This window comes from Chrysemys picta, chromosome 12 (genome assembly GCF_011386835.1).
Source record: "Chrysemys picta bellii isolate R12L10 chromosome 12, ASM1138683v2, whole genome shotgun sequence".
Classification (NCBI taxonomy): Eukaryota; Metazoa; Chordata; order Testudines; family Emydidae; genus Chrysemys; species Chrysemys picta.
The window spans coordinates 4000781-4071941 of record NC_088802.1 but is presented as its reverse complement, the minus strand read 5'-3'; the positions used below and the strand labels follow the sequence as shown (position 1 = coordinate 4071941).

Below are 71161 nucleotides of genomic sequence, written 5' to 3'. Positions count from 1 at the left end.
ATGCTGACCACAGCGCTGTGTCAAGGACTGCTCATAGAAATGTGTTTGCTGTGATGGCTGCTTCCTTTTAGGATTTGGGACCCAGGGCCCCAAGGAGGCCTGGAGCATGGCATCAGTCCCACGGCTGAAGAGGGCGTTGCCCTCAAACAGGAGGCCCTCGGTTGTCACCTGGACCTCCTTAGGGTAGCTGGATGGCGGGAGCCATGACAGTCTCCTCCTAGCTATTTCAGTGGCTATTATGTCAGACCCATCCAGTGCAGCCCGTAGTGCTCTCTGAGCTCTCAGTTGGCCGTAAGGGATTTAAGCTCTTCTTGATGTTCTCTGGACAACCTGCCAACACAATTAGTGTTCTTTCAAGAGCAGTGCTTGGTAATTTGCCACCCTTGTCTGCAGGCATGAGGGTAAACAGGGCTTCCGGCTGCACAGCTCCAATTTGGGATCCTTTTCTTTGGAGGGAGGGAGTTCGGAGGACCTTGCTGCTTTGTCCTCTCCTGTCCAGCTTGCACAACCAAAGAGCAAGGTGCAGGATACGAGTGAAAATATTTAAATCTCTTTGCAGGGACGTGATTTCTGCCATCTTGGAGGTGACCGAGAAAGAGGCAAGTGTGTGCCAGGTGGACATGGCAAGTGGCAGCAGACCGTTGTTTACTAGCATGGCTAATCCCCGGGGTGTTGCAGAGTGGATTATGTCCAAGAGCTTGTGTTGTTTCTCTTACACAATCTCCAGGGCAATAGATAAGATTTTGTTATTTTGTAGATAAGAGTTAGCTATCTTAATAGCTTATAGTCAAGATTTGGGAAACACTGGATTCCTCTGAAGAAGCCAACAGTTCATTGCCTATAGCATCTGGAACTCGATGCTTTTCTTATGGAGAACAATGTTCTGTTCCGTTGCGAATAATAATCATCCCTAGCTCTTACACATCCGAGCTCTTCCTCTTTTGCTCTCAAAGCACAGGAGATCAGTAGCATTATCCCCATTTCACAGATGGGGAAAGTGAGTCACAGAGAGGGAAGTGGTTTGCCTAAAGTGACTGAGCGAGGCATTGAACCCAGATCTCCTAAGTCCCATTCAGCGACTGAGCCGCTGGGTAATACCACCATCTGCCTCCCTGATAGCTGGGGTTGGAGCGGTAGAGTTGGCTGAGGAGGGTGAAGCTGCCTCAGAGGTGAGGAAGGCCTAGCCGTGGACACACTGGATGAGGCTGGCATCCTGCCATGGAGTTGTGATGAAGTGGGAATGTTCTTAATGTTTTCTCTAAATACTGTGTATGTGCCTCAGTTTCCCCTATGCATTTCTTAAGCATCTAGGTGGTAGGATAAGGGTGTGCAATTGTTGCAGAGCCCTAGAGGGCAGGGGTGTGCAAGGGTCTGCACAGAGAATGGCCAACACCCTGTCTCCTGGCAACTGATAACCTGGGCCCCTCTCCTGCAAAGGTGCCAACTGAAGATGTTGGAGAACAAAGAGATGAGGTGACCTCCTGGCCCAGGAAAAAGACAAAGGGAGAGGAGGGACTGAAGAGTTTCAGTTTGGAGCTGGCTGGGAAAATGGAGGGGAGGCCAGACAGACCTCCTGGCTTCCCCTGACCCCCCAAGATGGACCTGACTGAGGGGGTCCTGTTGTCTGTACCTGCAAGACCTATCTTGGACTGTGTTCCTGTTGTCTAAATAAACCTTCTGTTTTACTGGCTGGCTGAGAGTCATGGTAAATCAGGGTGCAGGGCCTTGTCTCCCCCAACTCCATGACAAGGGTGAACACCCCACAGTGAGGCCAGGAATACCATGGCAGGGGGCACATGAGGGAATACTGAGTGGGCAGATCCCTAAGAAAGCCTGAACTCTTCCTATCTCCCCTCACAGATTGACCCTGGAATCTGTCCTCGAGTTCCACTGAGCTACCCCAGGCAGAGATGGAGGATAAGCAGAGGATGACTGTGTTGTGCTCAGCAGACAAGGAGGAAAAAGAGAAGCCTTCTCTAGGGGATGGGCAATTCTGTCAGATATACTGTCTGTGTGCAGGAGGCACCATGGTGGCTCTGCAACTGCGGGCTTTGATGACTTCCCAAGCCTCTCCAGCAGAGGTGATGCGGGTAACGAGTCCACTAAGAGGTCGCTCAGTACCATGTATTGCCGGGATGGATGACTGGCCACATCCAGCCTGCCAGATCATTTTCTTTGGCCCATGAACAGGGGAGAGGGAGAGACCCAGCCAGTCTTTCCAGTTGGAGGGAAGGGCAGGAGGGAGGGCTCCTGATAGGTCCTGGTCTTTCCAGTGGGAGAGGTCCCGACTGGTCCTGATCTCTCTGGTGGGATGGGAGGGTGAAGGAGAGGACTTGGCTGGTCCCAATCTCTCTGGTGGGAGGGGAGGGAGATGGGGAGGTCTCAGACTCAACTATCCTCTTCCCAGACCCCAGACAGCCATCTCCTCCACCTTTTCTGTTTCCTCTCCAGAAGGAGAGATGGTGGCCCAGTGAAGACATACACGGCAACACAAAGGGAGGACCTGCACACACACACCAGGCACCTCACAGAATGCAACACCCACTTTGAACAGGACCTTGCTGATGAGGAAATTGGGAATGTAGCGCATGCTGTGACCTCTGCTACTTGACAGGCAACCTGGGCCTCACCTTAGGAAAATTCTGGGTGCACCCCTTTGTTCACAGGTGATGTATTTGACCTGGACTTTTTTTCCTGTAAAATGGATACTGTGATTATAAAGTGCTTGTGTCAGTGTGGAAAACCAATTGGGGCGAGAGTAGTTGTGAGCTTCTCTGGGTTGCATCTATGCTGAAAACAAGGATATTCAATACCCCAGAAGGTCAGGTCTGTATCTGCTGTGCCGCGAGTGAGGCAGGAAATGGTGCATTGACAAACCAGTGGCTGATTCTTCTGCCTTTACGGTTTTTTCAAGAGTAAAAGAAAGATGGAGAAAACTGAGTCTTCCATGCACTGGGGGAGTGGGAATATCTTTGTACTGAAAATGCGGGTAAGCCCCAATTCCTCTTCGTTTGCAAGTCAAGGCAGTGACAAAGGAATATAACTTGAACCATCACTAAAATACCAATCACAAGCAAAGTATGACAAATATACTGGAGGCAGGGGTACCATTGTTACTGATGTGACGGGCAATGTTTTAATGCAACAGAATTGTTTTGCCAGAGCTACCACAGTACAAACTTCAAGCCTTACTGAATCATACATTGTTTCTCTCAAGTTTGCAGGGGCCAAAAAGCCACCGAGTGATGGCAACACAGTGAAACAACGTGCAGTGCGAATGGCAAAGGCATTTGGTGATGACAAAATGGCAAAAAAAATAATAATTTTGAAATAGTAACTCTTTCCCAAAGTACAGCTTCACGAAGAGTTTCAGATCTGCACGAACAAGTGGAAGTGAAGGAAATTATTCATGATTGTTCTTATTTTTCTTTGGCACTAGGCAAGAGCACAAATGTGTCGGGATGTACATCAGCTATTCATAGATGTACGGAGAGATGACCAGAGTTTTAACATGCAAGAAGAACTTATATAGTTAGCCTCATTACATGAAACAATAGAGGATCAAGATGTTTTGATGCTAGATGTGGGAGATATTGAAAAGTTGTTGGTTGTTGTTTCAGATGGAGCACCTGCTGCGTGTGGGTCAAAGGTCAGGTTTGCAGGTTTATTGAAGCACATTGCATTTGAATTTCACCCGCTTTACGACACATGTTACACTTGCACTGGGACTGCAAGAGTGGGAGTCAGAGTTTAGCAGATATTCTACTGATATTGAAATGCTGCCTTTAATTTCAACAAATGTTTAAGGATTATGGAAGTTTTCTACCTCACCCGATCCTTTGAATGACCCACTTGCAGCTGTTGTCAATGGTTGGCCTTCTGAGCTGCAACTAGAACTGTGCGGACTGCAGGCTGATACTGTCTGTGCTGCAAAGAAGAATGAAAAGGGACAGTCAGTTTTGGAAACTGCTCCCTGAGTCCAGTTTCCCAAATCGCTGGCATTGTGCTCTATGTTTGCGAGCACTTACACTTGTGAAAGTAACTTCTCTACACCCAATCATTTGAGGTCACCAGAGAAGAACGGAGTGATGCATGAAACACGCTTTCATCTGATGCAGGCTGGATGCCCTAATATTAATACAGGTGTCCTCTTCTTAGTGCGAACGCTTCAGTTTTACACTGACTGCAAGGTACTGTAATGATAAGCAGCAGAGAAAAAACATTACCAAAGATAATTTGTTATTTTAATGTATAACCCCCTTGCTTTTCTGTACAGTGTAAACGAGACTAGTAAAGATTTATGTTAAGAACATAAGAACCACCACATTGGATCCAACAATGGTCCACCTATCTCCATATCCTGTTTCTGACAGTGACCAATACCAGAGCTTCAGGGGACTCATACATAACAGGGCTATGATGGAGTGATCCACCCCTGTCTTCCACTCCCAGCAACTGGTAGTCAGAGGTTTAGGATCATCCCTAACATGGGGTTGCGGTGACTGTCTTGGCTAATCGCTATTGATGGCCTTATCCTCCAGGAACTTATCCCATTCTTTTTTCAACTCAGGTGTACTTAAAAAAAACACATGTAAACTTTTTTATTTATTTATTTTATGTAAAGGTCGTGCTATAAGGGGCTTTTATCTTTAAGAACGTTTTGGTTTCACATTGTCAGTACACGGTTATTTGTATGTTAACATGCTGTATTATAGCAAACATTTCTGAGCCATGCAATCCATAGCCTATAAAAAAATGTACGGCCCACCAAAGGGTTTTACAAACTAATGAACTGGTGCCTAGCACATCCTGACTGGAGGACGCTCCTAAAGACTTTTGGAGCCTCCTCCACAAGCCAGGAGGGTTCATGAACTTTTCAGACTGCAGACGGTGACCTTAGTTTAGTAGCATTAGGTGCCTGGGTGGTCAAAGAGAAAACATTTTGCCTGCAGCTCGCACATCTCTCAGTTTGAATTTTTATGTGAATTGGGAAATGGATGGTGAAAATTTCTAAGTCCCAGTGCCCAGCCCAGAACTCCCAACAGGACGGAAAGTTGGAATATCAGCTTGGAGAAAACTAAGAAAGGGAAAAGGTTGGTTTGAACATAAGAATGTAAGAATGGCCATACTGGGTCAAACCAAAGGTCCATCTAGCCCAGTATCCTGTCTACCGACAGTGGCCAGTGCCAGGTGCCCCAGAGGGAATGAACAGAATAGGTGATCATCAAGTGATCCATCCACTGTCGCCCATTCCCAGCTTCTGGCAAACAGAGGCTAGGGATACCATTCCTGCCCATCCTGGCTAATAGCCATTGATGGACCTATCCTCCATGAATTTATCTAGCTCCCTTTTGAACCCCGTTATAGTATTGGCCTTCACAACACCCTCTGGCAAGGAGTTCCAGAGGTTGACAGTGCATTGCGTGAAAAAATACTTTTTTGTGTTTGTTTTAAACCTACTACCTATTAATTTCATTTGGCGGTCCCTTGTTCTTGTATTATGAGAAGGAGTAAATAACATTTACTTATTTACTTTCTCTCTACCACTCATGATTTTATAGACCTCTATCGTATTCCCCCTTAGTCGCCTCTTTTCCAAGCTGAAAAGTCCCAGTCTTATTAATCTCTGCTCATAACGAATCTGTTCTATACCCCTAATCATTTTTGTTGCCCTTTTCTGAACCTTTTCCAATTCCAATATATCTTTTTTGAGATGGGGCAACCACATCTGCACGCAGTATTCAAGGTGTGGGCGTCCCATGGATTTATATAGAGGCAACATGATATTTTCTGTCTTATATCCCTTTCTTAATGATTCCCAACATTCTGTTCGCTTTTTTGACTGCTGCTGCACATTGAGTGGATATTTTCAGAGAACTATCCACAATGACTCCAAGATCTCTTTCTTGAGTGGTAACAGCTAATTTAGACCCCATCATTGTATAGGTATAGTTGGGATTATGTTTTCCAATGTGCATTACTTTGCATTTATCAATACTAAATTTCATCTGCCATTTTGTTGCCCCGTCACCCAGTTTTGTGAGATCCTTTTGTAGCTCTTCAGAGTCTGCCTGGGACTTAACTATCTTGAGTAGTTTTGTATCATCTGCAAATTTTGTCACTTCACTGTTTATCCCTTTTTCCAGATCGTTTATGAATATGTTGAATAGGACTGGGCCCAGTACAGACCCCTGGGGGACACCACTATTTACCTCTTTCCATTCTGAAAACTGACCATTTATTCCTACCCTTTGTTTCCTATCTTTTAACCAGTTACCGATCCATGAGAGAACCTTCCCTCTTATCCCATGACTGCTTACTTTGCTTAAGAGCCTTTGGTGAGGGACCTTCTCAAAGACTTTCTGAAAATATAAGTACACTATATCCACTGGATCTCCTTTGTCTGCATGCTTGTTGACCCCCTCAAAGAATTCTAGTAGATTGGTGAGGCGTGATTTCCCTTTACAAAAACAATGTTGACTATTTCCCAACAAATTATGTTCATCTATGTGTCTGACAATTTTGTTCTTTCCGATAGAACAATTTTGTTCTTTACAGCATCCAGCAATCCTCCCTCCATAATGCCAACTAAAATAAACTTCAGAGCTAAGGGTGAACCATTCAAGAAATATGTTTGCTGATGATGTTTTAAAGAAAGTCACACCAGTGAACTAGTGGAAGTCACTTAAGCACTTGGATTCAGAGACTGTTGAAGTAATAATCTCACTTTTAACAGCAATAGCTTCTTCTGCCAATGTAGAAAGAATATTTTCTTCCTTTGGATTAATTCATTACAAACTGAGAAATCGTTTGGGACCTGAAAAAGCAGGAAAGCTTGTTTTTCTTTTCCAGATTATGAACAAACAGGAAAATGAAGGTGAAGATGACTGAGTTAGCTGCAGAAGCCAATATTTTAAATTTCTCATGTTGACCTGACTGACATGGTCGATTTAATTTTTGTTTTTTAAATATTTCATTTCACTATTTTAGTTAAAAACAATTTCAACAAAAACAAACCTGATTTTAAAAAACTTGAATGTTTAACTAAATTCAAAAATTCATATGCTTGTTTTGTTAAAATATTATACGTTTGCTGTTGAAGAAAAAAAATCCAGAATACATAACGTCGTTTTTGTTAAATAAAACAATTTAAATGTCTGTCTGGCGGGGGGAGGGGACTGGGAATCAGGAATTCTGGATTTTCTTCCTGGTTCTAGAAGGGGAGTAGGATCTAGTGGATTAGAGCCAGGGGGTGGGATGCTGGGAATCAGGACTCCTGGGTTCTATCCCCTCCTGTGGGAGAAGAGGGGGGTCTAGTGGGCTAGAGTGGGGGTCAGGGTGTGGAAGCCAGGAAGCCCGAGTTCTATTGCCAGCTCTGAGAGGAGAGCATGAAGAAGGGGGGGCTGAATACTGGTTTCTGGGGCACCAGGTCACTTACCCAGCAGTGGTGCGGAAGGAAATAGCAGTTTGCAATATGGGGCAATGCTGGGTCAGTGTCACTGGCCTGACGCCATGGCCAGTTTCACTAGCTCAGCGGCTGCCTCAGGAAAGGGGTGCAAAGGGTTACAGACCCAGAGCAGGACCAGTGGTGTTTGCCAAGCTGACTAGGAGAGGCCCGGCGAAGAGGGACATATGGCCAGCCTGGGGAAATATGGAGTCACGCCCAGGATGTAACTCCAATTGCTGGGGATAGGAGCAGCAGCTGTTACTCCCTGGAACCATATGGAAGGGGAAGGATTGTCAGTGGTGGGGGTGGGGGTGGGGGGTGGAAAACTAGAAATGGGGAAGTCTCGTCTAGAGATCAGTGCAGGCAGCACAATAGAAGGATTTAGGGCTCAGGACTCCTGGGTTCTGTGAAGGAGAAGCCTGTGCCCTGTTGGAACTGCATTTTAGGGTGGCAGGAAGGAACCACCCCAGCGGGAATTCACCCAGGGACGTGGAGGGTGCACACCCAGGCACTGGACAGGCGATCAAAGGTATTTCCCTACCCGTAAGCTCATTGGACACTGGGATTTCATGCAGAGATGCTAACACACCACCAGGCAGTGCCCTTCCTCAACAGAGCCTGTATAAATACCCCACAATGTGGCACCGGGTTCAGTTACCGAAGGGACGAGGTTCGACGAGAACAGAAAGGTAAGAGGGGGGAAGTTATCTGAAGGTCTTTAGGGTGGGGACTTGCCTTTTTGTTCTGTGTTTGTACCGTGCCTTCCACAAGGGGTCCTGGTCTGTAACTGGGCACCATGTAATGCCAATGAATAAATAACAATATTTCAATGCACTTTTGTGGTGGGGACATGGAGAGCTCAGGGAAGAGCTCCACTAATGCATGGAGGCACTGTGCAGAGCGGGCTGGGGACAGAAAGGGACCAGAACCTATGGACCATGGGTCCAATCCGGGATATCAGAGATGGGGGCAGACACCAGGCTAGCGGGGCCCACTGCTCTGATCGGCAGCAGCAGGGGTTGGAGGATCCAGGACTGGTGGGTTCACAGCAGGCTATAGGTGGTCTGATCTGGGGCAGGAATGCAGCAAGAACAGCTGGCTAGACAGAACAAGCCTGATTCAGAATGATGAATTCAATTGTCAGATTCTCATCTCAGTTAGAATATTGTAAACCCAGAGCAGATCCACTGAAGTCACAGGGGTGACTCTGGATTTATACCGGCAGCGCTAAGATCTGAATCTGGCCCTGACTTCATTGGTGTCAGTGGGGTCACTCCAGATTTAGACCAGAGCACTGAGATCAGAATCCCACCCTGACCCCTCTGGAGTTACATCAGGGTCACTGAGACCCCAGTGACTTTGGTGGAGCTCCATGGATTCACACTAGTGGAAGAGCTAGTTTTCAGAAGTGCTGGACACCCACAGCGGCTCTGCACTTCCTGGTTTTCCAGCACTTGATTTGTGGCATTGAAACACCCAGGTGCAGGAAGGGCACAACAAAGATAAGGAACTAATTTCCTTCACAATACTTTTCTGTGGAGAGGCGGTCATTGGTGCATGACGCATGGGTCTGGTGGTCTGCGAACCAAGGGGGAGAAAATAAGTTCTCTGTCTCTTGTCTGTGGTACTGAAAGTTCTCTCTTTCATGCAGATCATATGTCCCTGTCTCCGGCTCGCTCAACATGGCTCTTTTGACCCGTGGCCAACAAAGTATGATTGCCAGGGGGATGAAGTATCTGGTGTCTCTGGCCAACAATCTGAGCGTTTCCAATAAAACCCCAGATGTTCACAAGGAGATACGGGAAGATGCCCACCGCGCTTGTGAGGAAATGACAGAGGTGGTGGAGCAGCTGGAAAAACAGCTGCTTGCCGTCGATGACCAGACCGTGGACCTGATTGACAAAAAGTCACAGCTGAACAATGAAATGAATGAAAGAAAGTTAAGCCAGGATCTGTTACAAATCCAGCTGAAATACAGTGAGAAAACCAATGTCTGTGCCCAAGAAATGCAGTGGACAGCAGAGAAGCACCTGGGGGAGCTTAAGGAGATGCAGAAGAAGGTGAGACAAGAGGAGAAGTGGCATAAAATTGCAAGAAATATCGCCCTGTTGTTCATGCCTCTTTCCACTCTCATGGGTAGGTATGGTCCAAGACCGCTTCGTCACACAGGGTGCAGCAGGTCATCGGTGCTTTCTCATGTGCCTGCTAGAAAGCCAGTTCAGAGGCAACTGTAGCCCACTGGTAAGAGGGAACTGGCTGGCCCAGGGGGCAGGGAATAGGACATGGGGACTTTTAGCTGTTTTGGGTGCAACTCTGCAGTTGTCACTCCCCCTCTTCATTCATAGAGCCTGAGCTCTTCTCAGTCTCCTCCAGGCCCATAGGAAGGCAAGTTGATGGAGGGGTTGTGTGTGGGGGGCTGGCCCTGCTTTGATGTGTGCGTGGGAGACACACAGAGGGCATCAACTTTCACTGTGGAGTTTGAAGTGGACCGAACACCATGAGCTGTCTGAGCTAAGAGACACAGCTCCGTCAGTCACAACTAGAGCAGGTTGGAATTTGTTTTTCCTTGTGAAAATGTGGAACTAAATAGCAAAACAGTTGTTTTTGCCCAAATTTTCCAGAGAAATTTTTGATTTTTCAGCCAAAAAATCAAACACTGATAACTGAAGTAATTCAATTGTGAAATAGCACAGCAGTGCTTCATGGGAGTTGTTGTTCAGGTGCCTTATGCTCTCATTCACCTCTATAGACTGTGCTCACTAGTCAGACCACATTTCCCATGATGCACCACCAAGTGTGGCCCATAGAAATGAATGGAAACACAAGGAGCAAACTACAACTCCCATGAGGCAACTCAACTTCCATTTTCAGTCAAAATATTTCAGGTTTTGGCTGAAATATTTTGATAAGAGGATGAGATTTTCTGTGGAAAGCAGAGCCTTTAAGAAAAAATATTTTTTGACCAGCCTTATATGTGACCTATAAGAATGGCCCTTTTGTTTCAGCTGGGATTGTGGTTGCCATTTTCCAGACCTCTCTATACATGGCTCAGAGAGCGGCCCAGGAGCTACAAGGAGCCATCGGCCTCTATGAAACCAAAGTCTCGGAATACAAACAAAATACCTGCAAATGCAACATTGAGAAAGAAGAAATTGAGGTGAAGATTGAAGCCAATAAGAAGAGAATTGACGAGATCAATCTGGAACGTTCAGCATCATCAAGGAAGGAAGATCAGAAGCGGGTGAGGAAACATGTCAACTTCCTGGGTCGGCTGGCCGAGGAGGTCAAGATAGTCAAGTCAAAGGTACAGCATGACTCTGACTATGAAATTGCCTGGGAACCTTTGGAAACGATTGCAGAGATGTGGCGGGACAAAGATGATGAAGAGGTGTTGAACTTCCTGGATCAAGAGGAAATAAGTGCCCTTATCTGTAACCTAAAGGAAGTCATTGAGTCAAGGGCTGACAATGAGGCCTAGACGAAGGATTTTTAGAACTGAGCTGGGCCCAGTGCAGAGGAGAATGTGATGTGTTAGTGGGTCTGATTCTGATCCCACTTACACCGGGTTTACAATGAGGCCGCAGAGATCAGAATCCAGCCCTGACGCCATTAACTTCAGTGGGGTCACTCTGGATTTACACTGGGGTACCAGATCAGAATTAAGTTCCAACCTCAGTGACTCCAGATTTATACTAGGGCAAACTGGAAAACAGATATGTAGTGGAAGGGTGTCTCATCTGGTCAGAGTGTGGCCCAGTAAAACCACATAATATGTCACAACCTTTGCATCTGGCTCAGGAAATGCTAAACATACTTACAAAATATTGGGTGAATCTGGGCTCCAGGGAAGTCAATGAGTTTTTCCCATTGTTTGCAGTGGGGGAAAGATTTCATACATCATGCACACTATGTCTTTGCCCTATTTTTTTGCTGGAGATTTGGTTAAGGTCAACAGAACTGCAGTTGAAGCTCTCTCAGCTTTTATTGTGGGGCAGGGGCATATGAATCTTTAACTAAGAAAGCTTTTCTCTGAGGTGTTAGTAGGCATTTGAGTTAAATATAAGGGCTGTCATAATAAAGGGTTTTGAATAAAAATTCCTTTATATCCCTATGAGCTGGGTTTCACTTGCATGGCTATCTGTGATGATACAATGCTGCCATTTCTCCATTCAGCCATAGTCTCCCAGGGAAAACAGGATAGTTAATAACTGGAAGGATATATAAAATAATAACTTGTTAAGTTTGCAGTTAACACACAACTTGGGGGAGTGGTTATTAATGATGAGGGCAGGGCAGTTCTTCAGACGGGTCTGGATCACATGGTAAGCTTGGTTCACTTTTTAACACAGTGTGTAATTAGACTGTGGAACTCATCGCCACAGGAAATCACTGAGGCCAAAAACGTAGCAAGATTCAAAGCGGGTTAGGAAGTTTATATGGAGAACAAGAACATCTCGGGTTATCATAATGATGATAATACAATTTTGTGGCAGGGATATTAGACCCCAGGCTTCTGGGTTTAAACCACTCTCTAACTAGCCGAGTTCAGGATGAGATCTAATGTAGCAGGTGGGAGTCTGGATTGCAGCTCTATTCCCAGCTGTGAGTGTGAGTCAGGACTCCTGGGTTCTGGTCCCCACTGTGGGAGAGAAGTGGGGTCCAGTCGTTAGAGTAGCGGAGGGCACTAGTTATCAGTTCTCCTAGATTCTATTTCCACCTGTGCCTTTGGATGGTTTTCTGACTTAAGAGAATCGTTGGAAGGGAATTTTCAGCAGGGATGCGATGGGTGATCTGTGCCAGAACAGAGCCCCCTCTTTATCCTTTGTGGGTTCGAGATCAGGTTTCTTTATCACCACCCAAGGCCTGGGAGGGGAGTCAGACACACACACCCCCAGCAGCGCCCACTGCAGCACGTCTATCTTTCTCTGCCTGGATAGGCACGCTGGCTTCAGTACATTCAGTAAGAGGAAGTCTGGAGAGAAAGTGGCATCCACACACCTGGATGGGTACAGCTCCCTTTTTGGGCCATTCATCCTCTGCGGGGCATGGCCAAGGACTTTATACCACCGGGTTGTAAAATTAATCAGGAGATTTATAGCTTCTTCCTTGGAGCGGTGCAGGATTTGACGTTCCCTGGGAGCTCACCATGAGATGTGTCCCCAAAAGGCAAAGAGCAAAAAGAAAATGGGTAAACCAGATAGATATGCAGCCTGGGTCCCCAAGTTGACGCTGGAATTGACAGGAAACCCCACCTCCATGGCTCTGAGAAGTCTTTGTTCCCTTGCAAACCTGTGTGCCAAAACAAAACACTATATTTATCTCAAACTCTCATTTATGAGCCTTGCTGATTGGCCAAAGTGCACTGCAAAACACAGATGTTTGCAGTAGTTGGTGTGAAGCCAGCTGAGTGAAAAGGGGTTAGCAGTGCTGTGATGTAGCTACGGATGTCTTGTAAAATCCATGCATCCTGAAATGTCTCTATAACCTCGTTTGGCCAATTCATCTCATGTGCCGGTGCAAATCTGAAAATGTAAAAGTCGCTGAAGGCTCAGGAATGTGTTCCAAAGCACAGTGTTTAAGGCTGTTTCTCTTTCTGAATCTGCCGCTCCAGTAAAAACGCCGGCCATGCAATGTGTTTGCTTTGTTAACCCCCGTGGGGCTGACATCTTGAGCAGGGGGTGCACTGCAGTTGACCAGGAGAAGGAGCATGGAATGACGAGTGGGGGCGGTGGCACGCTTTGTCCATGGTCCTGGGATTTGATACTTCCAGGAAATAAACCTTTTTGAGATTAAAGTTTCCGACGTGGACACGAGGAGGAAGAAGGAATTAAAGCCAAGCAACTGGTTGCCTTAGGGCGCTGCAGAAAGACAGACATGTTCAGCCTTTCACATAGCAACATACACCAAATATGGCAGCTCCCTGCCGGTACCTGGAGTTGTTTAAATTCCCCTACACGGAGAGGACCCTGAGATTTTTATGTAATACCACAAATATGACTTGGTGGTTGAGGTCCCCTCTGCAGAACCATCAGGCTAGCTCTCCACCTACGTATTGTGGTCATCTTTGGTGTTTCGCTGGCTCATTGTTGGGTATGCCAAAGATATTTTGGCTGTCTGGGGTCCTGAGTGGACTAGGTGCTTTCCAAACTGTATATAACATAGTGGGCTTCTACAGTGGCTTCCCTGGCAAAAATCTGGTTCAGCTCCTTATAGTAAGCACAAGCACAGGGAGTATTATCTGAGATCTTGTTTTTGTCCATTCTGGTTTTTTGCCTCATAAACAAATCACTGCTCTGGCGATACCCCAGGGCCAAATACAGAGGTAATACAACCTCCCTTCTGTTACTCGAGATTCCCCTGGTAGTATATCCCTGGATCACATTAGCACTTTTGGCCAGAGCGTTGCACTAACAGCTCATGTTCAGCTGATTATCCATCACAATGACCCTCAAGTATTTTTCAGTCACTGCTTCCCAGGATAGAGTCCCCTATCCTGTAGGTGTGGCCTGCATCTTTTATTCCTAGACGCATGACCTTGCATTTGGCTGTATAAAAATGTATATTGTTTGCTTGTGTCCAGCTTACCAAGCAATCGAGATCACTCTGTATCAATGATCTGCCCTCTTTATTATTTACCACCAGGGCTAGCCGTAGGGGTGGGCCACCTGGGCCACTGCTGGTGGTCAAGGGGGTGCTGTGTGGCAGCGCAGAGGTGCATGCTGCTGCTGTAGAATCAGAAACGGCTCCCGGCTGGTAGGGGAGCGCTGCATGAGGGGGCACCTAGATTTCTCCCGGCGGAGGAACCTGGGGGAGGGGGCAACTGGTGACTCACAGATACTGCTCACTTCGCCCCCGCCATATTCCTCTGCGCCCCCTAGGGGGCTGTGAGAGGTGCAGCAAGGAGCAACAGCAAGTGCTCCGTGCATCCAGGTCACTTTCTGCACCTTGGCTGGGCTGTGAGGTGAGAATCAGGAACTGCTGCTCTCCTGCCCTCCCCTTATGCAGCGCAGGTGAGGAAAGTGACCTGGATGAAGGGAGCCCTGACATCACTCCTTGCTACCCCCTCACAGCCCCCTAGGGGTGCGCGGAGGAGCAGCGTTTGAGGGGGGGGGAGCGAGCAGCAGTGCCAGACGCTCAGTGCATCCAGGTCAGTTTCCCCACATGGGCGCAGGAGTGGGGGTGCAGGGGTTGGGGCAAATGGGGCACAGTGCAGGAATGAGGGGTACAGAAGGGAGGTGCAGGGTTGGGGTGAAGGGGGGAGTGCAGGAGTTAGGGGAGCGGAGGGGCAGGGGTTGAGGTGCAGTGTGTGTGTGCAGGGGTTAGAGATAGAGGAGTGGGCAAGGGTTGGTGTGAAGGGGGCACAGTGCAAGGGTTAGAGGTAAAGAGGGGTCTGGGGAGCCTGGAGAGCTCATAGAGGCCAGGCGTTGGAGTGCTGGGGTTGGGGCGAAGGGGGCACAGTGCAGGGGTTAGGGGCAAAGGGGGAGTGGGGAGTCTGGGGAGCTCATGGGGGCCAGGGCAATGGAGGAGGGGGGCACCGCACCCCCCCAGGGGCCAGAGCACCAAAATACAAGTTCTCCCAGAGCGTCATTTTCCCTACGGCTGGCCTGGTTTACCACTCCCCCAATCTTTGGGTCATCTGCAGACTTTATCAAAAATTATTTTATGTTTTCTTCCATAAAAATATTGAATAGTGTAGGGCCAAGAACTATTCCCTGTGGACCCTCACTAGAAACACACCTGCTCGGTGATGATTCCGTTTACAGCTACAGTTTGAGACCTATCAGTTAGCCAGTTTGTAATCCAATGAATGTGTGTCTTGCTGATTTTGTATCATTCTAGTTTCTTAAGAAAACGTCTTGCGGTACAAAGTCTTAAAGAAGTCTAAGTCTATTACATCAGCACTATTACATTTATCACCTGTAACCTTGTTGTAATCTCTCTATCACTTTACGAGCGCCCATATTCAGTCATAATACTCTGAGATTCCCACGAGGTCATTTGCATGCACACCATTATACACGGAGGGTCTCACTCACCAGAATCTGGACACCAGGTCTGACTCCAAGAGGCATCGCAAGAGAGGAAAAGCCAGGCAACTTCCACTCCATAGAAGGGTGAGTCACTCCTGCTGGTGGATGTTGGTAAGACAGAAGAGGGGCAAAAAAACTTTGAGTTATACTTATTATGAATTATGTTTACTACAGTAGTACCTAAGGACCAACCAAGAATGTGGCCCCATTGTGTTAGGTGCTGCACACTCACACACACACACACACTGTAGCAGACAGTCCCTGCCCTGAAGAGCTGACAGTCTCAATAGATCAGACAAACTCATGGTGTAGGAAGGTGTAGAACACATAGGCAGAGTGATCGGTGTAATAGCAGCCATGTTAATGCCACGATTTTTAGGGATTAGGTTTTGTTAGCAAGGGATCCAATAAAGGTGAAGGGAGAGGGGACATGGGTCAGTCCTGGGTCTGGTACTATTCACTATTTTCATGAATGACTTGGATAATGGATTGGAGAGCATGCTTATCAAATTTGTGGATGACACCACAGTGGGATGGGTTGCAAGCACTTTGGAGGACAGGATTAGAATTCAAAATGACCCGGACAAATTGGAGAATTGGTCTGAAATCAACAAGATGAAAGTGAGTAAAGACAAGTGCAAAGTACTTCACTTAGGAAGGGAAAAAACCAAATACGCAACTACAAAATGGGGAATAACTGACTAGGTGGTTGTGCTGCTGAAGAGGATCTGGGGGGTTATAGTGGATCACAAATTGAATATGAGTCGAGAATGTGATGCGGTTGCAAAAAAGGCTGATATCATTCTGGGGTGTATTAACAGGAGTGTCGTATTTAAGGCACGGGAGGTCATTGTCCTGCTCGTCTCAGCACTGGTGAGGTCTCAGCTGGAGTGCTGTGTCCAGTTCTGGGTGCCACAGTTTCAGAAAGATGTGGACAATTTGGAGCGAGTCAAGAGGGGAGCAACAAAAATGATCAGAAAGTTAGAAAACCTGACCTGTGAGGATAGGTTAAAAAAACTGGCCCTGTGTAGTCTTGAGAGAGACCAAGGAAGGACCTGATGATAACAGCAGGGATTTGTCTAAGTTAGCCAATGGGAGGCACTGACCAGAGAGGTGTGTCCTAAACCTCGCCTCAATTCACCCTCTCCCGACCTTCTCCCTACCCAATGAGGAAAAGGGATTTCCCACCTCCCAGGTGACTGCTCTAGGCACCGAATTACAGTCATTCTCAATCTCTCTGGTCCAATTAATATTAATTAAAGTGGAATGGCTTCCGCAAGTGAGACCCTCAACAGAATATCCCATAGCCTGTGCTTTGGATGTGAAAGACCTTTTGTGGAAGGCTGGCCCTAAGTGGTTTGCCCAGGGTCAGCCAGGATATTTGTAGCAAAGCAAGGAATTTCGCCCAGGTTTCAAACAGCCCTGGCAATGGCCCCCATCGCTGGACCACCCATGTGAGCACTAAGCAGCGTTGCCCCCTTTTGACCCAGGTGGCTAGTCAAAGTTCAGGGCACTGGGGTTGTTCAAGTTGAGCATAGACAACGATGGAGTCTGGTGTTTTCTTTGATGCCGCATTGTTTATTTACATGGAATGTACAAGATCCTGCTTCTCCAGAAGTAGGAGAAACTCCAAACAAATGAATAGTCCCTTAGCTTACCGCCCTAAGCCTCTTTGGCCAACGCCAGACCCAAAAGCTCTTTCTCCAGCTTTTTTCCTAGGGTCATACACTGTGTCCACAGGCTGCTGTTTGGCCGTCTTGCTTTTGCCTGTTTGTCTCAGTCTGTCTCCCGTGTTCTGCCTTCCCTCACAAAACAATACTCAGCAAAACCCCCTCCACCTACTCAATCCAAAACGAGGCAGGTTCACGTCACCTTTTTTTGGAGGACGGGGGAACGAGTTTGTGATTAACTTCTCCTTTTCTGGCGGGAGGGGCGGGGATTGTGATTAACTTCTCCTTACAGTTATGTGAATTGAAAGGTCTGTGCACACCCCATCAATCTCACTAGGGTTTTGTTCAACCCACAAAAAGATTACACCCAGCACATAACTGTGTTATTGCAGGTATTAGTGGAGCTCTGCAGCTAACATCTGATTGTTGTCTCAGGTTACACTGCCCAGTTGCCCCCAATTAACAGTTCTCACAGCGCAGGTTAGGTGTCTTAAATAGAAGCCGATTTTATTAGCAAATTACAGAAAGAGGAAAAAATCCCCAAATCATTTGAGAGGTACAAAACAAATTTAGCCTGGTCACATGGAATATGGAAAGCTCTGCTGGGTAGCATAAGTTGCTACTAAGCAGAGGTGAAAGTAAGCCGGTACGCCCCGGTACGGTGTACCGGCAAGACCTGGTATGCTGTACCGGCAAGACCTGGTATGCTGTACCGGCAAGACCTGGTACGCCGTACTGGACCGGCTTCCACAGGCGGCAACTTAAAGGGCCTGGGGCTCCCAGCAGCAGCTGGAGCCCTGGGACGTTTAAATTTCCGCCAGAGCCCCGCTGCCGGAGCCGGCGGAGATTTAAAGGGCCCAGGGCAGTAGCAGCAGCTGGAGCCCCGGGCCCTTTAAATCGCTGCCCAAGCCCTGCTGCTGGAGCCCCGGGGCAGTGGACCAGCCTCACCAGGGGAGACCAAGCAAGCCCCTCAGCAGAACATCCCATAGCCCCGTGGTTAAGCAGGAAACCCCTTTTCCACTCCCTGCTCCTCATCAGGCAGAGGGGGGAATTGACCTGGGGTCTCCCACATCCTGGGGAAGTGCTCTAACCACTGGGTAAAGGCTATACAGGAGGCCGCCTCTCCACCAGTATAGAGTTAGGCATGTGCCACTGATGTTCCTGTGAGAGCTGGCTTAGCTGCCTGACTGCAGAATAGGGGTTCCCTGCAGGGGTGGCAGAACAGGGGGGGATCAAGGGGCCATGGCCCCATCACTTTTTACCTGCCCTAAGGGTGAGCAACAGGGGGAGGGGTGGAGAGAAGTGAGCGGAGGGGGAGGGGCACAGCGGGGCCACCGTTCAGGTCTCGGTGGCCCCCACTTCTGGGGAACTTCCGGCACTCCTGGTTCCCAGTTGTGGCTCCTAAGCTGAGATAAGATGTCTCATTCCAGCGCACATTTAGGCAGTGTTTCCCCAGGAACTGAAATGAGAGGGGGTGGTTGAATTTACGGGGGAGGTGAGGGCCATGGGGCGAGACCGTGAGGGTGAAGGTGGGCTGTATGTTTTCGTCAGAAAGGCAATTCAGCCTCACGTTTTAAACATCATAAAGCACCAATAAACATCAGCATTCAAATTTACGCTGATTTATTGTTGTTTATAAACCATCATTTGAAATCATTAGGTCGGCCAACATGGCCGAAACGATTGCACCGACACCGTCATAACAAACACAGCTGTGTGAGGAAGCTAGTCTTTGTTCGTAATTTTCAAACCGATGACGCTTTTTCAGATACAAGGATTTGATCATATATTTGCTTTTAAAGTATGTTTTAAGGTTTCAATTTCCATTCAAATTTCCAACCAGCAACTACATGGAATTTCTTCCCACTACAAATGTTTTAAAACAAGATCTAGTTGGAAAATGACTATATTGGCAACACTACGCTATGACTAGTTGACCACTGGGGCTGGGGGAGTGGGTAGGGGGGAATCAGAGTGGTGTAGAGAAATCCCTGGACTTAGGCACCTCAGCATCTGCTCTTGGCTAGCGCAGGTGGCTCCCTGCCTAGCATGTTGGCTTGTGTGGCTCCTGTTCTCAGGCACCGATCTCTCCCCAGACATTGTATAGGGAGTTTAGGGGCCTAAGCCAAGGTTTGTAGATTCCCTAGGTGACGAGGCATTGCAATGCCTGAGTCCCTTTGCGGATCTGGGTTTTACACTCTAAACAGACACAGGGCAGAGGAGAAGCAGTGACATCGGAAGGTGAAGTGACTGGCCCAGTCCAGTGCCTTGGCCACTAGATTACACGGCCTCATGATCATATGGGCGTGAATTCAACTCGTTGGTTTACTGTGGCCACTAGAGTGGAGATACATCAGGGATCAATTCTGCCCCTCCCCACCCCAAAAGTTGTAAGCTGAGGTCCCCCTTCCTTATCTGAGGTGCATGTGGGAGGAATGTATCTATTACATCATCCTAAAGTTAGTGAGGTTTTCTTATGCCGATTTGCAGATCAACTTGATGGTGGATGGTTAAACAAAACAAAAATTGGTGGCAATATATGTATATTTATATATAAAAATACTCATATATAAAATACATACTTTTGAACTGATTCACTCTGACTCTAATCATAAAACGCATTTCTCCATCCCTCGCTATATTCTTCTTGATCTTCTGTGTTGTTTTTATAGGCCACACACAGAGACAATCTCAGGCCGTGACCAAGGCTGAGTTGAGCCCCAGCAAAGCAGAGGAGCTGTGGAAGGAGACTCAGGTAGTTATGAAGCCCTACACCAACTGGGAGGAGTTCTTCATGCCAGCCCCCATCTTCATCACCAAGCTGGGAGAGCTGATGTCCATCTCTGCAGGGGGGGAACATGTCAGCTTCAAGGAGAACATCCCCAAATTGCCGAAATCCTTTGGGGCTTGCTTGCAGCTAGTGAACAACCAAGTCTGGTGGTCCTTTCGCAACACCAGAAAGATCATGAATGAAATCAAGGGGCACTTCCTGGGTGTCCCAAAGAAGATGGCAAACACTGTCCTAGCCTTCTTCCAGGATGAAGTGGGGAAGGCTCCCTACAAGGAGGAGCTTGAAAGCATACAACTTATATCAAAGAACTGCAGAGACTCAGCACAGAAGTTTAACAACACATTCTCTCCTGCGATCGGCCTGATTGAGAAGCTGCTGCAGGCCTGTGAAAAGGCCAGGCAGGGCTACGAGGATGAGCTGAAGGATGTACAGAATCTGAAGGCAGACATCATCAGGGTGAAGCCGGACAAGGAGGAGTCAGAGCAGGATCGAAGGAAGAGGAGACAGCAGCTGGAAGAGGCCTTCCAGAAGTACAAGACAAGCATCCCCACTTCGGGCAAATCTGTAGGCATGTGCTTGCTGCAAATGATAAAAAGCTACGTCACTGACCCTGGAGCAGCACCTGGACCTGTTTTCACAGAGCAGGATGGAACTGAGCTGACAGATAAGACTTTCTTAAAAGTGAAGGAGAACTGGGAGGTGCTGAGGTCAACCCTGGAGGAGGAGGAGAAGAAATTTCAGATCACCGAGAAGCAGAACCAGGAGCTGATGAAAACCGAATGTGATATAAAGACATATGAGACAAGAGAAAAAGAGTTAGAGATAGCTGGAAGGATACTGGGCCAAGGGGTGGAAGCCCTGAAGAGCATGAAGAAGCAGTGGGACAACATGGTGCCATTCTTTCAGATGATCTCCAGTGAGATCGAATCCTGCTTCAGGGAATATTTCGATTCTGTTAAAGCTATCACGAACCCCTCCACAATGGACCCAATCTACACCCCGACATTCAAAGCTTCCAACGTGGCTCAGTTTGTGTACATGATCTCCAAGACCTATGTCGAGGTATCTGATAAATACCTGATGCCCCTGTTGGAAGAGCTGGAGGAAATCTCTACAAAGCCTTCCAAAGACAGTTTCAAATCTGCGGAGACTGAACTAGCTAAGTGGTGTGACAAGACCCAGAGAAACATCTCCAGCCTGGTGCAGAAGAAGGAGGAAGAGTTCAAGAAGAATTTAAAGGGCCAGGAGGAGACCATCAAAAAAGACATGAAGGCCATGCAGCCCCCAATGAATGAGGATAAGCTGAAGGCGATTGAAGGCGCCATGCAGCAGGCAATGAGGGAGCTGAGAGTGCAATAGAAAGATCAGTATGAATATGACGTCCCAGCTACTGGCCCAAACCGAGATTAAAAATTTCCGCCTCTTCCTGTCGCTTGATTTTCTGCTTGGAGATCCCCCCCAGACGCTTTCTCAAAGCTCACCTTGGGAAAAACTCCATTAGTCTCCTCTTCGACCTTCTGGGGGAAGTCCCACCAGTTCCCAACTCAGCCATCCCCATCAAGCCCTTGTCATGATTGTTCTTTTCAGTCTATGTCCCCAGGGCTCTAGCACTAAATGTCCCAAGTGATGCATCGCCCAGCCCTTCCCTTGAGGAGATAATTCCAAAGTCAGTGACCCAGGAGAACAATGAGGTTCTCCACTAACTCAGCCCAGGCACTGGATGGTTATTGAATACACGCCAGAGGCGATGTGGTCCATAGCCCATCAGGGACTCACCTTGTTTCCCCAGTTAGAGGAGACCTCAAAGATATGCCATCTCCATTTCTTCCTCCTCTTTGCCCCCACTGAACCCATAATGAACTGTCTTGAATCAGCCCCACTGCAAGAAGTGGGTCTACGCAGATCCTGTGACCTTAGCTTAGTTTACAGGGGGAATCAGCAGCTGGGAAAGGGAGGAGGAGGGGGGGATTGGAAAAGGAATTGGCAGCTGGGAGGAAGGTGGATCATGAAAATTGGTGTGTGTGTGGGGGGGTCAGTCTGTCATGGATGAACCCCATGTTCCCTCAAGGGGACAGGAGAAGCCAGACACCTTGACAGGGATGGAGACAGAAGAAAATGGACCCAGAGTGCCCTGAGAGAGAAGTGGAACCATGAGGTGCTGTGAACCCTGAGGCCTAATGGTGCCACCTGAGCTGCTGCTGGGTAGGGTTCACCTTGGACCTTGCCCTGACCCCTCAAGAGCCATTAGCTTCCTAAGCATAGCAGCTGGTGAAAATATTCTTGGGGTAGGAGCTGAGCCACCCACAGCAGTGGCTCCTGTCCTTTGGGGCTGAGTCCAGACACCTCAGAATCCCTTCCTCCCCTGGGGCTCCCCCCCCCCATCACCTCAGGTTCACTCTCCTCCCCAGGACTCTCACCTCATCCCAGTGAACCTGTCCAGGAAGAAGCACTCAGAAGCCAGGGCCTCCTGATGGAACTGAGGAATCTAGCTCCACCTGCCCGGAATCTAGTGCACAGATGGGGCCTTCCCCCCATGACACCCCACCTCACTCCCTTCCTGGCCCTGGCACTGCCAGACATGGGGCTTCGCCTGCCAGGCTGGACAAGTGCATGGAGTGGCTCAGAAAATAGACGGGGGGGCTGAGCCCCCTAGCCACCCACTGCCTATGCTTCCAAGGGAGTTGATCATCTCGGGTTTGTTTAGTTTATTGCACCTGGTGCAATCTCCTGTCATTGATCAGCTAGCAGAGGGAGTGGTTGGTCCCCAGTCAAGGAGAGAACCATTAACCTGAACTTTCGCTCTGCTGTATTTGCTGATCGTTGTCTCAATAGGCTCTTAGCATGTTGCTGCATTGGTACATACAGCGTTTGCATGCCTGGAAAATAAACTGCGAGTGCCAGCTAATGGTTAGAGCAAGAGATTCAGAGCTGGGACTCCCCAGCTCTATGACTGCATGGTCTAGCGATTAGAAAGGCAGGCTGGGAGTCAGGACTCCTGGGTATAGTCCCGGCTCTGAGAGGGGAGTGAGCTCAAGTAGTTAGAGCAGGGTGGGGCTGGGAATCGAGTGCTGGTTCCCCGTTGTGGTGTGTGTGGGACGGTGAGTTGATTTTTATCTGCAGTGCATTTCCGCTGTGATTCTTTCCTGTCATTTGCTCTATGGCACTGACGCAATAAAGCTGTGGTGATTGCAATGAACCAAGGCATCTGAGTACCCTTCTGTCTATAACAACTTGGCTGACACCCCAGACACCAACATTCTGGGCCCTTTGGGTGCTGAGCCATTAGCAACAGTGTTAGATCATCATCATCATGTTCCCATTACGCCTCTGCCTCCCAGCCAATGGGAATGCGGACCTGGTCTTGGAGCGGGGGCAGCGCGCGGAGCCCCGTGGCCCCCCTGCCTAGGAGCCGGACCTGCTGCTGGCCAATTCCAAGGCGCAGCGTGGTGCCAGCCAGGACAGGTAGGGATTAGCCTGCCTGAGCACCGCCGACCAGACTTTTAATGGCCCGGTCAGAGGTGCTGACTGGAGCTACCAGGGTCCCTTTTTGACCGGGCGTTCCAGTTGAAAACCAGACATCTGGTCACCCTACCCAGAGCCCACACCCCCAGCTAGAGCCCACACACCCCCTGCACTCCGAACCCCTCGGCCCCAGCTCAGAGGCCCCTCCTTCTCTCCAAACCCCTCATCCCCAGACCCACCCCAGAGCCTGCACTCCCAGCCAGAGTCCTCACCCCCTCCCGCACCCCAACCCCCTGCCCCAGCCCGGTGAAAGAGAGTGAGGGTGGGGAGGAGCGAGCAACAGAGGGAGGGGGCATGGCATGAGTGCGGGACAGGGACTCAGAGAAGGGGCGGGGCATGTGGGAGGCCTCAGAGAAGGCTGAGGCTTTATGGCAACCACACTGTAAAATCAAACAGGATGTTTAGTTTCTTCCACGGAAATCTGCAACATTTAATATTCATGGGAACTCACAGTCCTGTTTGCAAAGCTTTGACACATATTTACCAGGCATTCTTGGAGGTGCCTAACCCTCTTCCCAAACAATAATACGTGCCATTTATCAAAGTGTTAGGCAAGATTAATTGGTTACAGTGAATAAGAGTGGGAGTCAGGACTCCTGGGTTCTCTCCCCAGCTCTGGGAGGGCAGGTGAGATCTAGTGGGTTAGAGCAGGGGGGCTGGGAGCCAGGATTCCTGGGTTCTCTCCCCAGCTCTGGGAGGGCAGGTGAGATCTAGTGGGTTAGAGCAGGGGGGCTGGGAGCCAGGACTCCTGGGTTCTCTCCCCAGCTCTGGGAGGGCAGGTGAGATCTAGTGGGTTAGAGCAGGGCAGGCTGGGACTCAGGACTCCTGGGTTCTGGTCCTGGCTCTGGGAGGGGAGTGGGATCTAGCAGTGAGAGGCACTGGTTGTCACATCTCACAGGCTCTATTTCCAGCTGTGCTGATTGACTTAGGAGACCCTACTCGGAGGGGAATTTTCAGTGGGGATGCGATGGGTCATCTGTGCTGGAACAAAGCCCCCTCTTTATCCTTTGTGGGTCTGAGATCAGGTTTCCCTATCACCAGCCAGGCCTGGGAAGGGAGTCTGAGGGCAGCTCTTCACTACGGGGGGAGGGGGGGTGTCAATTTAAGATATGCAAATTCAGCTACGCGAATAGCGTAGCTGAATTCGACGTATCGGAGCCGACTTACCCCACTGTGAGGTGGCTCCCCGTCGACGGCGCTTACTCCTACCTCGGCTGGTGGAGTAAGCGCGTCGATTCGGGGATCGATTGTCACGTCCCAACGAGATGCGATAATTCAATCCCCGAGAGATTGATTTCTACCCGCCGATTCAGGCGGGTAGTGTAGACCTAGCCTAAGACTCCCCCCAGCAGTGCCCACTCCAGCCTTTCTCTGTCTGAATAGGCACAGGGGCCTCAGTATGTTCAGTAACAACAAGTCTAGAGAGAAAATGGCATCCTCGATGAGAACAGCTCCATTTTTGGTTCATTCACCCTCTGGGGGTGAGGTCAAGGGCTTTCTGCCCCCGTGCTGGGAAATCACATGAGATTTTTGTGGTTTATGCCATGGACACGCACAGGGTTTGGTGTTCGTGGGACTTCACTTCCATGTTTACAAAGTTTGGGAGTGTCTGAAACATGAGATGTGGCTACAGTGAGACCGGTCTGTCCTGACAGGCAATTCCCATAAACCTGCCACTGAACACGTGATGTTAGAGCATAAACAATGGGAACTATTTAGAGATTATTTTAAATGGGAGGAGCGAAAGATGGTCCACGCTCTTTGAGAGCAGCACTACAGTTAATGCAGCCCTTGTCCCCACCTATCCTGTCCCTGTGAACTGCATCCCTTTCCCCATACTGCCCTTCCTGCACAGCCCCCATCCCCTTCCCATCCTGCCCCGGTTTCCCTTGTGTGGCCACGTTGTCCCTCACAAAATGCTATTACCATGAAGGACGTGTATAGGTGCCGGATCTGTAATGTTTTTGGTGAGGCCCAGGGGTGTGAAGACTCCAGAAGGGGTGCAAGGGCTTGGGGCACCTAAGTTACATCCTTGGCTCTGGGAGGGGAGTGGGACTTAGTGGGTAGAGCAGAGGGGGCTCTAAGTAAGGATTCCTGGGTTCTATCCCTAGATCTTGGAATGGGAGGATGGATGGATCGAGTATGCTAGAGTGAGGGATGGGGCACCTGAACTCTGGGTTCTGTACCCAGCTATGGGAGAAGAGTGGGGACAAATGGATTACAGCAGTGGGGGCTTGGAGTTAGGTCTCCTGGATTCTATTTCTGGGTGAGAGTGGGGTTGGTTGTCATAACTGGGCCTACACATGTATCCCAATTGTGAGCCCAGCTGTAAGAAAGTGAGTAAAAGTTCATAAAATGCAGTGAGTGCGAAGGAATCCTCATATTATCCTGTATTTTACAGCTAGGGAAACTGAGGCCCACATAAATGCAATGACTTACCCAAGATCACATAGGGCATCGGTGGGAGAGCTGGGAACTGAACCCAGATCTCCTGAGTCCCAGCCCAATGCTGTAAGGTCAAGAGGGGGGAACAGACGCATACTTAAGACGTTAGGCTGGGAGCTGAAGATTTTCATTCAAGGCCTGGCCCTGACCCTGATAAAAGATTCTGTTTTGGCCCTGTCCACCATCCTTGGGGAGGTGTTTGGGGTGAAGTCTCATTGCTCAGTTGTGTACTGACCAAGATGACCTTCAGCCATGCCCCTGACGACCTAACACCAATCACACGCTATCCAATAGTCCCTAGGAAATTCACTCTTTGAAACCCCTCATGTTGTTTCATCTGGTTAAGAGACGTGGGGTAACAGAGTTGCCTGCTACCCTGAGTCAGTGCACCTAGGGGTGAATGGATTTCTGTAAACAGCAGCAGAAGATATTCCATGCCTTGGATCACTGCCTTCATTCGCTCACCTTTAGCCAGTTCCCAACGAGCAGAGATGCATATCAACTGAGAATGTATTATTTCACTACAAGGAGTGACTTCCCCAGAATTAGTTAATTCCGGATGCAGGAAATAAAGACTCACACCTTTCTCATAAATCTTCTGGGTGCCTCATTATATTTGTTCTGTCTGTACAGAACCATGTCTGATAGCCCTGGTCCACGACTGGCTTTACTGCAATACAAATCATAAATACTAAGAGGAGGGTGGGAATGTTTGTGAGAGACAAAATGGTAAATGTGAAGCTCTTTGGAAAGCAGAAAAATAAGTTCACAAAAAATATTGACATTTCCAATTTGTTACCAGGTTTTTTGATATTTTTTTCCATAGAAAATTGGTAGTTAGGAAAATTGTTTTTTTCTGTTTTTCTCCCCTCCCCCCCCATTACAACTCCTCCTTCTCCCCCAGTTCACTTCCCCTGCCCCCTTTTTATTACTGCAGAAAAAGGGGGGTGGGAAAGAAAAACTGAAAAAATGGGGGATTTTGTAGAAAACAATGGAAAAGTGTAGGAAAAACCCATTTTGTAGAGGAATATTTTCAATGCTTTTCTTTCCCAAATACAATATCTTCACTGAAAAAGCTTCAACTAGCTCCAGTTCTCTGCAACCCCTTCACGCTGCTGGAGAGATGAAAAGGGACCTTAGATTCAAGAAGAATCAGATACAAGGGGGTCTGATTCTTCCCTATGTTACTCCAGAGATAGCCCGTGCACTGGTGCAGCGAGGAGGGGAAACGGGACCCTTGGACGGAGAAGCAGGGGGATATTGAGTAAGAGCAGAGACATGGGATCAGCTCTGCACATGGCACAGGTGAGACCATTTCTAGGCTCCACACCTGAACAAGGATGTTGACACACTGGAAAGGATTCAGAAAGCTACAATAATGAGATGAGATCTGGAAAACCTGCCGTGTAGTGAGAGACTCAGAAGCTAAATCTCTTTAGCTTAATAAAGAGAAGCTGTTATGTTGGTATAATACATAATGAGCCACCTGACAGACGTGTATGAAGGAATCCTCACTGTATCCCTTGTTTTACAGGTGGGGAACCAGAAAGCCCAGAGAGCTGCAGTGACACAGGGAACCGATGGCAAAGCTGGGAACTGAATGCCGATCTGATGAGTCCCAGCCCACTGTTTGAACTTTAAGAGTGGGGGAACAAGCTTGTGGGGGAGGCATTGGGCTGGATTCTGGAGAGCATTATTCAGTTCCCAGCTCTGACATCACTAAGCTTGGGGTTGGTCCTGCTTTGAGCAGGGGGTTGGTCTAGATCACCTCCTGGGGTCTCTTCCAACCCTACTCTTCTATGATCCTTGTACAATTCTCAGGTTATGCCCCACACTACAAGCTCACGTACACATACCTGTGCTGCATCTCCTCGAGATAGCGTGACTATAAATAACAGTGTGCCATGTAACAGGTACAGAGAAGGGCTACTAGGATGATCAGGGGAATGGAAAACTGACCTTATGAAACGAGACTCAAAGAGCTTGCCTTGTGTAGCCGAACCAAACGCAAGCTGAGGGGAGATCTGACTGCTCTCTATGAATACATCAGAGGGGTAAATACCAAGGAGGCAGAGGAGTTATTCATGTTAAGAGCCAATGTTGCCACAAGAACAAATGGATATAAACTGGCCATCAACAAGTTTAGGCTTGAAATTAGGTGAATGTTTCTAACCATCAGAGGAGTGAAGTTCTGGAACAGCCTCCCACGGGGAGCAGTGGGGGCAAAACCCCAAACTGGCTTGAAGGCTGAGCTTGGTAAGTTGATACGGTTGCCTACAATGGGATGTGGCTGATCCGCGACTGCTAGCAGCAAATACGCACAGTGGCCGTGATGGGACACTAGATGGGGAGGGCTTTGATTCACTACAGAGAATTCTTCTCCAGGTGTCTGGCTGCTGGGACTTGCTGACATGCTCAGGGTCCTACTGACCAACATACTTGGGGTCAGAAAGGAATTCCACTCCCACCGGGTCAGATTGGCAGAGACCCAGGGTGTTTTTCTCCTTCTTCTGCAGCATGGGACATGGGTCAATTGCAGGTTTAAAGTACTGCAAATGGTGGATTCTCTGTAAAAGACGGTTACTCACCGTTGTAACTGTTGTTCTTCGAGATGTGTTGCTCATATCCATTCCATTAGGTGTGTGCGCGCCGCGTGCACGATCGTCGGAAGATTTTTACCCTAGCAACACCGGCGGGTCGGCTGTGGAGCCCCCTAGAGTGGCGCCTTCATGGCGCTGAATATATACCCCAGCCGACCCGGCGCCCCCTCAGTTCCTTCTTGCCGGCTACTCCGACAGTGGGGACGGGGGGCGGGTTTGGAATGGATATGAGCAACACATCTCGAAGAACAACAGTTACAACGGTGAGTAACCGTCTTTTCTTCTTCGAGTGCTTGCTCATATCCATTCCATTAGGTGACTCCCAAGCCCAACTTAGGCGGTGGGGTCGGAGTGAGACATTGCTGTGTGCAAAACCGCTGATCCGAAGGCAGCATCGTCCCTGGACTGCTGCACTAGTGCATAGTGAGCTGTAAACGTGTGGACTGATGACCAAACCGCCGCTCTACAAATGTCCTGTATCGGAACATGTGCCAGGAAAGCAGTCGAGGAGGCTTGGGCCCTCGTGGAGTGAGCGGTGAGGTGCGGTGCTGAGACACCTGCCAGGTCATAGCAAGTCCGGATGCAAGACGTAATCCAGGAGGATAGGCGTTGTGAGGAGACCGGTGAGCCTTTCATTCGGTCGGCCACTGCGACGAAGAGTTGCGTCGTCTTTCTAAAGTGCCTTGTGCGGTCAATATAGAAGGCCAGGGCCCTGCGTACGTCCAGAGAATGCAAACGTTGATCCTGGCGAGTAGCATGTGGTTTAGGGTGAAAGACCGGGAGAAATATATCCTGGTTGATATGAAATGGAGAAACCACCTTAGGGAGAAAGGCAGGATGTGGGCGGAGCTGCACTTTATCCTTATGAAAAACTGTGTAAGGGGGCTCGGATGTAAGCGCCCTGAGTTCAGAAACGCGCCTTGCTGAGGTGATGGCTACGAGGAAGGCTGTCTTCCAGGATAAGTACAGAAGTGAACAGGTGGCCAGTGGCTCGAATGGAGGACCTGTGAGCTTGGAGAGAACCAGGTTGAGGTCCCACGTCGGAACGGGCTGACGTTGTTGTGGGTACATCCGGTCTAAGCCCTTGAGGAATCTAACGACCATCGGGTTAGAGAACACCGAGGACGCGAGTTCCCCTGGGTGAAAGGCCGATATAGCGGCCAGGTGAACTCTAATTGAAGATATCGCCAACCCCTGTTGTTTTAGGGAGAGGAGATACTCCAAAATGAGAGGAATGGGTGCCCGCAACGGGGACGTGGCTCGTTGTTCGCACCAACAGGAGAACCGCTTCCACTTGGCCAGGTACGTGGTGCGTGTTGAGGGCTTCCTACTGCTCAGCAGAATCTGTTGGACAGAGTGCGAGCACTGCTGCTCTGCCTGGGTGAACCATGGAGCAGCCACGCCGTGAGGTGGAGTGATTGCAGGTCGGGGTGACGCAGCCGGCCGTGGTCCTGCGTGATGAGATCCGGATACAACGGAAGCGGGATCGGTGTCCGAACCGAGAGTTCCAACAGCGTGGTGTACCAATGTTGTCTCGGCCACGCTGGAGCGATCAGAATGACCTGTGCCTGGTCTCTGCGCAATTTGAGCAGTACCTTGTGGACCAGAGGAAACGGAGGGAAGGCATAAAACAGGTGGTCTTTCCAGGGAAGGAGAAACGCATCCGAGAGGGAGCCCGGGGCTCGACCTTGCAGGGAGCAGAACACGTGGCACTTCCTGTTGTCTCGAGAAGCAAACAGGTCTATCTGGGGAAACCCCCACTTCTGGAAGACGGAATGTATGATGTCCGGGCGGATAGACCACTCGTGCGTTTGAAAGGACCTGCTGAGTCGGTCCGCTAAAGTGTTCTGGACTCCAGGGAGGAACGATGCCGTGAGGTGTATTGAGTGGGCGATGCAGAAGTCCCACAGGCGAATGGCCTCTTGGCATAGAATTGACGAACGTGCTCCTCCTTGCTTGTTGATGTAAAACATGGCCGTGGTGTTGTCGATGAGAACTAACACACAGCGGCCACGTAGGAGATTGAGAAATGCCTGGCACGCCAGGCGCACCGCCATCAGTTCCCGAACATTGATGTGCAGGGCTAGCTGGGGTGCAGTCCATAGGCCCTGGGTATGGTGCTCGTTGAGATGGGCGCCCCAACCCAGAGATGAAGCGTCTGTGACCAGGTGTAGAGAGGGTTGTGGGGCGTGAAACGGCATCCCCTCGCAAACCACATTGTGATCTAGCCACCATGTGAGGGAGGTCAGGACCGAGTTCGGGACCGTGACCACCATGTTCAGGCTGTCCCGATGTGGGTGGTATATCGATGACACCCAGGTCTGGAGTGGGCAAAGCCGAAGTCTGGCATGCCTGGTTACGTACGTGCAGGAAGCCATGTGACCCAGCAGGGTAAGGCACGACCTCACCGTGGTAGTTGGGAAGGCCTTGAGTCCTTGAATGAGGCTCATGATGGTGCGAAAGCGGTTGTCTGGCAGGATGGCTTGTGCACGTCTGGAGTCTAGAACTGCGCCGATGAATTCTATTCTCTGGGTAGGTTCTAGAGTGGATTTGTCCTTGTTGAGTAGGATGCCCAACTCGTTGAATGTGTGCACTATTATGTGGACATGAGCTCGAACTTGCTCTTTGGTGCGACCGCGTACTAGCCAGTCGTCTAGGTACGGGAACACCTGTATCCCTTGCCGACGAAGGTACGCTGCCACGACAGCCATACATTTCGTGAACACCCTTGGGGCCGAGGATAGGCCGAAGGGAAGGACTGCAAATTGGTAGTGCACCTTGCTTACCACGAATCGCAGGAAGCGTCTGTGAGGCGGGTAAATTGCGATGTGAAAGTATGCGTCTTTCATGTCGAGGGCGGCGAACCAGTCTCCAGGATCGAGGGAAGGGATAATGGCCCCCAGAGAGACCATGCGGAACTTCAACTTTACTACGAATTTGTTGAGTCCGCGCAAGTCCAAGATGGGTCGCAGACCTCCTTTGGACTTGGGAATGAGGAAGTAACGGGAATAGAATCCCCTGCCCCTTAACTCCACTGGAACCTCCTCTATGGCCCCCATAGCAAGGAGCGTGGAAACTTCCTGTATAAGAAGTTGCTCGTGAGAAGGGTCCCTGAAGAGGGACGGGGAAGGGGGGGAGGAGGGGGGGATTGAAGAAAACTGGATAGCATATCCCCTGTCCACCGTGCGAAGGACCCAACGGTCCGAGGTTATAAGGGACCAGGCACGGTGGAAATGGGAAAGGCGATCCCGAAAGGAGGGGGCTGGATCCTGGGGGATGACTGGGGCGCCGTCCTCGACCGCACCTTCAAAAGTTCTGCCTGGGGCCTGAAGGTGGTCTAGGTGGTCCCTGGTTCTGGCCGGGTTGAGGGCCGGTCCACCTTCTTCTACCACCTCGCCCTCGCCTCCGGGCCGAGTCCTGTCTCTGACGAGGCGGGGGGGGGGTAGAAGCGCTGAGGCTGCGGCCTAAATGGCCTGCGCTGAGGGCCCACGACATGCATCCCCAGGGAGCGCATGATTGTTCTCGAGTCCTTGAGGCTCTGCAGGCGAGAGTCCGTCTTATCTGAGAACAATCCATGACCCTCAAAGGGCAGATCTTGTAGGGTTTGCTGCAGCTCCGGAGGCAAACCCGAAACCTGAAGCCAGGAGATCCTGCGCATAGCGATACCCGAAGCCAGGGTCCTCGCAGCTGAGTCTGCAATGTCCAAGGAGGCCTGCAAGGAGGTCCGAGCCACCTTCTTGCCCTCCTCTACCATGGCTCCAAACTCTTCCCTGGACTCTTGGGGAATCAACTCCTTAAACTTCCCCATAGAGTTCCAGGAGTTGAAATTGTAGCGGCTCAGTAGCGCCTGTTGGTTCGCCGCTCTAAGTTGTAGCCCTCCGGCTGAGTAAACCTTACGGCCAAACAGATCGAGCCGCTTAGCCTCTTTTGATTTAGGCGCTGCAGCCTGCTGGCCGTGGCGCTCTCGTGCATTCACTGATTCCACCACCAGTGAACACGGTTGGGGGTGGGTATACAAGTACCCATAGTCCTTAGACGGGACAAAGTATTTCCTTTCCACCCCTCTCGCTGTGGGTGGAATAGAGGCAGGAGTTTGCCATATCGTATCCGCATTCGTTTGGATCGTGCGGATCAGGGGTAACGCCACCCTCGATGGGGCATCCGCTCCAAGGATATTCACGATCGGGTCGTGCACCTCCACTATCTCCTCCGCCTGCAGGTCCATATTACGGGCCATCCTACGCAGGAGATCCTGGTGAGCCCGAAGATCTATCGGAGGGGGACCCGTACATGAAGTGCCCGCCACTGCCTCATCCGGAGAGGAGGAGGAGGATGCCTCCGGTGGTACTGGATCCAAGGGGGGGTCCTGATCCCCCTGCTCTTGGGCCGGAGCATCACCTGCACTTGGGTCCATGGTGTCGGGTGGCGTGGACACGGAAGCCTCCATGCCTCCTGGCGGAGGCCGAGAGATGGTGGATTCTGGGGCCCTTCTGACCGAGTGACCCGAGCGAGAGGTCGATGGTATTGGAGCCCCTTGCTCCTGGTGGTACGCCCACGGGGTCCAAAACGACCAGCGAGATGGTCCATGAGAGTGGTCCTCTGCCATCTCCTGCCAATGGCCCAAGTTTTGTTCCTCGGCTTGCCCTTGAGGGGGGTATGCCGATCTCGACAGGTCCTCCGAGGAGCGAGACACCAATCTTGACGGCCATGGCGGTGCCGAGAGAGATGAAACGATCCCCGTGGGCTGCGGTGCCGCACGGTGCCGGTCTGGAGATGACCTATCTCTGCGCGGTGCCGGCGATCGGTGCCGGGACCGCGACCGGTGCCGATGACCTCGTCGGTGCCGGGAGTCGGACCTGGACCTCGACGAGGACCTGGAGTATGCCCGGTGCCAGGAGCGGCCCCTCGACGTCGAGCGTCGACCGTAGCGGTGCCGAGAACTACGTCTCGACGTTGATCGGTGCCGACGATCATATCGGTGCCGAGACGTAGAGCGGTGCCGCGAAGAAGATCTTGGCCGCGAGTACGACCGGTGCCGAGACGATATTCGGTGCCGGGACTGCGAGCGGCGTGGGGACCTGCTTCGGGCCCTGGATCGGTGCCGAGGTTCCAGCCCTTGTGATAGAGGGCGCATCAAGGCAGGTTTCCCCCTCGACTGGACCGGGCGAGTCAACGGTGCAGTCGGTGCCGGTGGTTGAGGCGGTGCCGGCTCCGTGAGAGCTATTAAGTCTCTCGCCGCCTCGAAGGTCTCTGGAGTCGACGGGAGACACTGTATCACCGCCGGCCTCGGTGGAGACGCTATTTGCACCGGACTCAACGGCCTCGGCGCCGGAGTTGACGGTGCTGGAGGCACCTGTTTCCGTTGCTCCACCGGCGGACGCGGCTCTACCCCCGGCACTGGGGGAGCCGGCGTCTTCGGCACGGATGTCCCCGTCTTATGGGCTTTTTTATGCCCCGGGGATACTGACCGGCGCCGAGGCACTTGCTGTGCTTGCGGTGCCGACGAGGTCCGGTGCCGGGGAGGCTTGTCTGACGCCACTCGCGTGGTCGTCATAGCCGGTGCCGCCGGGGCACTGCGCACCGAGGTGCTAGGCGCCGGGGCCTGGCCCGTAGAAGGAGTGTCCGGGCTAAGTGCCGCCTCCATCAGGAGTTGCCGGAGCCGAAAGTCCCTCTCCTTCTTGGTCCTTGGTTTGAAGGCCTTACAGATCTTGCACTTATCTGTTTGGTGGGACTCTCCCAGGCACTTCAGACACGAGTCGTGCGGGTCGCTCGTGGGCATAGGCTTAGCGCAGGAGGCGCACTGCTTGAAGCCGGGAGCGTTGGGCATGAGCCCGGCCCCGCGGCCGGGGGAGAAAGGGGGAGACGACCCCCTTAATCCCCTGGACTACTTAGAACAACTTTAAAACTACTTAACTAATTTACTACAAACACTATAACTATAACTATAACTATAACTATGATACAACGAAATATGCTAGGGAGAGTGGCGGACAGCTACGCCGCGCTCCACAGTTCCAACGACCGTCAGGGGCGGTAAGAAGGAACTGAGGGGGCGCCGGGTCGGCTGGGGTATATATTCAGCGCCATGAAGGCGCCACTCTAGGGGGCTCCACAGCCGACCCGCCGGTGTTGCTAGGGTAAAAATCTTCCGACGATCGTGCACGCGGCGCGCACACACCTAATGGAATGGATATGAGCAAGCACTCGAAGAAGAACTTGAAGTCTTTAAATCTCTATTTATGGACTTCAGGAACTCACCCAGAGGTTATGGGTCTATTACAGGAGTGGGTGAGTGAGGTTCTGCAGCCTGTGATGTGCAGGAGAACAGACAGATCTTCATGATGGTCCCCTCTGACCTTACAGTCTCTGAGTCTATGTAGCACAGGCAGCAGCGACAGAGGCACAGCTGAGCCGTGCTGAGGACAGACCCGCCAGAAACCACTCTCAGCCATGGCTCCGTTACCCATGCGACCGCACCTACACTGCTATTTGCACTTGTGTTACCGCAATCAGCGCTTGTATAAATGTGTGTACACAAGCAGGGACTCACACCCCTAATTCCTAGTGTAGACACAGGCTACAGCTACACTGCACTTTCAGCCTTAAAACTTTTGTCCTTCTGGGGTATGAAAAAACACCCCCCGAACGACAAAAGTTTTAGTAACAAAAAGCGCCAGTGTGGACAGCACTTCGTCAGCGGGAGAAATAAAATGAATAATGTCCATCTTTGTTGGGGTTCCTCCCCCAAAACTATTTCCATTTTTTTCACTCTAATTTTTTTAAGCTTCCTCACCTCTGGAAAGTAACACATTTGTGTAGCGACTGGTTTCATTTTTTCCATTTGCTGCTCTGTCACTTCTCCAAGGTTGGAGACACTTGGACAAGTAACTACATGGGAGAAAGAAAGCGGAGGGGAAATGAGGGTAAAAATCTGACATTTTAATTTTTCAAAAATTAATTGAAATTGAAGTTTCTAGGTGAAACAAATGCAATAAAATTATATATTTTTTTCATTTTATTCCAAAACTTCCCACCCCATAATAGAGAGAGGAGGGGGTGAGGTGATATCTTTTATTGGACCAACTTCTGTTGGTGAGAGAGACAAGTTTTGGAGCTTACAGAACGCTTTGTGAGGTCTGGGAAATGTAATGACCTACTCCACCTATGTCGGTATAACTACATTGCTCAGCGGTGTGAAAAATCCGCCCCCCTGCGTGACATAGTTATACTGACCTTAACCCCCGTGTAGACAGCGTTATGTTGACGGGAGAGTTTCTCCCCGACATAGCTACCGCCCCTCGGGGAGGTGAATTAACTACGCAGATGGGAGAGCTCTCTCCCGTCGGCTTAGGAGTGTCTTCATTTAAGTGCTACTGAAGTGGTTTAAGTGTAGACCTGCCCTCAGAGTGCCACAGCTAAATACAAGTGATAAAGGAGAAGAAGGAAGGCTAATGGTTGCAAACAAGCATGCTTATGCCATTGAGTTAATGAAATACACCTGTGCTGAAAGCGGCGGCAAATAAAAGGAAGCGAATAATGTGTTTTTAGGGACACTGGACCACAGAGTGGAATAATCAGAAATGTAACGTTTGGTTAATAATGCACGGACTCAGCTCAGCCAGACATACTAATGTTCCACCATTGTTGTTAAAAGAAGGAGAAGAGCAATGGAAGATTTAGAGAAAACCCTGATATTTCACGCAAAAACATTTCCCACCCTCAGAAAACATACAAAACATTCCCTGCCTAAAACAGACAGTTCCCACCCAAAACCATGACACTTCCTGTTTTAAAAAATCATTTTCAGTGAAATCACAGGAAATGCAGCTGGCTCTAGTTAGGGACTGAAAAATCTCCAAGCATCAATACATCTGGGCATGAGAAACGGAGGGAAGGGAGATAAAATTCAATACTCAGTGTTCACACAGGGGCTGAAATAAATGCCCATTTGGAGGATATGTTTGGATTGTGACACCTGAGTAAAACAGCTTATGAATGTTGACACTCGTGCATTTCCTTAATATTTGTTTAGCAGTATGTGTGTGTGTTTTCTCCTCATTCCTCCCCTCCACCCCATAAACCAATACCCTGTCCCCATGTGATCTTTGGGTGCTCATTATAGCCTCCCTCATTAGACCTATAGAGCACCCGCCTTTGCCCCTCAGCTCTCGGAGAAGCAAACCTTGACTGGGGTGTTTGAGGCAGCATTGCCACGTAACTTGGGCTATGTCTACATTGCACACTACCGGCGGCGGTGCGGAGGGTATGTATAGCTTGGCCCTTTCCCCGCTGATGGAGGCTTTTCCTGTTGCCTCCCCACTGCCAGAGCCTTTCCTCATTGCTGGAGTCTCTCACTGCAGCAGGGTTCAGGCATGTCCATCTACACTGCTATTCATACCTGTTCAGTGTATGGACTCTACATGCCACCTAAGTGTGCAGTGTAGATGTACCCTTTTGGAATTTCTTTGGGGCAGGCACCATCTTTTTGTTTGGCTTGTACAGCACCTAGCACAGTGGAGACTTGGTTTGTGACTCAGGCCCTGAGGCACTACTTCAATGCATATTATAATGCTATGCATTCCCGGCTTCTATTCCCAACTCTGGGTGGGGTCTAGTGGTTAGAGCTGAGAGCCAGGACTCCTGGGTTCTATTCCTGGCTCTGCGAGGTGAGTGTGATCTAGTGGTTAGAGCAGGGACAGCTGAATTTTATTCCCATGGGGAGTGTGGGCAGAGAGGTCCTGAAAATGAGAGGATTTCCAGCTTTCTGGGACCTTTGGTAACCTATTCAATGGGGAAATGACAGGATGGAAAGATACAGCAGTGTTGGGGCCAGGGAAGTTATCCACTCAGGCTTCTGTGCTCAGTTCACTAGCTCAGGTGGCTAGAAGTTGAATGAATTACAAAACCCAGAAGTACTGGGTTGTGTCAAGTCAACCAGAAGAGGCCCTCAGAAGAAGAATGTGCAGACCCTGTGGATAAATGCAATGTTGTTTCCAGAATGTAACTCCAGTTCTGTTTAGGGGGGTATGAGAAGTAATTATTAAATCAAATGAAATCTTTTTTTCTAGAAGACAGGCTGTAATTCAAACAGGAATTAATTTGGGGAAGTCCTGTGGCCTGTACTATGCAGGAGATCAGACTAGATGATCACAGTGGTACCTGCTGGTTTTATAGCTAGAGATCATTGCTGAAGTTTGAGAACTGTATTGAAGGAGCAGGATTGCTGAGAGGGGGCAGAGAACTAGCAGCGAGGAAGTCCTGTCTGGTGATCAGGAAACCTCACCTAGAACTGAGAAGATCAGTGCAAGCAACACTGCAGGGACTCGGGACTCCTGGGTTTCCAGAAGGAGAATGCTGTATCCATTTGGAACTGGTTTTTACGGAGGTTGGATGGAACCATCCCAGCTGCAATTCACCCATGGAGGCTGAGGGTTAGTGCTCACCTTCCGGACAAGTGATCAGAGGTGTTTTCCTACCTGTAACCTCATTGGATGTTGGGATTTCAATTCAGCTGAGGTCATGCAGAGACACTAACACACCACTAGGCAGAGTCCTTGATAAACAGAGCCCTGTATAAATATCACCACAACTCTGGCACTTGGTTCATCTACAGAAGGGAAGAGGTTTGAAGTGAGCAGAAAGGTAAGGGGGGGGAGGGGAGATTATTTCATGGTACTTTTGTAATGGGGAGCTTGGGGAAAGCCTGTCCCCTGGAGGCACTGTCCAGTGCTGTACTGGGGACAAAGAGATCAGAAGATCTAATCCAGTGTGTGTGTGTGGGGGGGGGGAAATGGGACATACTAAGATAGATGATCCCACTGGTTTGATCCTGGGTGGTGGTGCTGGGCTGGATGGGCACATTGATTTGATCTGGTGTGTCAGGGGATGGGTGGATTTATACCGAGCTATAGATGGTCTGATTTGGTCCAGGAAGGCAGCCAGGATTGTGGGTTAGACAGACTTGGTTCCAGATGGCAAATTCAGTGGGACAGATTCTCATCTCAGTTATAACACTGTTCATCCAGAATCAGTAGGGTCACTCAGAAATTAAACTGGGGGACTGGAGTTTAGAATCCGGACTTCACTCTAATGAGGTCAGTGGGATCACTCTAATCTTGCTCTGGAGTAATGAAGATCAGAATCCGTCCCAGACTCCATTTAGTCCCATATAGTCACTGGATTTACTGCAGGGTAACTGAGATCAGGATAAAAGCAACAGAGAGTCCTGAGGCACCTTTAAGACTAACAGATGTATTGGTGCATAAGCTTTCTTTGTGCATCTGACAAAGTGGGCATTCACCCATGAAAGCTTATGCTCCAATACATCTGTTAGTCTTAAAGGTGCCACAGGACTCTCTGTTGCTTTTGACAGATCCAGACTAACACAGCTACCCCTCTGATACTTGAGATCAGGATGTGACCTTGACTCCATTGACTTCGGTGGACCTCCACTGATTTACATCAGGGGTTAATTTTCAGAGGCGTTGCCCATCCCCTAGCTCCTTCTCAATCACCTTCATTCTCCAGTTCCTGGTTTTCTAACACATTTAATATCGCACCTGCCGGAAGGGTACAATGTTCAGAGGAACTAATTGCCTTCACAATACCTTTTTTGTGTGGGAATTCAACCTTAATTGTAGAGAGGCTGCCATTGTTGCATAATGCATGGGGCAGGCAATCTCGAGATCAAGGGTGAGAAAATAATTCCTCTTGTCCCTGGTAATGAAAGTTCTCTCCCTCATGTAGATTGTACATGCCCTGTCCCTGGCTTGCCCATCATGGTTTTTTCAACACGGGCCTCACAAGATGACAGCTATGTACGTGAGTTCACCATGGGGATGGAGTCCCTAGTGTCTCTAGCCAAATGTCTGCCCCAGGCCGAAACAGACCCGGACAAGCATCAGAAGATTCAGGGACACAGTAAATGTGCTTTGGAGAACATGAACGCTGCAAAGAAGGAGTTAGAAGCCCGAAAAAATGCCCTGAGTTCCCAAATCAGGGAACTGCTTGTCAAAAAGAAAGAGCAGAGCGATGAAGAGAAGCAAAAGGAAAGGGAGCTCAGGCAGTTAGAGATCCAAATGGAAAACCACGAGCAGATGCGCTTTTACATCCAAGTAAAGCTGGACATGGCCGAGAACCATCTGGACGAGATGATGGCAATGCTGAAGAAGGCGAGAAAGGAGGAGAAGTGTAGTAAAATCATGACAAATATCACCCTGGTGCTTCTGCCTCTTTTCACTCTCCTAGGTAAGTATCCCCCAAGGCCACTCCAGCTCATGGGTGCAGCAGGATATCAGACCTTTGTCATATGCCTGGTAGCACATCCATTGCTGCCACTGGCTCAGAGACAAGCATAGCACGTGGGTCACCATGTCTTATGTGTCCCCTTCTCTGCCTGATCCACTTACATGATGGCCACCACCTTGGTGGATACCCCAGGGATGGAACCAGGCACCTCCCGAGCTGAGAGCACAAGCTGCTGCAGCTTGAGCTAAAAAGCCATGCTTCCTAGCTGTGGCTTGTAACAGACTCACATCCCCTGTGGACGGCACAGAGGGCGATGGAAAACATCCACCCACTGTGGGGTAACAGTGGTATGGGCACCAGAGGGAACCCCCAGGCATGTCAGCCAGGAAAGGGCTATCTTCTAGGGCTGAGGTGGGAAACAAGTGTGTGGGAAGCCTGGGTACAAAGGGGTTAGTCTCAATGACAGGGAACCACAGTCCCTGACTTTGCCCCTAAGGGAGGCTTCCCTAGTGGGGAACCACAACAGACATCTGATCCAAAAGCCCATTGAGGTCTTTCCATTGATCCAGTGGGCTTTGCATCAGGCCCTAAGTCTTCCTGGCTAGGGAGTGGGGCTGGCTCTGGTGTCATCAGTAGTGTCCTCTGAGAGTCATCTCTGTGCCCCAGGGATGCTCGATGCGCCCAGCGCCCTGACTCACTGCTCAGGCCTCACCCCACCAGTAATGATTCCCTGGCAATTGTGCACACTGATCCTGGGGCCTCACCCAGCCCTCCGCTGTCTCTCTGCTTCCCAGCTCTGCTTTGGCCGGCTGCTTCTACCAGCCTTACAGGGGCCCCTTCTCCTGACCACAACTCTTCTGGACTTCCACCTCTAATCACCTATCCAGCCCGGGAGACAGGGAATTTCTTCTTTGGGGGGGTAGGGTTACCAGGTGTCCGGAACACCTGGTCAAAACGGGACCCTGGCTGCTATGGTCAGCACCACTGAACGGGCTGTTAAAAGTCCGGTTGTTGGCGCAGTGGGGTTAAGACAAGCTCCTTGCCTGCCGTGGCTCCACGTGGCTCCCGGAAGCAGCAACGTGTTCCCACTTTGGCTCCAGGGGGCGCTACGTTCTGTCCCCACCCGAAGCACCAGCTCTGCATCTCCCATTGGCTGTGGTTCCCAGCCATTAGGAGCTGTGGGGGGGCAGCACCTCCGGGGGGGTGGGGGGGGCACGCAGAGCCACCTGGACATGCCTCCGCTTAGGAGCCGGAGGTAGGACATGCCGCTGCTTCCAGGAGCTGCCTGAGGTAAGCGCAGTCTGGAGCCTGCACCCTGACTCCCTCCCACACCCCAACCCCCTGCCCTTGCCCCCCTCCTGCCCTCCGAACCCTTCAATCCCAGCCCAGAGCAACCTCCTGCACCCCAACACCCTCATTGCCAACCCCACCCCAGAGCGTGCAACCCCAACCAGAGCCCTCACACCCTGCCACACCCCAACCCTCTGCCCCAGCACAGAGCCCCCTCCTGCACCCTGAACACCTCAGCCTTAGCCCGGAGACCCCTCCCATTCTCCGAACCCCTTGGCTCCCCAGCCCAGAACCCCCTCCTACACCTCAACCCTTCATCCCCAGCCCCACCCCAGAGTCTGCACCCCCAGCAGGAGCTCTCACCCCTTCCTGCATCCCAACCCCTGCTCTAACCCAGTGAAAATGAGCAAGTGATTGAGGGTGGGGAGAGTGAGTGACAGAAGGAGGAGAGTATGAAGTGAGCAGGGGTGGGGCCTTGGAGAAGAGGCGGGCCCCAGAGGAGGGATGGGGCAGGAGCAGGGCAAGCGTGCTTGGTTTTGTGTGAATAAAGTTGCTAATCCTCTGGGGGCAGAGGGGTTCTGCTTCCTATGTGGTCCCAGGGCAGGGGATGGCCTGGCTCAGAAGTCGAGGACAGGGAGATGGGTCCTTTCCCAACTAGAGACTGGCTGCTCTGATCTGGCCCCAGGACAGGGGAACTGTCTGGCTCAGGTGGTGGGAAATTGGCCATGGGGCCTATCCCCTCAAGGGCATGCCAACTCCGACCCAGCCTTAGGTTTACTCTTTCTGGGGGATCTCTGCAACTGCTGCATCCACCCTGTCATTCGCAATCTCAAAGATGCTGAATGCGCCACAGAGATTGAACTCCCGTAGTCTATTAGTGGGGGTTGTGACATGCCCAGGTACAATCTAGACTAATCAGTCCCTGTGTCCCCCTGCCCTCTACCCTGGGTTGCCCCTCACAATGCTTTGCTGCCATAGCTTCCAGTCCTAGATTCCTCACCAACAGCCTCCCAACTATGTGTGTGGGTGTGCTGAGCCAGTCAGCCACCCACACCTTGGCTCGTCCCAGTCTTGTTATAATGCAGGGTGATCCCAAATCCCAATTCACTCTCAGCTCCAGACTTTTCCCTGAAATGTACATCTGGTACTGCCCAGCCCTCTCCTGGACAATAGAAGCTCCTACCAAGTCCATCATTTTAGTACTAGAAATGATGTGCACAAATCCCGTTGTCCCAAATGGAGTTCCCCAAACACTTGAGGAACCGGTTCAGCCACTCCCCCGACTTGTAACGTGTTTTAGTAACACTATACAATGGAATCTTATAACTACCTACAATGTTGCCACACATTTCACCAGGACAATAAAGACTGGTAAATTATGAGTTTTCAAATGATAGCTGATAAGGCATACTTTACACAGAGATTACTACAATAGTGTGCAAGGGGTGAACACAGGGGTACAGTCTGTCACAGGGGTACCCTTTAGGTCAGGGGGAGGCACTGTGATGGTGGCTCTGTGTGTGTGGGAACAGCTCACCCTGACACTGCCCAGGTTGGCTTTGCTCTGGAGGGACACACAGAAGGAATCAGCTTTCACCACATGAATAAACCTGGGACCTTTGGATCGTAAAGCACGAGCCTGTAGTGCATGAGGCAAAAGACCCAACTCTGTTAGCCAAGACTATAGCAGCTGTGAACATTATTTTCGCTCTCATTTGTTCCTATGAAAAGTTTAAATGAAAATGTAAAAAATAATTCTTGTGGTCAATTTTCCACAGAAAATTGAGTTATCAAAAAGATCATATATGGAAAAATGAAACATTATGATTTGGAAACGTGCTGGTGCCTCATTGGTGTTGTAGTTCAGGTGCCTTGTGCGTCCATTCTCCTATATCGGCCAGGCTCCTTGGTCAAACTACATCTCCCATGATGCATCACATGCTCCTCTCGTTGTGGGGAGATGGTGCACCATGGGAGAGAGTGTCTGGTCAAGGAGCCTGGCCCATAGAGGAGAAAGGGATGTGAGTCAACAGAACAGTAAATCTCATCAGGCTGCACAAAAGCTAATTCAGACTTTATTATTATTGGTGCATTTGTTTTTTTGACCAAATAAAATTAAGTACAATAAAAGAGAACAATCAACATTTTCCAGAGTAAGCAGGTCATTTTTAGAAAAAATGTTGTTTAGTCAAAACCCCAATTTTCTTTTTATAAATAGTTTCGATGGAATTTTTTCAAGAAGCCCTAAAAGTGACCGATACGAAGGAGCTTTTCCTGTCGGCTAGCATTGTAACCATCATTTGCCATGTGTCTATGTACATTGCTCGGAAAGCAGCCTTGGAATTGCACAAAACCATCAGCCAGTACAAAATCCAGGTCTCCGACTACAAACGGGAAGTTTGCATATGTGACAAAGAGAAGAGAGAAACCAAGGAGAAGATTGAAGACATCAGGGCCAGTCTGGGGGAAAAGAGAGAGATTGGAGGTGAACCAACTGAGCTTTCAGCAGTGCAGGAGGAGGAGGAGCTGAGAAAACACATACAATTTGTGAGTCAGCTGATTGGGAAAGTCAACACGCTCAGGTCATACATTGATGACCCCTCAGACTATGAATATGCCTGCATGATTTTGGAGGAGATTTATCAGTTAGTGCAGCCAGTGGTAGAAAAGGGAGGGCAGGAGAGCAGGAGGTTCCTTGACACAGAGACAGTAAAGAACCCAGTCGAGGAGCTAAAACGTGTGGTTGAAAAGCTTAGGGAGGATATGGCCAAGGCTAAAGACAGGAATTTTTAGAGCGGAGCTAAGTAAGGGCAGAGGGGGATGTGACATGTCAGTGAGCCCGATCCCGATCCCACTTACACCAGATTTACACCTGGGTCACTGAGATCAGAATCCAGCCCTGACTCCACTGCTGTCCTTGGGGTCTCTCTGGATTTGCACTGGGGTAGGCTGGAGATCAAAGGTGGGGTGGAAGAGGTATATGTTATGTCTTTGTAAGTGAGTATAAAGCTCTCTCATTTCATCAAAAAGGGGCCCATTTACACCAGTTTATAAATCATGACCTCTGTATCTGCCCCAAGACAGTTTTGTATAAATCTCATCTACTAATCATCTGGGTTTTGCTTCTTGTTATCTGTGATGACACAATGTTACCATTTCTCCAGTCACACACACACACACACACACCCCTCCTTACATGGTATTTGTACACACATTTCACAATGGCTTTCATTTAAGACCTCACTGACATTCTTTGTCAAACTAGAATGTACATACCAAACTCATGAGATTTCTGTAACCCCCGTGTCCCTTTGTCAATTGCAATCACAACTTGGGTCAAAAGTACTCTTTCCTTGTCTCCATATGGCTAAGCCAAGACAACACCAATGGCAGCTTCACTGGCATCGGTGTCAAGAATGAATGATAGCGGAAGATCTGGGAAGGCCACTATTGATGCAGACGTCAGTCTTCACTTTAGCTGCAGAACAGCTTCTTGGCATGGGGTAGTCCACTCAAACGTCTGCCCTTTTTCTGCCAGCTTGTGCAGTGGTTGCACAACTGTGGTGAAATCAGCAGCATCTCGGTAGTATGAAGCCAGGCCAATGAAACTCTGCACCTCAGTGACAGAACATGGCACTGGCCAGGATTGGATGGCTTCCACCCTTTCCATGTCTGTTCCCATGTCAATCTTTGAAATCACATGCCTCAGACAATTTGCTTCATTGAATGGGGTGGGGAGGGGGAAAAAAAAACAAAAACAAAACCAAACAAAATCGCATTTTGTTGTTTTCGCCTTTCAGTTGGGTTGGTGTAGTCTCTCCAGCAGAGTGCCCAAAAGGGTGACCAGATATCCCAATTTTATAGGGACGGTCCCAATTTTTGGGTCTCTTATATAGGCTCCTATTACCTCCCACTCCCTGTCCCGATTTTTCACATTCCAACATCTGCAGGTGCTCTTCAAATGACCTCGCAATGACAATCATAGAATATTAGGGTTGGAAGGGACCTCAGGAGGTCATCTAGTCCAACCCCCTGCTCAAAGCAGGGCCAATTCCCAACTAAATCATCCCAGCCAGGGCTTTGTCAAGCCGGGCCTTAAAAACCTCTAAGGAAGGAGACTCCACCACCTCCCTAGATAACGTATTCCAGTGCTTCACCACCCTCCTAGTGAAATAGTGTTTCCTAATATCCAACCTAGACCTCCCCCAATGCAATAATGTCATCACGATGCACCATGCAGGATGTGCCCTGCAAATCTGCCAGCATGACATCTAACCACCTTTGGAATGTCCTAGGAGCATTACAGAATCCAAAATGCATGACATTAAACTCAAAAAGGCTCTATTTGCTGGTGAATCCTGTCTTCTGTTAGTAGTCATCAGGGTGCACCTTTACCTGCCAGTAGCCACTGGCCAGGGCGGAGAACCAACAGGCTTTCACCAGCAAGTCTTGAGTGTCATCAGTTTACGGGAGGAGATCTGCATCTCTCATGATAATATAATTCAGCTGTCAATAATCCACCCATGTCCATCTCCCTCCAGCTTTCTTCCTTGGGCTCATGGGGAGCTGAATCATGCCTCTCTTCACCATCTGTTACAATGGTTTGCTGAACTCTGCCTGGTGGTGGATTGGGATCCTTCGCCATCCCGGTCTCACAGATCTGACATCTTCAGTCTCAGTCCAGTGCTGTGTCAACCCTGTGCACCCCAGGTTATCATCCCAGTGGAGACGATAAAGGTAATTTCCCAATTACCTTGCAGCCACCTAGGTGACAGACACCTCCTCAGCCCCAATTCCTGCACGAGAGCTTCTCTCCTACACTTGTTCTACTCCCATGTTCAGTCAGTCTCTGACTTCCTCTTTTCCCAGTGCCGTGCTGTACTGCTCGCACTTCAAGGCCCTCTCTGGCTACCCAGCTACCTCAAGTGGAAGGTACCAAGCCCTATGCCCTGGTACATGACTTGGGGTTCTGTTCCCATGTTCGCAACTCTCACCAGGACACAGCCTCTCAGGCTTTTGCCAATGGTCCAGGCCACCAGGAATTCATGTCAGCCTAATGTTAGGGGTTGCAGCATGCCTTCCAGCCCTTCCATCAGATTCCCCTTCACCCATCTGGGAATGACCATTTCACTCTTCAGGGACAGCATCAGTCCTCTCCACTATGACCTCGCATACCTCTGTTTCACCCCCAACAGGTATTTTCCTTGAGGATACAGAGGCCTTTCTTGAAACTGAGGTCAGCCTCATACTGTCTGAAGAAATCAGTGCCGATCAGGGCTTCCTGAGAGGTTTCTTCGGCTACTAAGCATTTACAAGTTAGAGGGAGGATGTCCAGAATAATACTTGTTTCCCCATATTCTTATGATCTTAAGCAGAGTTTGGTTTGCAACCTGGACCATCTCATTAAAATGTCTCAACTTCCTCTGGTTTCCCTGGGTGACTCTTCCCCAGAATCGTGTGCACGCGCAATAGAAACCTGTGCCCCAGAGACTACCAGCATTGTACATGGGTGCTCACTGATCTCTCCTGTGATGTAGTATTTGAGCCTGGTCTCATTGGTAGCTACATGGTCTTGTTTGGGGCCTCCTGGTCTGTGGGCAGAAGCTGGTGTCAGGAATGAGGGCCTGCAGCTGGGCCTGGGATCAGCTAGTTAATTACAGCCGAAACCCCTAATGAGCCAGATAGCCTGAGTGGCATTGCCAGGACTGCTCTCAGGCCCAGCAGTCACACTTGGCCAGTGGTTGCCCAGTGCTTATGCCCGCAGCTGCGATCACTCCTGTGCCTGCCTGATTTCCAACCTTGCTCTAGCCCTGTTCCTGTCTTGCTCCAGTCCATTCCAGCCCTGCCCTCTTGCTCAGTTTGACCTCTGGTTCCTGACCCCAGCTGTGACCCTCAGCTCTGACTCCTGGATCTTAACCTCAGCTCCAACAACTAGGCTGGACCGCCTCCACCCTGGTCTGTGACAATTTGAGCAGCCCAAACAAGACCAGGAAGAGGTAAAGAAGGGGCAGAGGAATGGATTGTTTAAAAGAATGGATCCTGCTAAGGCCGGCATCTCCCTCTTGGAGATAGTGGCCACCCTACAAATCTACAGATGCAGGTAGACACCCTGCCATGTCACCCATGACTCCTCCCCCTCAGGAACCTAAAGCTCCTCTCCCAGACAGAGGACTGCAGCCAGTCTGCACTTTTATGAACCAGTGCCGGGTCCTGTCCTGCAGGACCCACAGTCCTTCCCTACTGACCAGTCTCAGGTGGGAGTTATTAGCTTGCTGCCTGGGGAGCTGTTAGCTTGGACCTCCCCACTCCTGAAAAAGCCTAGTCCTCTTCTGAGCCAGTCTGAGGACTTTGTTCAAGCCAAACTGTGTGCACACAGCCAAGGCCGCACTCCAGACCGTATGGCAGGGACACTAGCCAGTTGCCAATTATGCTGTGGAGTTGCAGTGTCTGGAAGCTGACACGGCATGGAATGAGTCTGTGTAGTGCTACCACTTCCGGTTCAGCCTTGAAGTGCAGATCAAAGATGAGCTGGTACGAGTAGAGTCACTGGCCGGTCTGGATGCCTTGATCAAGCTCAATATTAAGACGGACCCCTGGAAAGAAGGTCAATATCCTGACCCCATCAGTCTGTTACATAACTGCACTCCAAAAAGTAAAATCTGGAGCCTACAAGTCCACTTAGTCCTACTTCTTGTTTAGCCAATTGCTTAAAGAAACAAGTTTGTTTACATTTATGAGAGATCATGTTGTCCACTTATTTAGAATGTCACCTGAAAGTGAGAACAGATGTTCACATGGCACTTTTGTAGCCGGCATTGCAAGGTGTTTACGTGCCAGATATGCTAAACATTCATATGCCTCTTCATGCTTTGGCCACCATTCTAGAGGACATGCTTTCCTGGTGATGATGCTCCTTAAAAAAAAATAATGCGTTAATTTGTGACTGAACTCCTTGGGGGAGAATTGTATGTCTCCTGCTCTGTTTTACCCGCATTCTGCCATATATTTAGTGTTATAGCAGGCTCAGATGACTTAGTGTGTTGTTAGTTTTCACTGCAGATTTGACAAAACTCAAAGAAGGTGCCATTGTGAGATTTCTAAAGATAGCTACAGCACTCGAACCAACATTTAAGAATCTGAAGTGCCTTCCAAAATCTGATCGAGACAGGGTGTGGCGCCTGCAACACTCCGATGCGGAAACTACAAAACCCAAACCACCAAAAAAGAAAATCAACCTTCTGCTCCTGGCATCTGACTCAGATGATGAAATTGAACCTGCATTGGTCTGCACTGCTTTGGATTGTTATCGAGCAGAACCCATCATAAGCATGGATGCATGCCCTCTGGAATGATGGCTGAAGCATGAAGGGACATAGGAATCTTTAGTGCATCTGGCACGTAAATATCTTGCAACGCTGGCTACAACAGTACCATGTGAACACCTGTTCTCACTTTCAGGTGACATTGTAAACAAAATGAGGGCAGCATTATCTCCTGAAAATGTAAATAAACTTGTTCAGCCAGTTGCTCAGACAAACAAGTAGGACTGAGTGGACTTGCAAGCTCTAAAATTTTGTAGTGTTTTATTTTTGAATGTGGTTATTTTTTGTACATAATTCTACATTTGTAAGTTCAACTTTCATGATAAAAAGATTGCACTACAGTACTTGTATTAAGTGAATTAAAAATACTAATAAATATAAAGTGAGCACTGTCCACTTTGTATTCTGTGTTGTAATTGAAATCCATGCTGATTAGGCCTCAACTGGAGTATTGTGTCCAGTTCTGGGCGCCACATTTCAGGGAATATGTGGACAAATTGGAGAAAGTTCAGAGACGAGCCACAAGAATTTTTAAAGGTCTAGACAACATGACCTATGAGGGAAGATTGAAAGAACTGGGTTTGTTTAGTCTGGAGAAGAGAAGACTGAGAGGAGACATAACAGTTTTCAAATATGTAAAAGGTTGTTACAAGGAGGAGAGAGAAAAAAAAAATGTTCTTAACCTCGGAGGACAGGACAAGAAGCAATGGGCTTAAATTGCAGCAAGGGCGGATTAGGTTGGACATTAGGAAAAACTTCCTAACTGTCAGAGTGGTTAAGCATTGAAATAAATTGCCTAGGGAGGTTGTGGAATCTTCATCATTGGGGATTTTTAAGAGCAGGTTGGACAAACCTGTCAGGGATGGTGTAGATCAGTGGTTCTCAAACTTGTGTACTGGTGACCCCTTTCACATAGCAGGCTGCTGAGTGCAACCCCCCCTTAAATATATAAAAAAGTGTTTAATTTATAACACCATTATAAATGCTGGAAGCAAAGAGGGGTTTGGAGTGGAGGCCGACACCTTGCGACCCCCCCCCCCCCCATGTAATAACCTCATGACCCCCTGAGGGGTCCCAACCCTCAGTTTGAGAACCCCTGGTCTAGATAATACTTAGTCTTGCCTTGAGTGCAGAGGACTGGACTAGATGACCTCTTGAGGTCCCTTCCAGTTCTATGATTCTATATTTGAAAATGTGGAAAACATCAAAAAAATTTTATCTAAATAGTATTCTATTATTGTTTAATAGCATTGTGATGGTTGGGTCACAGAAAACCCCTTGGGAACTGCCAGCTGATGTGCTTCGATTACCTCTGAGTCGGTTTTCCCTGCCTGGTTTGAGCCAGACACTCTTGCCTGCTGCAAACAGCCCCAGATCTGAACCACATCCCCCAACAGCTGCAGGCTTAACTGAAAACAGCTTAAGAAGTGTTCCTGGCTCTAACACTCAGATGCCCAGCGCCCAATGGGGTCCAAACCCTAAATACATCCTTTTTTCATAAATTGTTCACCCTCTATAACACTGATAGAGAGATATGCACAGCTATTCCCTCCCCCCCCCCCCCCCAGTATTAATACATACTCTGGGTTAAATAATAAGTAAAAAGTGATTTATTAACTACAAAAATTAGGATTTAAGTGGTTCCAAGTAATAACAGATAGAACAAAGTAAAATACCAAACAAAATAAAATACAACACAAATCTAAATCTAATAAAGTAAGGAAACTAAAAACAGATAAAATTTCACCCTTGGATGTTTCAATAAGCTTCTATCACAGACTGGATGCCTTCCTAGTCTGGGCACAATCCTTTGCCCTGGTACAGCCCTTGTTCCAGCTCAGGTGATAGCTAGAGGATTTCTCATGACTGCAACCCCCTTTATTCTGTTTCACACCCTTATATAGCTTTGCACAAGGCAGAAATCCTTTGTCCCTCTCTGGGTCCCCCTCCCCCTTCTAAATGGAAAAACCACCAGGTTAAAGGGGGATTCCAGTTCAGGTGACATGGTCACATATCACTGTCAGACTTCAAGCCTTCATTCCTCCCAGCCTGACTCACAGGAAGGCTTGCAAGCAAACAGAGCCAATTGTCCTGGTTGAGGGGAGCCATCAAGATTCCAAACCACCATTAATGGCCCCACTTTGCATAATTACAATAGGCCCTCAGAGTTATTTCATATTTCTAGTTTCAGATACAAGAATATACATACAATAGGATGACCACATTCAGTAGATTATAAGCTTTGTAATGATACCTTACAAGAGACCTTTTGCATGAAGCATATTCTAGTTACATTATATTCACACTCATTAGCAGATTTGTGCAGTCACATGAGTGATTAAACACAAACATTTTAATTGAGATTACTTTTTTTAATTGCTTGACAGCCCTAATTATTATTATTATTTTGGAGAAATGTAATCTGAATGTCAGAATATTCAGAAGTGCTGAAATTTTCTAAAAGAAAAAATTACATATGCCTATGCTCACTTGAATGGATGGGGTAATTTGGGGTGCAAGACTGGGTGGTAATGGGGAAGGGGAGTTTGGATCTGCAGCAAGGGATAGGGATAAATGGGACATGCAACAAGGTGCATGCCCTGACCCTAACCTCATGGATTCATAGGACTGAGCTAGTTCTGAGAACTTTGCTACATGTTGCCTGGTGCGATGCCTTCACCTGTGGCCCCTCTGGCTGGTGCAACGGTCCTTAGAGACTAAGGGTGAGAGATGAATGGGACTGAGTGGTAGGGGAGGGAAGAGGGTGTGTTCAGTTAAGAGTGAGGGGTAAGGTAGGGATTGGGGAGAGCGGGAGGGAAGAAGACTGGGGAGGTTGGAGATGAGGGTTAGCAAGGAAGCTGGGGGTTTATGGTTTGGGGCATGTCAGTCTTGAATTCATAGGGTATCCAAGCCCTTCTCCTGCCCCTAGAAAACACAAACTTAAACATCTGAAATCCAGGGAATGAATAATTAAGATACAAATCACCACTTGGGGGCACGGGGAGATGCTAGCCAGAGTGTGGGGCAGGAGCCTGGTTTGCAGGAGCGGCAGACTCAGCCTGAGTCCCAGCTGGAGGTGGGAAGTAGGAGTCAGGGGTCCATCGCTGTGTAAACAGACAAAGTAACACACAGCCTTCGGCGACCGTCAGTGTGCAGGAGGTCAGACTAGATGATCATGATTTTCCTGTCTGACCTTAAAGTCTAGGAGTCTATGTTGACTCTTCATAAGATGGTGGGGCCTTTGAAAAAAAATGTCAAATATCAATTTGTGTGAGGAGCCTCTCGATTCTAGTTCCAGTGGAGACATAAAAAGCTATGATTCAGAATAGCATAGCTGTCATTACTATATTTGTTTGCAGTGTTGTACGTGTGTTGGTCGCAGGATAGGACCGAGACAATACAAGTGAGGTAATATTTTATTAGACCAACTTTAGCTGGTGGAAGGGACAAGCTTTCAAACTTTGTAGAGCTCATCAGAAAAGTTCAGTGACGCATCAAAGCTTGTCCCTTCCACCAACTAAAGTTGGTCCAGTAAAAGATATTACCTCACTTGTATTGTCTCTGTACTAGATGTGTTAACCTAATGCCCGATTAGTATCCCTGCTCTACCAATAGAATGAAGCTACCAGCTATAGAGATGTGGATACTGTAAAACACAAATGAGGGCCCTCCTTCAGCCGTGGTTACCTGAGCTACCCACCAGGTCATTTGCATAAGAACTCCCATATGGAGCTACCAGCTATACAGATTTGGATACTGTAAAACACAAATGAGGGCCGTCCTTCAGCCATGGTTACCTGAGCTAGCCACCAGGTCATTTGCATAAGAACTCCCATATATTGAGGTCCCATTTTGCCAGCAATTCACCAGCACTGGAGATTCAGTCTGACTGAGAGGCATCACAAGTTGACAAAAATCCAGGAAACTTTTCCATCATAAAAAGGTGAGTCCCTCCTGTCACTGGGAGTTGGTAAGGCAGAAGAAAGAGCAAAACAGCTTGTAGGGTGGTATTTATCAATCCACACCAGCTGGGGATCTGATCCTGCATTGGGAGGAAAGGGTTGCTCCATTGGATTCAATGGGGTCAGATCCCCAACCGTGTGGCCAAAAGGGCTAATGTGATCTTTGTATATATAAGCAGGGGAAGTCTCAAGTAGGAGTGGAGAGGTTCTATTACCTCTGTATTTGGTACTAGTGCAACAGCTGCTGGAATCCTGTGTCCAGTTCTGGAAGGATGTTGATAAATTGGAGACTGTCAGAGAAGAGCAATGAGAATGGCTAAAGGATTACAAAACATGCTGTATAGTGGGAGAGATTCAAGGAGTTCAATCTCCTTAGGTTAACAAAGTGAAGATTAAGGGGTGACTTGATCACAGTCTATAAGTATCTACATGGGAACAAATATTTGACAGTTGGCTCTTCAATCTAGCAGACAAAGATATCCAGCACATTAACCTGAAGTAGTGGGATTGGTTTATTCCTATTTGCAGATCAACTTTGAGGTTCTTAATAAATGCACAAAAATTGGTGGAAAAATTTAAATCAAAGGATTTCCCAGCACTGAACCTTGAACTGCCATGCTCTGACTTAAACCATAAAACACTTCTTCCCCCCTCCCCATCCTTTGTCATATCTTGATACATTTCTCCACAGCTTTTGTGAAGGTTTAGTATATTTCTGTATGCATCTCTATCAAAATATAAACTTTGTTTTGTGAGCATCCTTTTGATTGCAAGGATGCCCTAACCCTTCCTTGTGGGTTTTTTGGCTCCATTTTGCCCTGTCTGACAAAGCTTTGTCCTTGTCTCTGTGGGTCCTGCATTTCCTGACAGATTTCACTAGCCTCAGAGGCTCATTGTGACCCTCCACTTAACCCTTCCGTCTCTAGAGAGGAGAGCCATTTTCATTATAAGCCAGCCAGGGAGATGAGGAGAAGCTATCCTCCCTTGCACCATCTTGGTTATCTCCCACTCTCAGTGATTAATCAGTGGGGTAAAGGGGGGGGAAAGCCCAGGCCCACCCTCTACTCTGGGCTCCAGCCCAGGGACCCTAATAGTATCTGCTATCGTAACTGACCTTTTAGGAACAGAGCACATACAATTCCCTGGGCTACTTCCCCACAGCAGCCCCCATTTCCTCAACTCCACTTCACCCTTACCTCAGGGCCACCTTCCTTGTACCTGATATGGTGTATCCCACGCAGTCTCTCCAACACCACAACTTCTCACAGCTCCTGATATGCACCCACCTGACTAACTGGGAGGCTTTTAACTAGTTTCAGCCAGCCCCTGATTGGCTTCAGGTGTCCCAATCAACCTAGCATCCTCCCTGCCTTCTGGAAAGCTCTTAATTGGCCCCAGGTGTCTTAATTGACCTGGAGCAGCTGCCATTTATTTATCCTGGCACCAGGGATTTGTTTAACCTGGGGCTAATATATCTATCAGGTGGGTGGTAGCCCAGCAACAGATCACTTGACCAGGGACTTTGATCACCTGATGTTTTGATGGTGGGACAGAGGGGACAGAAAATTCTAAAAGCACAAGTTCTGCTCTGTGTAACTCTCTCATCAACCAATACAAAAGAGCAAGACTGGGCAGGAGGAAGGAAGAGAGAGCGGTCTTGGGATCTTGAAGACCCTGACCAAAATCCAAACAATGCTCATCATTAGTGAGGAAACTGGAGGAGGGAATATCATGTGGGTGTTTTATTATTTTGTTTAGAACAATGTAACTCTTATGGCTTATCAGAGCGATGGGATGATTCACAGGATTGGAATGTTAAACTGAACAGTTATAACTTGTTGAGGAAGGATCAAATGGGCAAAAGGGGAATGGGAGTGGCACTCTGAAAAATGACATTACCTCTGTGACACTGTATGGAATCTGGGGAACACTTTAGGATATTATGAATACCAATATTGTAAAATTGCAAGGAATCTGACAGATCTCCTGTGTAAGATATCTGTGGAAATGTTATGATTTGCCAAATATGCGGATCTTCTTTATATGTTTGTATCATCTTTGTATTATGAGTTATAGATATGTAGGGTATATCTGTATTTCAAACTTGTGCTGTGCATCTGGGTGACATCCCCAGACAGATTAGCATCAGCACTGCCTAGCCTGCTTGATGGCCCATCAAGGGACCTCAGCTATAAAAGGAACCCAGTGAAAGGGATACACCTTATGACTCAGCAAGGCATGCAGGGGCATGCCTATGAACAGAACTCTAAGGCTTCATGTGATGAGCAGCTTGTGTTTGGAACAAAGGAAATATACAAGCTGCATGGCAAAAGACTGTAAAAGGCAGCTGCAACTTCTCCATTTTGTCTTCAGTCCTGCTTCTTACCTCTGGAATAACCTTTCTACAAAGCTCTGAGCAAAGGACTGAATGACCCATCCAAGCTGTGGATGTGTTCCAGAGGGACTTTCAAGCCAGGAAACTCACCGATACTGCTAGGAACCTGATAGACTTTGAAGTCTTTGTATGTATGTGACTGTTTTACCTTTAAATATTTCTCTTCTTGTTCTTTCTTTCCTTTTTAATAAACCTTTAGTTTTAGACACTAAAGAATAGGCTGGCAGCACGGTATTTTGGGTAAGATCCAAACCTATACTTACCTGGTAATGTGGCTGACCCTTTGGGGTCAGAAGAACATTTTGTATATGTGAGCAGAATTTTTTAAATAACTTCTCACTGTGCTGGACCTATGTGTGATTGGGAGCCGGAGAACTGGAACGCAATAAAGGGGGCTGTGTGATTTCTTTTTTTGCTTCTTGATAACCAGTATGGGGGATCAGAAGCACAGTGCGTGACTGGTTGGGGAATTTAACTTCAGTGTTACCCACCAGTCTTGGGAGTGTGATACAAAAAGGGCAGGGAGCCAGTGGGAGAGTGGTCCTGTTGGGATCCTGGAAGTGGGTGGGTGGAAGCCTGCCCAGTACTAAAGGGCCTCTCCCAGCCTACGGGGAGGATCCACAAAGCCCGGGATCTCAGTTAATTACGGGGGACAACTAAAGATATAACAGGGACAGGAGTGAGGTCACAGGGCTAAACGAAGGGAACCTGACAGGGACACCGAGCAGAGGACCCCGGACAGCGCCCACTGCTCCTCAAAGTGAGAGAGTGGTCCTTTTGAGTGCCGGGACGTGGGCAGGTGTTAGCTCGCTCACTGCTAAAAGCCCCTCCCTCAGCCTAGGGAGGCTCTACTAAACTCAGAACCCAAGCAAGTTGGGGGGGGGGGGGGAACACCGAGCAGAGAACCCTGGATAGCGCCCATTGCGCCTCGAAGAAGGAGAGTGGTCCTTTTGAGCACCGGGATGCAGGCGAGCGCTAGCTCGCCCACTGCTGAAAGCCCCTCCTCCAGCCTAGGGAGGGGCTACTAAACCCGGAACTCAACTGAGGTCGGGGGACAACAAAGGCAATAACAGGAACAAGCGTGAGGGTCAAAGGGCCAAAACTAGGGAACGAGAGGGGGACACTGAGCAGAGAACCCCAGACAGTGCCCATTGTGCCTGGAAGCAGGACAGTTGTCCTTTTGAGAAGCAGGAGAGTGGTTGAGGGGAGATATATAAGCCCTAGGCTAATTAAGGCATGGTTCCCCGTAGAGTAGGGAGGGCTGCTATAGGTTAATTGGAGCACCCTGTAGTCAATTAAGGGCCTGTCAGGAACCTAATAAAACCTTGTTTCAGGCAGACAGGATGTGCGACGAAGGAGAAAGGACTGGAATTTGGAGTTGTATTGCTGACAATTGAAAGACCGGAGAACCAGAGGAAGGGAGACCCTGCCCCAGCAGGGAAGGGAGACTCCCTCCCCCAGTGTAAAGGGCTGAGGCTTTCCCTACCCAAGGGAAAGAGGGGAAGAAACCTGCAGGGGTTGAGAGGGGCTGGGGCTCAGCGTGAGGAGCAAACCCAGACCCTCCCCCCCCTTCCCTCCTCTACCACCTTCCCAGGCCACTAGCGAGGCCCTTGGTGCCTCAAGAGTAGGGGCCAGGGATGGCAGCCTAGTCTCCCCGCCTAGAAAAGTGCAGGACCCATCATGCCAACATCGGTCATTTTGTCACATGTGGTGTCAGAAGTGGGATTTCCATGCCTTGAATGTAACCCAGGGTGGGGCATGACCACCCTGTCCCCAAGATGGAGGACGTGGTCAAAGCACTGGTGCAAGCCACTTCCACCCAGCAGGAGGCGACCCAGATCCAGGCAACTGCACCATGCAGCTATGTGACAGGGTCAGTAGCTCACCGCTGCGGCGTCCCCTCCTGGTCGTCTCGGGGAATTAGTTTGAGCCAGTAGAGCGCCCTCTTTGGGTGGCGTCCCGCCTGTCTCGCCTTCGTTGGGTGCACGGGCTTGCGCTGCTCTCAACGTACGGTGTCCTCTTCCGGAGCACTGTCCTCCAACAGTGTCCCTTTGTCCATTCACACCCCCTTCCGGGGGGGGGGGGCAGGTAAACAACAGCCCCACACCTTCGAGCCTGATCCTCACAGTCCAGGACCTGGCGTAGTTCTGGCTGGCCGCTCCCTGCAGCTTGTGGCTGTGCGTAGGGCACCACAGCAAACAAAGGGGGGGAAAAAAGGAAGGGGGGGGGGGAAAGACTCAGGCCCACCCACTATTCTGAGTCCCGGTCCAGAGGCCCTCGGATGACAGTTTCGCTGTCTTTCTTCTCCTTCCTCCTCTGACTATCCCTCTGGACCATTTCCCCAACAGCCCTTCTCTACGTTAGGCCTCCTCCTCCCAGGCCTGCCGCCTGTCAGGCTCTGGAGTAGGGCCTTCTCCCACTCTCTCAGGCTGGCCTGCCCTGCGCTGTCCGTGGTGCTGGCTTCCCAGCTCTGGAGACAAACCTTCCCCCTGAAGGCCTGGGACAGACTGACTGCTCCTGCTCTGGGCAGTCTTTTATATGGCTAAGCCGGGCCCTGATTGGCGGGCCCCAATCTGCCTTCTGATTGGCTCCCAGTAAGCCCTTTCCTGATTGGCCGCGCGTCTACGCAGGCGCCTAGACCTGCCACAGCCCACTCTCTCTGGGTGAGGGACAGTTGCCCCACCACAAGCTACAGCAAGAGACCAATCCCTGCTGATGACCCAGACCACCCAAGATCGGGCCATGCTGCAGGAACTAGTGAACCAGGTGAAGACCCTTAGGGAGCTAAGCTGCGGGTATGATGGGACATGGACCATATGGGCCAGCTACTGTCTGCAGAAAATGACACAGGAGGATGATGTGGAGGCATAACTCCTGGCCTTCGAGAGGACAGCCCTGCAGGCGGTCTGGTCCCAAGACCAGTGGTCGGGCATCCTCGTGCCATTTTTTGTGCGGGGAGGCCTAGAAGGCCTACTATTATATGACTGCAGAGGAGGTGGCAGATTACCCCCACAACTGAATGCGGAGATCCTGCCCAGGTCCAGGGTAACAATGGCCTTGCGAGCCCAGAGGTTCCATGAATGACAGTATTTTGGAGACAGGACACTGCGGTCTCAACTGTTTGACCTAGCCTGGAAGTGGTTACGCCCGGAGGCCCTCAGCTCTGAGGAAATGATGGCGCTCCTGGTACTGGACCGCTATACGAGGGGACTACCCTTGAGCCTCCAAGCCTGGGTAGGTCAGAATGACTCCTCCACCTATAACGAACTGGTCACCCTCGTGGAGAGACAACTGGCAGCCCGTGAACTGTTCGAAACCCCGGGAGGTGAAACACCACGTTCCAGGAAGCCAGTCCCAATCCCGAGGCCTCAGATCATTGAGAACTCCAGGAAAGCCACAGCTGGAAGAAAAGGCTCCAAGAAGCAGCCCGAGGCCCTGAAGGGACCTGGGTTCCGGCGGGAGAGGACTGGGGGAGCGGTCCAGAAAGCCCAAGAAAGAGGGCAATCTCCAGGATGAAATATCATTGTTACAAGTGTGGGGAGTTGGGGCATATAGCAGCTCAGTGCCCCAACAGGGAGGAGTCCATGCAATGTAATCTGGGGGATCATGGGGACCAATGTGGCCTAATCAGCCTGGTGGGCATCATGATGGCCCCACATGAGTACACCAGGCCAGTAAAGATGAACGGCATCCAGACCATAGCTTTGGTGGACTCTGGGAGTGATGTCACATTGGTCTCAGGGACGTTAGTGGGGCAACACAAACTGAGCCGGGCCAAGAGCCCCAGAGTGATGTGTGTCCATGGCACAGTAAATTTCTACCCCACAATCCCAATATGGATTGAGATCCAGGGGAACACTACCAACATGACTGCAGGGATGGTCCCCAAGCTCCCCTACCTGGTCTTAATTGGCAGGGACTTTCCCAGGTTCGAGAGCCTACTCCCCCTCCCCCATCGAGTGAGGGGAGTGTAGTAAACCCCAGGCAGAGATCGAGGCACCCATGGGTGGCCCTGCCCCAATTTTTGCTGCGTTTTCCCCAGAGTTCTTTTCACCCCCCGAGAAGTCTTGGAAATCTAGTCTTGAAAGAAGGGCAGATAAAAGATTAGGAACCAGGATTTCGGCAGCAAGCCAGAGAGCTACCCTGGTTGGGAGGCGGCCCCATCAGGGAAACCACAAGGTAGCACGGACCAGTGGAGACCCAGAGATGGCCCCCAGCATGAGCGGGAGCACCCTAAGAGAGGGAGGGGAGACTGATCCAATAGAATCAGGTCAGATCAGTCCCGAACGCGAGTGTTTTGGGCAGGACCAAGCCTATGACCCACTGTATGCGAACGTGAGGGAGGAGGTAGTAGAAGTAAATGGCATGCCAGTAGAAGAGCTGAGAAAGGAAACAAAGGAAATCAGCTGTGACACCAGCTAATCAAACAACATGTGCACAAACCTCTTAGGACACCAAAAATCCAACCCTGTTCTTAAAAAAGGTAAATTTTATTAAAAAAAGAAAGAAAGAAAATACATCTGGAACTTAGGATTTTGCTAGATTTTAAAAGCGCAATTCCAAAAATCAAGCACCCAAGAGAGCTTTCTTGGGGGTTCAGCTTAAAGGTTACAAGCAAACAAAAGCAACTGGAGTTAGCACGAAGGAGATCCACAAGCCAAAATAAGAAATAAACCTGATAGCGTCTAACTAAACATTCCCTGTCCAAATTATTTCTTCTAGGTATAGAAAATACTTTTTTATACCTGGTTCAAACCTTACACAACATTCCTGCTTATAGCATTGTTGCTCCATCCCTGCAGCCCAGAGAACAACAGACAAAGGGAAAGTTTCTTTCCCAAATTTAAAAATTCTAGCCTTCCCAATGGCTCTTTTGGTCAGATACCCACTCCTTTTCTTTTACCTGTGGGCTTGTTAACCCTTTAAAGGTAAAGCAAGCAGCGAACAGACACAAAGAGGGATTTTACAGCTAACTGGCTGGGTGTCCATAAGGGAGCTCCTCCCCCCCTTCAATTATCACAAGGGCAGGTAAGGATCTCCACTGAATTAGTCCCAGAACAACGAACAGAGGTCGTCGAGATGATCCAATGGAACCAAGACATTTTCTCCACACAACCAGGCTGTACGACGCTGATCCAACACATCATCACCTATCCAGGAGCAAGAGTGACAATAAAACCATATCACATACCAGAGGCAAACAGAAAAGAAATTAGGGCAGAAGTAAAGAAGATGCTGGAACTCGGGGTGATTGAGGAATCTCACAGCCAGTGGTCCAGCCATATTTTCTTGGCACCCTGAGCTTTTGTAATGACTTCCATAAGTTAAACGAGGTATCCCAATTTGATGCCTACCCGATACCACATATTGATGAGCTGGTGGATCAGTTAGGCAAGGCCCAATACTTGACCACCTTGGACTTGACAAAAGGCAACTGGCAGATCCCCCCTGGCTGAGAAGGCCAAGGAAAAAAACCATTTCTCTACACCTGCTGGTGTCTTCCAATATACCATCCTCCCTTTCGGGCTCCATGGGGCCCCCATAACTTTCCAACGATTGATGGACAGATTACTTGGACGCCATGCCAAATACGCTGCCGCCTATTTAGATGATGTAGTAATCCATAGCCCTGCCTGGGAGATGCACCTGGGGAAAGTGGAAGCAGTACTAGATGCTCTTAGGCTGGCCTCATCCCTAATCCATCCAAATGTGCAATAGAGCGAGCCAAGGCCCGATACCTCAGGTATGTAGTTGGAAGGGGCCTGGTGAAACCCCAATGGAACAAAGTGGAGGCAATACAGGAATGGCCCCGACCGATCCGCAAGAAGCAAGTCTGAGCATTCTTATGGATAGCGGGGTACTATTGCCGGTTCATCCCTCATTTCTCCGCGAGGGCAGTGCCTCTGACGGACCTGATAAGAGCTCAGGCCCCAAAGACAGTTAAGTGGACCAAGGTGGTGGAAAAAGTTTTCACAGACCTGAGGACGGCCCTTTGCAGTCGTCCAGTGCTCATAGCCCCAGATTATTCATTCTACAAACAGATGCCTCAGAGTAGGACTTGGGGCCGTCCTTTCACAGATGGTGGGGGATGAGGAGCACCCAATCCTTTACCTCAGCTGGAAGCTCCTGCCCAGGGAGCAATGGTACACTGCAGTAGAAAAGTAATGCCTAGCGATTAAATGGGCCATGGAGATTTTATGGTACTACCTACTTGGGAGGCAGTTGACCCTTGTGACAGACCACACCCCACTCCAATGGATGCACACAAACAAGAAGAGGAATGCATGAGTGACTAGATGGTTCCTATCTCTACAACCTTTCCACTTCTGGTTACAGCATAGAGCTGGAAGCCAACATGGCAACGCAGATGGCCTGTCACAACAACACTGTCTTTCATCCCAAGTAGCCAAACCCCATGGTGTTGAGTGGAGGGGGAGGGGATATGTGATACAGCAGGGCCAGGGAGCAGTGGGAGAGTGGTAGAGGGGAGATATATAAACCATAGGCTAATTAAGGCGTGGTTACCTGTTGTGACAAAGTTCCTCCTCTACCTTGGTGGGTCCTGAGCTTATTAGCAGATTTGCTCGCCTCACAGATTCACCATGTGGGTCAGGTAACAGCCCAGAGACCTTCCCCTCTGGTAGAAGCCACAGTCCAGGTCAATTCCTCCTGTGTCTGATCAGGAGTTGGGAGGTTTGGGGGGAACCCAGGCCCACCCTCTACTCCGGGTTCCAGCCCAGGGCCCTGTGGACTGCAGCTGTCTAGAGTGCCTGCTGGTACAGCTGCGCAACGGCTACAACTCCCTGGGCTACTTCCCCATGGTCTCCTCCAAACACCTTCTTTACCCTCACCACAGGACCTTTCTCCTGGTGTTTGATAATGCTTTACTCCCCAGTCTTCCAGCAATATGTCTTCTCACTCTCAGCTCCTTGCTCCCAGCTCCTCGCATGCACGCCACAAACTGAAGTGAGGTCCTTTTTAAACTCAGGTGCCCTGATTAGCTAGCCTGTCCTAATTGATTCTAGCAGTTTCTTAATTGGTTCCAGGTGCCTTAATTATTCTGCCTGTCTTAACTGGTTCTAGCAGGTTCCTGATTACACTAGTGCAGCCCCTGCTCTGGTCACTCAGGGAATGGAAAACTACTCATCCAGTGACCAGTATATTTGCCCTCTACCAGACTCCTGTACCCCACTCGTCTGGGTCTGTCACACTGTAGACTAGGGAGGGCTGCTTCAGGTTAATTGGAGCACCTGTAGTCAATTAAAACCCCTACTTCAGGCAGATAGAGTGTGTGAGAAAAGAAAGAGGACTGAAGTTTGGAGGTGTGTTGCTGACAACTGAAAGACCAGAGTACTGGAGGAAGGTGTAGCTGGATGCCCCCCCACCGCCCGCCATTTGCTCTTTCAAGTGTAGTCTGCACAGTTTCCTGCTATGCCGTTACAAAGCCACGGGCAGCGGAAAGTCCCCAATGATATTAGATGCTTGCTTAAAGCTGCATTGCTCTATATAATCAATTGTATTCATGCTTATGAATATGTAATAGATTAATGTAAGGATGAGTGAGATAGTGTGAATGAGTAACAGCTAATGGCAAACCAAAGAGGCAAATATCGCCTTTTATGGAACCATGGTGTTATCTTGGTGAAGGTATAAATCTCGAGACAGTCAGTCAGGTCAGGGGTACCAACAAGGAAATGTAATAGCATGCTAAACTCGGGACTGGATCAGAAGCAGTAGACCGCGGATCTGAAGAGACTTCAGGGACTCTCATCTCCTCGCGGCCGATCTCCGGGCAGCTGTCGCCTGGCCAGCCTCAGCCACCTGCAAATCAATCTATGCCCATGCCTGCAGCCTGCCAGCATGAATGTGATGTGTGTGTGAGTATACCCGTATAAAACAAGTTTTTCTCAACGCCAATAAATAAACCTCAGTGCTGTTCTTATTCCACCTTTGGACTCATTCCTTGGCTGGTCCCATGGACAGGTATCAGAAGGGAGACCCCGCCCCAGCAGGGCAGGGAGGTTCCCTCCCTAAGTGTCAAGGACCGAGGGTAACCCTACCCAAGGGGGAAGAGGGTAAGAAACCTGCAGGGGTTGAGAGGGGCTGGGCTCAGAGTGAGAAGCAAACCCAGACCCCTTCCCCCCTTCCCTCCTCTACCACCGTCCCAGGCCTCAGAGGTGTCCGGGATGGATGGCAGCTCCACCTCCTTGATGACCTGGGAGTTCTATGGCACTGAACTCAACAGGCTGCCTTGCGGGGCCGAAGGTGACGGTGCCATCTCTGCAGACTTCGGCACTAGGTGCTCCTCACATGGATGCGCCCCATAGGCTGTCTCCAGAGGGGTGGGCCTCTGTGAAGGAGAGCTGCTCCTCCCTTGCTTCCAGTGCCACTTCTGTACCGGGGAGTGGGAGCGGTGCTGGGTCGATCCCGCCGGTTTCGGCGCCGGGGAGCGGCAGTGCCGCGGGTCTCTGCCAGAGTCCTTCCATGGTGCTGCTTCCACCACTGTCACCGGGGCGCTACACACCAAAGAACTCGTTGCCAGGTCCTGCCGCACCGGCGGAGGCTGAGGTCTAAGTGCTTCCTTCATAAGGAGCCGCTTGAGGCAAAAGTCTTGCTCCTTTTTGGTTCTGGGGAAAAACGCTTTACAAATCCTCCACCGATCGACTTGGTGAGCCTCCCCCAGACACATAAGACAAGCGTCATGGGGGTCATCTGTTGGCATGGGCTTGAAGCAGGACTTGCAGGGCTTGAACCCCTGGGACTTGGGCATGTAAGCCCTCCCAAGGAAACACGGTCGGGACAGAAGGTAAACGCCCCAGCCCAACTGCTAACTACTAATACTAACTAAAAATTAAACTAAATAAAATGAATAAAGAACAACAAACAAACAAGGCTAGGGAAACACGGTAGAACTTGCTGAGCAAGATGCCACAGTTCCAATGACCATTACTGGCGCTAAGAAGGAACTGAGGAGGTGTCGGGTCGACAGGGTCATATATTGAGTGCCATGAAGGCTCTACTCCAGGGGGCTACACAGCCGACCCGACGGGTGCTGCTAGGGGAAAAACTTTCCGACAACTGTGCACGCGGCTCACGCACACCTAATTGGAATCGATATGAGCAATCACTCAAAGAAGAACCCAAACAATTATAGGCCTCTCAATCTGACATTGATCTGGGGCAAGATAGTGGAGTGGCTAATATGGGACTATATTAATAGAGAATTAAAGGAGAGTAATATAATTAATGCCAATCAACATGGGTTTATGGAAAATAGATCCTATCACACTAACTTGATATCTCTTTTTGATGAGAATACAAATTTGGTTGAGAAAGGTAATAGTGTGGATGTAATAGACTTCTGTAAGGCGTTTGACTTGGTACTGCACAACATTTTGATTAAGAAACTATAATGAAATAAAATTAATATGGTGCATATTAAATGAATTACAAACTGGCTAACTGATAGGTCTTAAAATCTAACTGAAATGGGAATCATTATCAAGTGGGTGTGTTTCCAGTGGGGTCCCACAGGGATTGGTTCTTGGCCCTCTACTCTGTTTAACATTTTTATCAATGACCTGGAAGAAAGCATAAAATCATCACTGATGACATTTGCAAATGATACAAAAATTGGGAGAGTGGAAAATAATGAAGAGGACCGATCATTGATACAAACGGATGTTGAGGGCTTGGTAAGCTGGGTTCAAGCAAAGAATATGTGGTTTAATATAGAAAAATGTAAATGTGTACCTCTAAAAATAAACAAATGTAGGCCATATTTGTAGGATGGAAGACTCTACCCTGGGAAGCAGTGACTCTGAAAAAGATTTAGAAGTCATGGTGGATAATCAGATGGCCATGAGCTCCCAGTGTGAAGCTGTGGCCAAAAGGGCTAGTGCAATCCTTGAATGCATAAACAGGGATATCTAGTGTTGGAGTGGACAGGATATTTTACCTCTATAGTTGGCACTGGTGCATCCCTGCTGGAATAGTGTCCAATTTTGGGGTCCACAATTCAGTAAGGATGTTGCTAAATTGGAGAGGGTTTAAAAGGTAGCCATGAGAATGATTAAAGGATTAGAAAACATACCTCACAGTGATAGAGTCAAGGAGCTCTATCTGTTTAGCTTCAAAAGAGAAGGTTAAGGGTTGACTTGATCACAGTCTATAGGTAACTACATAGGGAACAAATGTTAGATAATGGGCTCTTTAAGTCTAGCAGAAGTCTAACATGATACTGTGGCTGGAAGTTAAAGCTAGACAAATTCAGACTGGAAATAAGGCGTAAAATTTTTCAAAGGGAAAGGAATTAACCACTTGAAAAATTACTAAAGCTCGCAATGGATTCTCCAACATGGCAATTTTTAAATAAAGATTAGATGTTTTTCTAAAAGTTCTGCCCTATAAATTACTCAGGAAGTTTTATGGCCTTGGTCAGACTAGATGATCACAATGGTCCCTCTACCCTTGGAATCTATGAAAATGTGTTTGGTTTAGTAGCCCTTCTCCAAAATCTGTGAGTTACTTGTTTCAAACTGTCACATGTCCATGAAGGGTTAAACTGTAGACTGAGAGTCCCCAAGAGCTCTGGGGAGGTCATGCCTAAGCTACTAGGGAGACTTGGGGGTTAGCACTGGTTTTGGAACCTAGGGCTGCTGGATTATGGGGTCCCAGTTCCTAGAAGTCATATCAGCAGAGTCTGTATGCCAGATGTAGACCTGAGAGGCCAGAGACCATGCCTGGACATGGCTCGGACTCAGTTGACTTAGAAGCATGCAGGATCCACTCTCTGGATCCAAACAGTGAAGTCTTGTGAGTGTGCAGTGGGGGGGATCTCAACCAGGTCTGTGATATCTTTCTGTGTTTTATAGGGCTAGACAATGGCGGCAGCAGCAGAAGGTCAATTTCAGGCCATAACCAAAGCCATGGTAAGCATCACAGAAGCGGACAAAGTGAGGAAAGAGGCTGAGCTGCTGTTGAAGTCTGAAGCCAAATGGGAGGAGATCTTCATGCCAGCCCCCATCTCCATTGCCATCCTGGGGGAACTAGTACTCATCTCCATGAGGCAGAAAGATGATGTCTCCATCAATAAGAACCGCTCTACAGATGGGTTTAAAGCAATCGAACACCCAGAATCCTTCAGGGCTTGCTTGCGCCAAGTAAGTGAAAGAGCATGGGAGGCCTTCAATGAGGTCAACATGCAGCCGATCTGCTGGCATTCAAAGTATGTCTCAGAGCAGATGACAAACATCATGCAGGGCTTCTTCCAAAATACTCAAGTGGAAAAGAACCAGCTCCAGACAAAGATAAAGAAAATTCAGGACAAAGCAGAGAAGTGCACAGAGTCAGCTCAGGCAATGCAGCAGGGCAAGTTTTTGGAGGTGATTTTCCTGGTCAAGGAACTCTTGCAGGCCTGTCAGAATGCCGAGTATGGTTATGAGAAGGACCTGGATGAGATGAGGATCAAGCTGAAGGAGGTGAAGATCAAGCAGGAGTCAGTCAGGAAGACTATGGAGGATGCTAAGTGGAAGCAAATGCAAGTGGAAGGGGAGACAAAGAAGGCCCTCAATGAGATTGAAGAAGCTCTGAACTTCAGTCTCACTTCATGTTATGACATAGGCTCAGATATGACTGATAAAACTGAGTGGATAAAAAAACAATTATCGAAAGTGGAGGAGAGTGGGGAGGCACTGAGGCAGTCCCACAAAGAGGATCACAGAAGCGTCAAGAAGATCATTGAACTGATGAAGGAGCAGACAGAAATCCTCTGTGAGATGAAGGAATATGAGATGAGAGGAAAAGATCTTGAGACAGCCAAGAAGATGGTGAACGAAGGGCAGAGTGCCCTGGGGAAGGTGGAGCAGCAGTGGGATAAGATGATGCAGTTCTTTCATATGATCTCCAACCTGATCCAATTCTGCTTCAACTGGCACATTCAGGAATGTTTAGCGTCTGTAGAAGGCATCCAGCAGATCACTCATGCATTCAATGCCTCCAATATAGCTCAGCTGGTGCACATGTTCTCCAAGATATTCACCCAAGTATGTGAGAAATATCTGATAAACCTAGTCAGCATCACAGAAAGAATCCTCACTATGGAACCTTCCAATCCCAGTTTTGACTCCGAGTGTGCTAAGATAGACAGTGGCTGTGCTAAGGCCCAGGAGGATATCTCCAACCTCGTGCTGGAGATGAAGAATGAGTTCAAGAGGAACTTAAATGCTGGGCTGGAGACCATCGAGAAGATGAAGGCCATGCAGCACCCATGAGCAAGGAGAAGCTGAAAGTGATTCATGGGGCCAACTGCAAAATAAAAATATTAGTATGAATATGATGTCTCAGTTAAGTCCCAGCTACTGGGCAAAGATCCACAATCAAGTGATTGAAAATTCCCACCCTTTTCCTTTGCTTTGTTTTCAGCTTGAATATCTCAACCAGCCACTCTCTCGAAGCTCACCTCAGAAAAGCTCCATTCAGCTCCACTTGGACCTTCTTGGGACACAAAAATGAAAGAAGCCCCACCAGGTTTCAACTCATCCAGGCCCATCAGGCACCAAGACAGAAAAGTTCTCTTCAGTCTATTTCCCCAGGGCTCTAGCTTTAAATGTCCCAAGTGATGAGACTCTCATCACACACACACACACACAATCAAAAGACCCTTCAAAGATATCACTCCTATTAAACACATAATGAAGAGTCTCGAATGGGCCCCACTGCAAGAAGTGGGTCTATGCAGATCCTGACACATTTTAGAGGAGGCATCAGCAGGAAGTAGTGGGAAATTTCATGGGAAGCAGAGGAAGCCATCAGCGGCTGGGACAAGGATGGATGATGAACATCTGGGGGAGAAAGAACTGGAGTACTTGTGGCACCTTAGAGACTAACAAATTTATTTGAATATTCTCACTGATCACTCTCGTTATAGTGTGTATGGTAATACCCATTGTTTCATATTCTCTGTGTATATATATACACCTCTACCCCAATGTAACGCTGTCCTCGGGAGCCAAAAAATCTTACCGCGTTATAGGTTAAACCGCGTTATATCGAACTTGCTTTGATCCGCTGGAGCGCGCAGCCTTGCCCCCCACCCCACCCTGGAGCGCTGCTTTACCGCGTTATATCTGAATTCGTGTTATATCGGGTCGCGTTATATTGGGGTAGAGGTGTATCTTCCTACTATATTTTCCACTGCGTACATCCGATGAAGTGGGTTATAGCCCACGAAAGCTTATGCTCAAATAAATGTGTTAGTCTCTAAGGTGCCACAAATACTCCTGTTCTTTTTGTGGATACAGACTAACACAGCTGCTACTCTGAAATCTGGGGGAGAGTATATCACGGGTGAACCCCATGTTCCTCCAAAGGGATAGGAGAAGCCAGAAACCCCAACCTTCTCTGATAGGGATGGAGACTGAAGAAACCTGAAACCAGAGTGCCCTGAGGGGAAACGGAGCTACTGCTGGGGAGCTTCCACCTGGGACACTGCCCTGTCAACTCAAGATCCATTGGCTTTCCAGTGAGTTTACAGTCTGGGGGTTGTTCATATGTTTCACTTGGTGTAACACTGTCCACCTTGTTACGGTGCTAGGGAGCCAGCAAGAACCAATCCCGTTAGGAATGCTGCTTTCAGTGAATAAAGAATTAACTCCACACCTACAGCACTGCAACCTCCTATGGTTTATCACCTGTCAGAGCAATTGGCTGGCCTCAGGCCAAGGAGAGAATCATTGGCCTGATCTTTCTTTTCCTTTATTTGCTGATTGCTATCTTTATGCATTGGCACATACAGCACATCAGTGACTGTAAAATAAACTGTTAGCGCTATCTGGTGAAAGCAAGAGATTCAGTCAGGAGTCCTGGTTTCTATCCCCAGGTCTGAGAGGGGAGTGGGGCCTAGTGGTTCGAGTAGGAGAGTTGGACTCAGGACTCCTGAGTTCCATTCCCGGGCCTGAGGGGAGATGGGTAGAACCGGCTGAGGCTGAGAGTCAGCTGTTCAGTACAGTCCCATCTGAAGTGCTGCTGACTCCCTGTTGCCGTATATTTGGGGAGCATGATTTGACTTTTATCTGGGATGCATTTCTGCTGCAATTCTTTCCTGTGACTCATTTAGTGGCTCTGATTCAATAAAGTTTCTGTGACTCCAATTAACCAAGGCTTCTGAATGTACTTCTGTCTACAACAGCTTAGTCAAAATTTAGAATCATAAAATATTGGGGTTGGAAGAGACCTCAGGAAGTCATCTAGTCCAACCCCCTGCTCAAAGCAGGACCACCCCCAACTAGATCATCCCACCCAGGGCTTTGTCAAGCCAGGCCTTAAAAACTTCTAAGGATGGAGATTCCACCACCTCCCTAGGTAACCCATTCCAGTGCTTCACCACCCTCCTAGTGAAAGAGTGTTTCCTAATATCCAACCTAGACCACCCCCCCCCCACTGCAACTTGAGACTATTACTCCTTGTTCTGTCATCTGATACCACTGAGAACAGCTGAGCTCCATCCTCTTTGGAACCCCCTTTCAGGTAGTTGAAGGCTGCTATCAAATCCCACCTCACTCTTCTCTTCTGCAGACTAAATAAGCCCAGTTCCTTCAGCCTCTCCTTGTAAGTCATGTGCCCCAGCCCCCTAATCATTTTCGTTGCCCTCCACTGGACTCTCTCCAATTTGTCCACATTCTTTCTCCCAAAACTGAGAGACTCTGCATCAAACACCAACATGTAGTCTCTATTCCATTCTATTAAGGTTTTTATACCATTCTCAACACCATAGTGATGACAGTGAGAAGCATGTGCAGTGGAGAGTCTTGTTTTGGTATTGTGATTTTTTAACATACCCGTTGCTCTGTGTTTACATTAGAGGACAAGATCAAAGAAATGCACCTTGTACTTAGAGCAGAAAGTGGTGCAGTTTGTGATGGCGCTTATTTCTTGGAGGAGTTCATCCTGGGCTCTTTGACTGCCAGGTCATAGCAATGCTGCTAGATACACCTACTGAAATTGACCTGTGACAGGTGCATCAGTTCTTAGTCTGTCCAGGGTAAATGCAGCCTGTTCTCCTCTGTTGAGTTTTTGTGCTCTCTTGTGATCACATCAGTTCATGCACCAGCTCAGCTTGTTTTTTATACCTGGGTGCTAGTTCAGTAGCCCCCACAGAGGCAGGGCAGGCTCCCCCAAACACACAATGTTACACCACAAAGGGAAATGGTGCAAGTTTGAAGCCAGTGGTCCCTAAACAAGAAAGGCCCCATCTTACATTACTCAAACCCTGGGGTGGTCAGTCCCCCAGGACCTAGGGCCAGATTGTAACCGGCATCCTGGGTGCAAGGGGAGAAGTGACTGGAGATCTAGAACAAACACAAGAGGTCAGGGATTAGCTTATATAGCTCATTTGAAATATTGCATACCCAAGAGACCTTATTAGAAAGTAGGGTTTAAGTGGTATCAAGTAATAACAGACAGGACATAGTAAATCACAAAGCAAAATAAAGCAAAAACATGCAAGTCTAAGCCTAATACATTAAGAAATTGATTACAGGTAATATCTCACCCTCAAAGATGTTCCAATAAGCGTCTTTCACAGACTAGACTCCTTCCTAGTCTGGGCCCAATCCTTTCCTTGTTAGTTCCAGAAGACATCTCATGTGGTAACCAGGGGTTTTCTCATGACTGGCCACCCCTTTGTCCTGCTCCAACCCCCTTTTATAGCTTTCGCACAAGGCGGGAGTCTTTTATCTGTGCTTGGTCCTCACCCCCGCCTCTCAATGGAAAAGTACAAGGATTAAGATGGATTCCAGTATCATGTGACATGGTCACATGTCTCAGAGACCTCATTCCCCATTACCTATGGGCTGGCCCACACCCGCACAAGAAGGCTTTCAGATAAATAAGGCCATTTACAATCAATTGTCTGAGTCAGTGGAAGCCATCAAGTTTCTAAACCACCATTAATGACCCACATTTTGCATAATTACAATAGGACCTCAGAGTTATACTTCATATTTCTAGCTTCAGATACAAGAATGATACATGCATACAAATAGGATGAATCTATTCAGTAGGTTATAACCTTTGTAATACCTTACAAGAGACCTTTTGCATAAAGCATATTCCAGTTACATCATATTGGGGGAGGGATAGCTCAGTGGTTTGAGCATTGGCTTACTAAACCCAGGGTTGTGAGTTCAATCCTTCAGGGGATCACTTAGGGATCTGGGGCAAAAATCAGTATTTGGTCCTGCCTAGTGAAGGCAGGGGGCTGGACTTGATGACCTTTCAGGGTCCCTTCCAGTTCTATGAGATAGGTATATCTCTATTATTATATTCATAAGCATATTTTCATAAAGCATATGGAGTGCACCATCACAATAGTAATGTATAGTAATAATCAAAGATAATGTATACTAAAAATGTCAAATCTTCCTGGTAGCATTATTTAAT

The 71161-nt window shown here is 49.0% G+C and overlaps 2 protein-coding genes across 5 annotated transcripts; both read left to right on the top strand.

The window, feature by feature from the left end:
- The first annotated feature begins 7998 nt into the window (after nucleotides 1-7998).
- Nucleotides 7999-13002, top strand: LOC135974691 (uncharacterized). The gene is made up of 3 exons (XM_065563137.1): nucleotides 7999-8136; nucleotides 9099-9583; nucleotides 10453-13002. The coding sequence occupies exons 1-3, from the start codon at nucleotides 8084-8086 to the stop codon at nucleotides 10923-10925; spliced, it is 1011 nt and encodes a 336-aa protein (XP_065419209.1). The 5' UTR covers nucleotides 7999-8083; the 3' UTR covers nucleotides 10926-13002.
- A 39195-nt stretch (nucleotides 13003-52197) lies between these two features.
- On the top strand, nucleotides 52198-68875 carry LOC103307080 (uncharacterized). Of its 4 annotated transcripts, XR_010591804.1 has the most exons (3): nucleotides 54558-54852; nucleotides 65596-67683; nucleotides 67891-68875. XR_010591804.1 is itself a non-coding variant. In XM_042847961.2 (2 exons), exon 2 carries the CDS (start codon nucleotides 65605-65607, stop codon nucleotides 66991-66993), a length of 1389 nt encoding a protein of 462 aa, XP_042703895.2. In that variant the 5' UTR covers nucleotides 52198-52307; nucleotides 65596-65604; the 3' UTR covers nucleotides 66994-68875. The 4 variants fall into 4 exon arrangements, 3 of the variants coding, with proteins under 3 accessions (XP_042703895.2, XP_023969392.2, XP_008175417.2); XM_042847961.2 differs by lacking the exon at nucleotides 54558-54852 and adding an exon at nucleotides 52198-52307 and having other exon boundaries at nucleotides 65596-68875; XM_024113624.3 differs by having other exon boundaries at nucleotides 54556-54848; nucleotides 65596-68875.
- Nucleotides 68876-71161: the final 2286 nt, after the last annotated feature.

Coding starts and splice junctions, on each gene's coding strand:
- LOC135974691 (XM_065563137.1), top strand. CDS start 8,084: ATGTGGCACCGGGTTCAGTTACCGAAGGGACGAGGTTCGACGAGAACA. Junction 8,137..9,098: donor GGTTCGACGAGAACAGAAAG/GTAAGAGGGGGG, acceptor TCTTTCATGCAG/ATCATATGTCCCTGTCTCCG. Junction 9,584..10,452: donor GCCTCTTTCCACTCTCATGG/GTAGGTATGGTC, acceptor CTTTTGTTTCAG/CTGGGATTGTGGTTGCCATT.
- LOC103307080 (XM_042847961.2), top strand. CDS start 65,605: ATGGCGGCAGCAGCAGAAGGTCAATTTCAGGCCATAACCAAAGCCATG.